The sequence below is a fragment of the Mercenaria mercenaria genome, chromosome 3 (genome assembly GCF_021730395.1).
Source record: "Mercenaria mercenaria strain notata chromosome 3, MADL_Memer_1, whole genome shotgun sequence".
In the NCBI taxonomy this organism is placed as follows: Eukaryota; Metazoa; Mollusca; class Bivalvia; order Venerida; family Veneridae; genus Mercenaria; species Mercenaria mercenaria.
In genome coordinates, this window is record NC_069363.1 from 79,104,247 (window position 1) to 79,154,924 (window position 50,678).

The window sequence follows — 50,678 nt, forward strand, 5'->3', positions numbered from 1 at the left end:
GCCTCGTCAAAACAACGCTATGTAACGACTTCCTGTGTACAGTTTACAATTATATTAAGACGTTTTGTGCAACCAGAAAAGACACGCAGTCTTAACCTATTCATCAAGAAGTTCCTCGCATGGCATCATAAATGTCAGTGCTTTTTTTACTAAATTCAAAATATGTAAGTTGATATCGACACGATATCATTCGTAATTATATTAGCCTTCCGTCCGTAAGTTTCCGGTGGTTTCCGTACAATCGGAATCGGCTATTTCCGTGGTTCGGGCCGGGCCGGGCCGGGCCGGGTTTTATTGACAACCGATTAGGAACATCATGTTTTTCCAGACGAAAATTACCAAAATCATGAGAAAAAAAAAAAGATGACACAAGAAAGAGGAAAATAACGCATTAAAGGAGAAATTCGCAGAAAGAGAAGTACAGTATGCTAAAACTTTGTTATATTTAGCGTATGATAAGTAACTGTCACGGCAAAATCTTGTCCGAGACGAACACAATCAGACTTTAGCAGAATTTTGCAGACAGGTACGTAAGAATAAAGATTTGGAATACTGTATGTACATATATCAACAGTAACAGTATTTTGCAGACAGATTTCAGTTGAATTTGCAGACAAGTAGAAATAAGCATAGACTGATATAATACTGTACATGATATATCAGTAGAATTTTTGCAGACAAGTAAGAATAAACATTTGGAATACTGTACATATATCAACAGTAACAGTATTCTGCAGACAGATTTCTAGTGATAACCCAGCCCCTGCCCCTTAATGACAGCCCCCTGCCTTTTTTGAGCTCTAGAAATAACACTAGTTTTAGGTCCCGATCACTGTACACTGCAACTGCATTTCAGTTGTACATGTTGTCTATTTCTCTGATGCAATAATAGGCCTTGCCTACTTCTAGTTCCTGCACTCCCCAGTGAGGCATGCCAACAACATGGACCTTTCTAACAATGAAATTCTTCATCCTGATAAGTAGGGGTGCGTACCGGTTCTTGATATGTATCGAATACCGGTATTTAGGGTTCGATCGATACAGCGGATCGAACGTTCCTGTATCGACCAAAAGCTAAATACATGGTAAATGGCCTCATTACCACAGATACCTATGTATAATGTGCAGTTTTTTGACCCCCGGGACCACGCCCGAATCGTGGGCGTGCAGATTATACACAGGTATAGACAATTTTCCAACTTCAAAACAAGTTTGTTTCCGATAGTCGCCATTTTGGTAAAGGGAAAGTTCTCTCCGCGCAAACTGTCACCGCTTAAATATAAGATTGCCGTTACGTTCCGTAAAAGATCGAATGGTTTAATTTTCTTTTAGGTTAGAGACCACCAATTGTTTTCCCATAGACTTACATTGTAACATTATGGCGTGTACGGCCTTCCATACATCGAAACATATATATCTAATTGCAAGTTTTTCAAGAACTATCTTAGTTCTACCAAAATATCGGACGAAAAACATATGAATAGTGATACTTTATTTAAGTAATTTTCGTGTGAATGAGATGACTCCCTGTTTACATCATTGGCATGGCGGGAGAAATTCGTTTGATAAAACTTTTTTCAATACACATAAAATGTAGCAAATTTTGTCAAAATATATAATAAAATACTGTAAATGCAGTGAAAAAATATCAATTTTGAAAAAATAATCACTTCCTGGGTTTGTTTACATGACTGACCAATCAGAACGCACAAACGTTACCTTATTCCCAGGTATACACTTACCTCATTCCCAGTAAGTTCCCTGTACTTTTTTGAATTGGTGGTCTCTGACCTATAAACAAAATTAATTTCATATAAATTTGAAAGTATTTTGATTAAAGAAATATTAATGTATTACAAAATTTATTATACTAATTAAAGATCGAGTTTATTTTTTAACCGAGATCAAACTGTGAACAACAAAATTGACAGAGGTGACACACTAACTGCTGGCTATATGATCATATCAAAAAGACTATCACACCTTTTGTTATCGTTTGAATTGAGAAGCTCATGTCATTTTGAAAGAAACCATTCTGAAATATAATCAGTTGTTAGTTATTTCTTCAAAATAGTTAATTAAAAAATGTAAAACAACACTTCTAATATGCTTGCCTCTGTTTCCTAAAGAATAATGTATCCAAGTCCTGTGATTTTGTCTCAGAATAGACCGACCTTAAATGTGATAAATCAACACTAGTAATAAAGTTCATATTGCATTACTATAATGGTCTTGTACTCTGTTATTATTCTATTTGAAAATATCATATGATATATCGAATTTCGATCATTTTGTATCGATACAGATATCGTATCGATCATTTTGACCGATACACACCCCTACTGATAAGAACACAAAACAAAAAAACTACAAAGCAAAGTATAATAGATCTAGCCTTTCCTTTCAGTGTACATGAATGTCTTTATTTTCTGTTTGATGATTCTCACAGCTCTGTTTCAATTATGTCTGTTATAGCGTGCAAAGTAAGTTAACAAAGCAAGAAAAAAAGTCAAAACATCGAGAAGAAATTCTACTCCAACTTTTAACATACAACAAGATATATATGGTACACATTATTGTTCTCCACAGAATAACAAGTAGATATATCTAGATAAACTAGAATATGCTAATTTTAACTAAATTATAATGCAAATAGCAAATTAACTGACTACTTAAAAACGCATTTGATCTCGGACAGTCCGACTCTGTATTAATTTAAAAGATTTGAACTGTCAGACTCCATAGCAAAAACGCACGACATAAATAATCGATCCTCACCATGTAAATGACTGACAGAAATGATTATAAACACTAAAAACAGCTTATACATAAATTTTACGTACCTTTATGTTGCCTCAACCTTTTCTTGAAAGTGTAGCACAGAAATTTGCTTGGAAGCCAAATGCACGAGATTAAGATACTTAAAACTTTTTTTTCAAATTTGATGCTCCCTTAGGCTTTGTTGATGACGAAAATGTCAAGACCGGATGTATGTCATACATGTACCTTCAAGAAAGTTAGCCGTGCAAAGTACAAAGTACTAGACACACTGAACTGTATTAATGTGATGAAGTTCCAAGATTGAAAATCGTCTGACTCTGAATCATGTCCGACTTTAAATAAGTTTACCCTATAGCATCATGTGAAGTTGCGCACCTGGTGTTCTGTTTGGAATTTCATTCAGCGAGATTGGAGTCAGGTCCTTGACTGTTGACTTAATGAAAAATAGTTTAAATACACATAAAATGCATGTGTTACGTATATCTTAAAAACAATTTCACCTAAGTCATAAAATCATGTAGGAATATTATCCATGCAGCACGTGAATTTGTGCATGTGAGTTTTTTCACCTTGCAAGACCAGAGTTATGGCCCTTAACTTAGTAAAAAAAAGTTTGTGCTGCGTGTATATCAAAATATATTTGACCTAGAGACATAAAACATTAGAGGATTGTTTTATATAGGCTATGAAATTTTGCACCAGGTGTTCTTTTTGGGATTTTACTCAGGTGTACAGCTTGACAAGAAATGCCTAAGTCTGGGCATGGCATATATTCCTCATGAATATTTACTGAAGACAACATGTCTATCACCAGTCATGCTCTAACTGTGATTAATATGACAAAGTTGTTAGTCACTTGCCTAGAACAGGTATACAAAATACTGGTAAGGAATCTATGAACACTGTTCAGATGAAAGGAGTGAAGGTCTGGCGAAAATGGCATCAATCAAACAAACCTAAATTTATTTTATTTTGTTGGGTTTAACGTCGCACTGACACAATTATAGGTCATATGGCGACTTTACAGCTTTAGTGGTGGAGGAAGACCCCAGGTGCCCCTCTGTGCATTATTTCATCAAGAGTGGGCACCCGGGTAGAACCACCTGCCGTCTGTAAGCCAGCTGGATGGCTTCCTCACATGAGACCGAAAAGATATATACATGTGTAATATCACCTATACATTTGCAGTAACTCTGATAAATATGGTACTTATACACTGATCAACTGATGAATAGTGGCTTTAAATAGATATATTATTTGATATTTCAGGATACCATTGGCGGTTTTTCATTTCACATCATGGCCAAGAATGACTCTGTGATAGAAATACTAGATCTAGATTCTCCTGTTGAATCTTCACGCTCAAAGGTAGATTTACTTATAATATTATATATATGCATATTTTGGAACAATGGAACATGATTATGTAATGGTGCATGAGTCCATCTGTCCATTTAGATATAATTTTCATCTGGAGCCTAACTTAAAAAACATTCAAGGTGTTGACTTCAAACTTGGCATAGATATTTGGCGATGAGACTGTATGGGTAGCACTTGAACTAGATTGGTAGATCAAAGAACAAAGTCATAATTAAACTCAAAGGTCAAATTAATTCATCATATTTGTCACCAGTATTATAACTCAGTAATAATTTGAAGTATTGACTTGAAACTTGGCAAATAGGTACGTGGCGTTGAGACAATCTGCAAAGTGAACAAATCGGGGTGGTAGGTCAAAGGTCAGGGTCTGAGCAAGTTAGAATCTGTCTATATATTTTGTGTCTGGAGCATAACTTTGTAACCGTTCAAGGTATTGACTTCAGACTTGCATAACATATGATCTATAAGTCAAAGGTCAAGATCACAAATTAGTTAAGATATCAAATCTGTCCATCATTTTACGAGTCCAGAGCATAACATAGTAACAATTTCAGGTATTCACTTGGTATATAGGTAGATGGGGCTGGGAGAGTGCATGGCCAGCTTGAGTATGTCAGAGGTAAAGGTCACAAACTGAGCTCAAAGGTCAAATCTATCAATAATACTTTTTTCCAGAGCATAACTTAATGATAAAGGTATACCCAGTATTGACTTTAAACTTTGCAAATGGGTATGTAGCAGTGAGACTATGTGGAGAGCACATGAATGGGGTTAGTAGGTCAAAGGTCAAGGTTACAAATTTAGCTCAGAGGACAACTCTGTCCGTTATATTTTGTGTCCAGAGCATAATCATGAAACTATTCTAGTTGTTGACTTCAAAACTTGGCATACATATGGGTTGTGGTGATGAAATGATGTGCAGAGTGCATTCATACGGGTCTGTAGATCAAAGGACAAGGTCATAGATTTAGCTCAAATGTCCAGAGCATAACTTTAAAGCCATTTAAGGTATTGACATGAAACTTGGCATATTGGTACCGTAGGTGATAATGGGACAATGTGCAAAGCGTATGAACTGGGTCAGCAAATCAGAAGTTAAGGTCACAAATTTGATTGCAAAGGTCAAATTTTGCTGTCATATTTTTATGAACAGAGCTCAACTTACAAACTATTCAAGGTATTAATTTGAAACTTGGAATATATAGTAAGGTATTGGTGGTAGTCTGGTAAAATGTGCAGAGTGCAACAACAACATTACTCTCGAAATTTAGAGACATGCTTTATGAACATCAAAATTCCAAATTTTGTTAGATTGCAGTTGAAGTTGTCAAAAGTGATATACAGTACAGCTAGTGCGGCACCTTCAAAAACCCTTCGACCCTCGCGGGTAAAAAAAAAGTCTGGTGTTCAGTTGCGATGGCCGGACACCCGTCGGCCCTCGCGGTCATGATCACAGCGGTTCGCGATGGACGGCCGCGAGGATTCGCAGTGTTCACGCACGAGGGACCATCGCGGTCAACGTTTTATCTTAACATTAATTTTTAACAGTATATTGTAGCACTTAACTGTTAATTTTATCATCTATAATAATAATGTATTTATTGTAATATGCAATGTATATCATTTTATTCATTAAATTTACTCGTCCACCTTTAATGGCCTTTCTTTTGTAAAGGAACTGTTGTTATCTACGTCGATATTTTAATGTTTTGATTTTAGTTTATTGCCATTGACGATTATATCTTTTTCAATAAATTATATCCAAATTGTAAGTAATTGTGTGAAGGGATGTTTTACCACACACTTGTATCAAATGTGTATACGTTGATTACATTCACAAGATTTTTTCATATAATTGCCTGAAACACATGTCAAATTTTAAATAGAAAGAGCTCGCACATAATCGTAAGTGTTAATAACAAAATAAAATAGCCGATAGAAGTTTTTTTTGTCTCTGTGTGTTTATAATTTTGTTTTCTGTTTTCTCAACTGTTACAAAGTCTAGAGACAGTCAGACCACCATATGCATGAAAAAAATAATTAATCCGCCGATCGGTATCAAATAAGATATACTATCTCAAAAGCGGAACTTTAGAACTTCTAATGTTATGAACATGTTTTTATTTTTATGCCCCCAAAGGGAGGCATATAGTTTTTGAACCGTCTGTCCGTCCGTCAGTCTGTCAGTCTGTCCGCAATTTTCGTGTCCGGTCCATATCTTTGTCATCGATGGATGGATTTTCAAATAACCTGGCATGAATGTGTACCACAGTAAGACGACATGTCGCGCGCAAGACCCAGGTCCGTAGCTCAAAGGTCAAGGTCACACTTAGACTTTAAAGGATAGTGCATTGATGGGCGTGTCCGGTCCATATCTTTGTCATGCATGGATGGATTTTCAAATAACTTGGCATGAATGTGTACCACATTAAGACGACGTGTCGTGCGCAAGACCCAGGTCCGTAGCTCAAAGGTCAAGGTCACACTTAGACGTTAAAGGTCATTTTTCATGATAGTGCATTGATGGGCGTGTCCGGTCCATATCTTTGTCATTCATGCATGGATTTTAAAATTACTACGCATGAATGTGTGACACAGTAAGACGACGTGCCGCGCGCAAGACCCAGGTCCGTAGGTCAAAGGTCCTAAACTCTAACATTGGCCATAACTATTCATTCAAAGTGCCATCGGGGGCATGTGTCATCCTATGGAGACAGCTCTTGTTTCACTTATATTAGCTTGAAGATTTGAGCAATTGTTTCAGTATTATTACATATTGATTTTAATTTATTTTGCAGGTACAGCCGTTGTCAAGAAACGTATATACTTTTGTAACATTGTTATATTTATTTTCGTTCCAATCTTGTGTTCTTGTATACTAACATACCTAACAGTTATATTGTTTTAGCACTTTACGGTTTATCTTTGTTATGAATTTGGCATAAAATTGAAAGATTATAATAAAGGTAAGTTGCTATGTTTCTTTTTCTAATGAATTTATTTGCATTAACAGCTAAAAAGTTATTTTGAAATTAAAACACGTTCTGTTTTGTAACGAATTTTTATTGCCAGTAACAACGTTCTGTATGGTTCGAAAACGTCTGCATAATAGTTTTTTAAAGTGCACAAGTTTTCAAAGTGAATATGCAGAAACAGTGTACATAGGTTCTCTTTGAATGTTTTAAGGTTCAATGATCAATAATCAATAATCATTTCAATATATTTGTGTGAATTACAAACTGCTAGTATTTCAGTAACTTATTTTTATTAAGGAATTAATATAAAATGATATGTTGGGTGAATAGTTTAGTGGTCTTCGGAAGTATTGAGCACACATTCTGAATGTTTTTTTTTCTATTTCAGTTGAAGACTATGCAAGAATTAGTTTTTTTTGTTTTTTGTTTTGTTTTGGGTTTAACGCCGTTTCAACAGTATTTCAGTCATATAACGGCGGGCAGTTAACCTAACCAGTGTTCCTGGATTCTGTAACAGTACAAACCTGTTCTCCGAAAGTAACTGCCAACTTCCCCACATGAATCAGAGGTGAAGGACTAATGATTTCAGACACAATGTCGTTTATCAAATAGTCACAGAGAACATAAGCCCCGCCCGAGCAAAAATTAGTGTCTGATTAGTTTTCCTGCAATATTTCTGCACAAGGAGTTTTTAACATTTTTCTTTTAATACATATTTACCTAACGTGTTCCCGACATTGTTCTGTCCTTACCATATCTGGCACATTTTTATTACGCAGTATTAGTACTACAAGTATGTGGGCCACTGACGAACTGGAAGATAAGACACAACTGACGAACTGAGAAAACGGAGACATCTGGACACAGAATTAATTTTATTACCATTGAAATATGAGCTAAATATGGCAAGGCCAGAACAAGCAGTGACAGGAACACGAAAAACGACTGGACGACAAATGGACGCACCACGACTAGTAACAGCGCTGACAGGACATAATTGCGTCAAAAAAGCATAACGTCAAAGATACATTACGTCAGATATATAGCATCAGAGACAAATAACGTCGGATACATATAACGTCAGAGATAGGTAACGTCAAAGATACACAGCTATGATTTAGAAATATTGCTTTATGCAGCTTACATATACTACTAGCTTGTACCTGTCTGTGACTAAATATCCTTGGAAATTTTTTGTGTTACCTGACATCCAAAAGACTTCTCATTCAGATTGATATTTTTTTGTTTCATCCATGTAGCAAAGGTCATTTATAATGATATGAATGTGTAGATATTAATTATTACAATATATTAGTATCGTCAGTTTATATATATATATAATGGATATTTTACAGATGTTTAATCTTCTTACGGTGTAACCACCCATGTTAAATGTTAATAAATTACAGCTATTGTAATAGTTAATAAAGATAATAGGTAAGAGTAGATTTCTCGGAAGCACAGAGCACAAAAAAAACCACAGTCTCAGAACCCGCATTTGCAAAGTAGAACCATAGCAAAAAATAAAACCTTTTAAGTACACAGAACACTAACATGTAAACTTAAAAAAGCTTGAGGGGTAATGAAATGTGCAACATCTTTCACTAACTATCACCACCCCGTCAAAACCTACCAGAAGACGGAACTTCACTTCACAGTACGGTATTATAGAAAGTGATCGACTTGAGCATCCCGAAAGACCAGAGAACAAATAAACACAACAGAGAGACTCCAGAAACCCGAAGGTCCAGAGAAAAATAAACAACACTGAGACCAAAAAAGGGGGAAAGACCTTCCTTTCGGTCACCATATGGCATTATGACTGTTTAAATAGTTAATAAATAAGCAAGAGGGTGTAAATACAGACTCTGTCTATTTGTATTTGAAAAAAAATTTCATATTAGTCTTTCTCTCAAACACCAAATTCGCCGCGTATGTTTAACCTGTAATTAGAAAAAATACAACTGTTTCTATTGTTTATAGAAAAAGAAAATGTAACAACAATATGCGGAATTCCGAAAACGAAAAGTAGTCCCTAAGTCTCATATATCATAAAAGTGTGATTAAGTATTCATCTGTTTAAGTAATGAAAATAATAAATCAAAAACCGAGTAAAAATTTTTGAAATTCATTAAATATATTCACCTTATCAAAGGTTTTTAAACAAATAAATTGTCAACAAACAAGATAGTAATTATATTTTTAAACATATTACTAACAAATAACAATAACTATTTGATTATAGCAATCGTAGAACAGTGTAAAGAAACTTTACCAATAATTTCTAAACATCTGAAAACTGACAAGCGAAACAAAAGAGCGTATTAGGTACTGTAAAAAATAAAACAGAGTAAGAAACAGGTTTAGTAAAACATAATTTGTAAGGTATTGTTAGAAGAGGTCGAATAACATAAAATTAACGCAACAATCAATTTAGAATTGAACAATAAGATCAAAGATTTATACGCTTGCAGTGACCTGAAAATAGAAATAAAACTGTTGAAACAAAACGAAGAATATGCAACTCTAATTAGATTTAACAGAAAATACAAAATAATATATAATTATTATATCATCACATTGCGACTGATTCCGAGTATACAGACGAGGTATAAAATTTTAAATAATTATTTTATAATGCATAGATATTTTAAGCATTTATATTTACAAATTATGAAATAAATAGTTCTTTCAAAAAGTATTGAATGAACACCAGGGTTCCTCGCGGCCGACCACCACAGACCATCGCGTCCGTCCATCGCAACGCGCGGCGTTCGCTGCCTCCGGCAATGACCATTCCTGAACACCTGAAACATCCGATATGACACCCGTCGCGGCGGACAGTAAAAACAAACACGCAAATTAGAATCGCGGCGACGGGTGTTCAAATGAAGGTTCCGCGCTAGCTGTACTGTACTAGTATGTTCAAAATGTTCAAGTACATTGAAGTTAAGTTAAGTCTTGTATTGAATTTCAGTAGTATGACTGACACTTGAAAAAAAATGCTACAATTTTATTGACTGAAAGTTTATTTTTATGGTTATCACTTAAAGATTTCTTCCTGTTGTAATTACTATTGAATGAAAGCATTTTCTAAATTCTGAAAATTTTGACTTAAGTCAGCTTTAAAGCAAATATATAGGAATATCACATAGAAGTTGTTGCCTTGCATTATCGGTATATTTCTTATTCCTTACCTTGCTAAATGTCTAAAATAGACTGGTCTATCTCTCAATTTGGGTAGTACCCAGTGATTTTTTTTGGAAAAAATAAAGGTGCCTGTGCCCGCTGAATTGGGAAAATAAGCGCGATAATTTCCCAAATTGGGAAAAAAGAAATAGTTTAATTTTCCATACTAAGTGATATAAATTAATCTGTACATTTCCTATATATTAAACTGAAATTTGTTAAAGAGTTTATATTTTAAAAACCCCACTTTTGGATTTAAAATTGTGAAATTTTTGGGTGTTTAAAATAAATTAAGACACCAATACAACTTGTAATAATTGTATTTATAAATTTTCACTTCATTCCCTTGAAATTTGATAACGTCCGAAATTTTGACTATCCGAAATTGGGTACATTTGCGGCGATTTTGATCTCCAATGTTTCAAAAACTAGGAGAGATATTGTCATTTTTCATTACCAAAATGATTAACTGACATAAGAAACATATTTAAAACCGACTGTAGTCCATATTTCTCTTGAAAATCGGCAAAGTTTTGTTGTCACATGTTTCGCGACGGTAACCTTGATGCATTTTGATTTTAAAAAAGGACGTTTTTGATGTCATTTCTCCCAAATTTTCATGTTAGATATCGCGGATCTCATGCCCGAATATATACTGTTACTTTTTGGAAATAAAATATTATAATTTGAGGGGGAAAACATCTCTTTTTTAGGGAAAAATAGACGATTTTTTTGGGAAAAAATGGCCTTTTTTGGCGAGGGGAAAAAAAGGCCGATATCGGCAGTAAAAATACGCAAAAAAAATCACTGGTACCATTTTTTATTCAAAGGGGTGTTCACTGAAAATTTACAGACTGAAATCTGGCTGATCTTAGTCTGCAGTGGTCGCAAAGGCAGAATCACTTGCCGTCAGCAGGCTAAAAGTTAAAATGTTTTTCTGTCAGTTCAAAGAGTTATGACCATCATTTATTACAACATGTACCAAAACAAGCCTGCGTTTTACTTTTAGTATAAATAACACTTTTAGAAAGACCTTATTCTTTCTTTTCATTTTAGAGAAAGCGTCGGGAGTTTGATGCTGAAGATGATGATTATTCAGCTGGACCTGTCCCAAAACATCCACTGTTAGACTCTATCACTGGTAGATTTCAGCAGAATTCTGCAGAAAGAGAGAAGAGGGTTTGTAGATGACTTTTTTATGTTATTTTTAGCTTAGCTATTTCATCTGTCACGTTTTTGGAGTTATTCAGTTATGTAACAGGATTTTAGTTTAGCCCTTACCCTACTAAATTTCTATAATGAACTGGTCCATCTTTCAATTTGGACAGTACCATTAACTGCTAAAAGGGGTGCTTACCAAAAATATCAAAAATATACTGACTGAATGACTGACTTAAAAACTATTGAAGGTATTAACTTGAAATTTGGAATATAAGCAAGACTGGTGTTGACCCAGACTGCAGCAATCTACATTGCAAGCAACAGTGCAGATCATGATCAGACTGCAACAGTGCTGGTCATGATCTACACTGGTCGCAAAGGCAGAACCAATCATTTCCAGCATCATAAGGGTTAGGTACTTCAGTGTCTGATATTTTCACCTTACGAAAATGTGCAAAATTAGGAAAAACTCTAGTTCCATAAGCTTAAAGCTTTTAATCCGTTAGTATTTCCCTTTAAGTTAACAGTAACTAAAATCAAGTTTTGCAAAAGGCTAATTTTTCTCATATAAGCAGAAATGCTAAGTTAGCAAAAATTTGTCATTTTTATGCCCCCAAAGGGAGGCATATAGTTTTTGAACCGTCTGTCGGTCTGTCAGTCTGTCCGCAATTTTCGTGTCCGGTCATTTTTCATGATAGTGCATTCATGTCCGATCCATATCTTTGTCATCCATGGATGGATTTTCAAATAACTTGGCATGAATGTGTACCACAGAAGACGACATGTCGGCGCAAGACCCAGGTCCGTAGCTCAAAGGTCAAGGTCACACTTAGACGTTAAAGGTCATTTTCATGATATGCCTTCGTGTCCGGTCCATATCTTTGTCATCCATGGATGGATTTTCAAATAACTTGGCTTTAATTTTGTACCACAGTAAGACGATGTGTCGCGCACAAGACCCAGGTCTGTTGCTCAAAAGTCAAGGTCACACTTAGACGTTAAAGGTCATATTTCATGATAGTGCAATGATGGGCATGTCCGATCCATATCTTTGTCATTCGTGCATGGATTTTAAAATAACTACGCATGAATGTGTGGCACAGTAAGATGACGTGTTGTGCACAAGACCCAGGTCCGTAGGTCAAAGGTCCTAAACTCTAACATCGGCCATAACTATTCATTCAAAGTGCCATCGGGGGCATGTGTCATCCTATGGAGACAGCTCTTGTTGAATATTAAACAATGTGTCCTAAAGAATGACTCATGCAGGCTTTGTTCTACAAGCAATTCACAGACAAATTAGCATTATACAAAGATGAAGGAATTTCTTGATTAACATTATATAAGAAAGATAATTTTGTGGAACACAAGTTGTCTGTACTTATTCAATTCGGCTAAACCAAAGGTTTTCAAACTGACTACTTATCTAAAATTTCTTGTTTAATGTGTAACAAATTATAAGACTTTTGCAATTCTATTTTAGAATGCTTTATTGCAATCCAAACGTGAGATTGAGAAAGTCCATTCAGACTATTTGAAACAGAATGTAGCATGTCCTCAGGAACTGGCTAGAGCAAGCTATGCTGCTAGTCACTGGGCAAAGAAAAATGGTAAGTTGTTTTATCTGTAATAGGATAACTTAGTTACAACAAAAAAATGAGAAAAGTCAGAGAATTTTGATATGTATTCAATATGTAAGGTGACTACCATTTAGTCTTTCATGGTTTGATCGATAAGAAAGAAAATATTTAAACCATATAAATGATATAAAATAGAACCGCCAAACACCGAGAGTTAATAACTGAATTTTATTTAATTTGACTAGTTTCATCAGGGATACATACAGGCATCATTAGGGATAGTAAGAAAGAAAGTCTAAATTCTGACTTCATTTTGAATTTTGCTGGTTTATGAAATTTACCTGCAAGTCCAGCTTGAGCATCTTTTCAAGTAGACTGTGTGATCATAAGAATAATGCTGATTTCTAAGAAAAAAAAATTCTAACCGAAACATATATTACCAGTTCTGTCAAGTACCTTACAGCCAACTGCCACATGTGTCGAAATGACTTAGATGTTGTTTTCTACCAGATTGTAACAAAGAACATGTCTAGCATGGGTAATGGACCTGATAGACCTGTTACCTCTGAATACATGTTCTTGTGCTAACCTACTGTGCTAGTGGGGTTTTTACAATTCGAAGAAGAAATCATCAGGTCTGAGATTATCTGTTTTATTGTGGTTGAATTATCTGAAATATCAACAGGCCTTTGAGACATGTTAAAATTTTTTTTAGAAACAATGTCTTTATGTAGGTTAGTCTTTTAACATGTAGTAATTTTGAAAATAACTACCCTGACTGGATGAAAGAATATATGAGCCGCACAATGAGAAAACTAACATAATGCGTTTGCGACCAGCATGGAACCAGACCAGCCTTTGCATCTGCGCAGTCTGGTCAGGATCCATGCTCTTCGCTTTCAAAGCTTATCTGGATCCATGCTGTTTGCAAACGCACTATGTTGGTTTTCTCATGGCGCGGCTCATTTGCCTGTCCTTGTTGTGGTATAACAGGTGGTTTTCTTTCAAGCTCAGTTTCTAGTTTAATTTACTGTAACAATTGTTTTTTTGTCTGCAGGGATCAAGGATTCAAATCTTAGACCTGCTCAAATAAATCTTCCTGGTCAGACTGGTAAGAGGTCTTCAGCTAAAGGTCAAGCAGTAAAAAAGGATACCAGTCAGAATAATCGTACAGCATCTAAAAATAGATCTTCGGGAACCAGTACTGTAACTTCTGCAAGTGTTGCATCTAGGCTGGGTACCAGTGAAAAAGAAAACCAATCTTCACCATCAGCAGAAGACAATATATCAGTGAATAGCTTGAGAAATAAGGATGGTGAACTTTTTCCAAGTCATACATCTGCCTCAACATCAGATGCAAAATATATATGTCCAATTTTATACTGTGAGGCGGAATTTTCCTCTGAAGGTTCTCTGGATCAACATATGAATCTTTTCCAGCATTCACCTTGCAACCCTTGTCGGTATGCTAGAGACAGCAAACTTCTGCCAGACCCATTGTGCTACAAATGCCCAGAATGTGACTTAGAATTCAATACCAAGGATATGTGTAGTGAGCATATGAACAAACAAAATCATTTAGTGTTCTATCCTCCACTTGAAATTACGGCATATTTGTGTCCACAATGCCTATATTTATTCACAACCTTGGAAACTTGTTGGAACCATATGGAATCATCAAAACACTATAAGATCAGGTTTCCATTTAAAGGTAGGTTCAGTTGTTAGTTTCTCAGTACTGATTTACTGTAGATATGGTAATGTTTGTGACACATCAACTTGTAAGTTCAAGACCCTCATGAATATAAAGTAGTGTAACCAAACAGTGTTACCAAGTTCATGGCCTCATTGGCTAAGTGGTTAAGTTTGCTTACTGCAAATCATTAACCCCTCACTTACGGGCTTTATGTGGGGTTAGAATTCTTCATGTGATGAAGTCATCCAGCTGGAGTAAGGAAGGTCAGTGGTTCTATCCAAATGCCTGCCAATGCTGAGGTAATGCCAAGAGGAGCATCTGTGTCTTCCTCCTCTATCAAAAGCTGGAAAGTTTTATGTTTTAGAAATTCTGTTTTCATGACCCAACAAAAAAAGGATGAAGAAACATTTTGTTTTCATATCTACATGTAGATAGCTATATATTATAACGATAAGGGCCTGAAGTGTAGAATGTTAAGCAGGGCCTCTGCTGTCGGTCGCCAATGTCGCCATTTGCGATAATTTTAAGAATTTGGCGCTAAATTTTGCAAACTGGCGAAAATAAGTGGCGCATAGTTTTTTTTCTCGTCATTTGTTTTTTTTTCCGTAGTGATATAAGCGGCCCAATAATTGGTTCCCGATACACGTGTTTACCTAGGCGCTGGTAGTGAATAAAATCGATAACCAGTCTAGGCGGTGTAATTTGACAATTCGACTGTTGAAGTTGGTTGACACTTTGAGAATATAATTGCGTAATAATGTGTGAACTGATGGTTAATCAGTAATCAAAACATCTGCCAACTTGTATGTTTGAACTCTGCCGAGAATTCACCAAAATTAAGGCCGATCACGGTGTACTTTATGTATTGTGATTTTTACAAAAAAAGATCGACATGTTTGTGGCATGCAGTTGTATGACTTACGAATTTTTAATAAGTACGAAAGATACATTTAATTTGTTACTTTTTGCAAATATATTAGATAATTTTGTAATTCCTCAGTTTTCATAAAAGATTTTAACGATGAATCCGAAAACAAAAACACAACAGCCTCAGTTTGTATCCTGGACCTGGTAAATTAATTTCTTTGAAATGTTCAGAAACTGGAAGATATCACTTGCTACCATGGCTTCTTAAAAATCATCAGATGAGTGTTCAACTCGACCTTCTAAAATAGAAAAAATTCCGAATTTTCCTTTCCGAAAGTATATGAGTCCTGGAATATTGGTAATTCATGGATAGATATGATTCTTAAACTAAGGAAATGATTTGTGTCATTTGTATCCAACTACAAAATGAATTTACTTCTACAATGAACTAATACATCTTCAAAAGAAATTATTTACTATACAGTGCTCCAGCTAGGATTAAAAAAGGGCAGGGTGCTGGCACTGAAAAGGGCACTTCTGGGGTGGTGGTCGGTCTGGGACCGTGCTCCCCCGGGAAAAAAATATAACTGGTCCATGCATACAGTGCATTTTAACATACTTAGGCATGGAATTTGGCATAATTTAGGCATGTTTTTTGGCACACTTTAGGTATGGTCTTTTAATAGGCTATGTCTGTCATCTCTAATGCACCTATTTATTAACTAAAAATTCTGCTGTTTGTATTTTACTTGGCATTGATTTTCAACTTGTAACATTTCTTTGTAATTGCATACTGAATAACAATATCTATGTGTTTAGGCCTATTTTACTTGCTACAATTTCAGTACACATCTTCTCCATGTAGGCTACTTGATATTTATAAATTTATACCTGCAACATATTATATACAGAAAATAAAGTTTAAACTTCCACTTAAATAAATGAAATCAGGCAAAGTTTTTAACTTACAACAGTCTAAAAGCAAGTTTAGCACTTGTAATAGACATATTCCGGGTATCCAAAATTTTATATCCGGATATGGTTACACTTTTTTCTAAAAGTCGTCGAATGTCCAGTTTAAACAATATTTTTGAAAAAATATTATGATGCAAAGACAGTTTAACAGCATTTCACAGTATCTGACATTAAAGTGTACCCTGTCATTACATCTTAGTAAACTAATTTCAAAGAAATCTTCATGAAAAAACGGCAATTTCACAAAGCAGACGACAACTTACTTTCGATTTCAAAAACTTGTAAAACGATAAAATCAAAATATTTTCCTATTTAAATTTGATTGTGATCGATTTATATTAATTACATATAAATGTCTGTTGTCTGGACTTAAGTTTCAGTTGTGTATAAAGGGGTATTTACGACTATATTACCGAAAACGAAAGTACACTTCGACAGGTGGCGCGAAATGATAATGATTTCTGACTGGTTTGCAAACTGTTTTAACACTAAGGTTCAATGATTTTAATGCTAGTGGAGCAGTCTAAAATATCATGGTCTGCCTCGGGCACGATTACAGCAGGTAATATTGTTTAACTGTTTGCTAATTATGTCAATGCCCCCCGGCGTGTATCACTCGATAAAAAGGGGGCAATAAAGCAGTGTATTATAATCACAGAGGCAAAAAAGGGAAGTTTGGCTAGAAAAAAAGAAATGAATGGTTGTAAAACGGGCAGGGTGCATGGCGGGGCAACAGGGCGGAACGAATTTCGGAACGGGCGATGCGCCCTGCTGTAAAAAGCTAGCTGGAGCACTGCTATATTTTATTTCTCTATGCACAATTTGACAGCCAACTAAGAGAAATAAAAGTGGCTCAGAACTTTGGCTCAAAAATGGCACTAAAGTGGCTCCAACTTTTTCAAATTGGCGAAAAGGTTGGCGACAAGTATGAAAAACCCAGAGGAGGCCCTGTTAAGAATAGTACAAGCTAAGTAAAAAACATAGCCATACATGTTCAGCTGTACCTGTAAAGGCAATGATTCTATTAAAGTTGTTGGACGGTTTTAGTAAGTGTACATGTATACATACATGTACTCCTATGAAATTGCATATTAAGGTGCATCTTTTGAGTATATACGACATTGTCAAAATTGAAAGAAATTGTGATCACTTATAATTCTTTTTTTTTTTCACGTTCAAGTGTTGAACTGTCTATTAAAGTTAAACTAGTTTTAATATTTTCAGTGTTAAATTACCAGATCTATAAATTTCAGTGTGACATGAACGTATCATTCTATTGGACTGTCGGTCTACAGAATGGCTTCAGTTATAAGTTCTATGAAAAAAATACACAGTATCTTGTCATAGAATTTGCAAGCCATTTAGGACTACCTGTTGTACCATCCTTCCAGAAAGCCAGTACAGGTTCTCCAGCCTATGCTTTCTGAATAGTTAATCAAAGAAACATTCATTAAATTTTTTATTATTAGCTCACCCGAGCAATGCTCAGGTGAGTTTTTCTGATCGCTCGATGTCCGTCGTCTGTCGTCTGTCTGTCAACATTTAGCTTGTGTATGCGATAGAAGCTGTATTTTTCAACTGATCTTCATGAAATTTGGTCAGAATGATTACCTTGATGAAATCTAGGCCGAGTTTGAAAATGGGTCATCTGGGGGTCAAAAACTAGGTCACTAGGTCAAATCAAAGAAAAACCTTGTGTATGCGATAGAGGCTGTATTTTTCAATTAATCTTCATGAATATTGGTCAGAATGATTACCGTGATGAAATCTAGGCTGAGTTCGAAAATGGGTCATCTCGGGTCAAAAACTAGGTCACTAGGTCAAATCAAAGAAAAACCTTGTGTATGTGATAGAGGCTGTATTTTTCAATTAATCTTCATGAATATTGGTCAGAATGATAACCTTGATGAAATCTAGGCCGAGTTTGAAAATGGGTCATCTCGGGTCAAAAACTAGGTCACTAGATCAAATCGAAGAAAAACCTTGTGTATGCGATAGAGGCTGTATTTTTCAATTAATCTTCATGAATAATGGTCAGAATGATAATCTTGATGAAATCTAGGCCGAGTTCGAAATTGGGTCATCTCGGGTCAAAAACTAGGTCACTAGGTCAAATCAAAGAAAAACCTTGTGTATGCGATAGAGGCTGTATTTTTCAATTGATCTTCATGACATTTGGTCAGAACGATTGCATTGATGAAATATAGGTCAAGTTTGAATATGGGTCATCTAGGGTCAAAAAGTAGGTCACTAGGTTAAATCCAAGAAAAACCTTGTGTATGCGATAGAGGCTATAGTTTTCAATTGATCTTCCTGAAATTAAGTCAGAATGATTGCTTTGATGAAATCTAGGTGGAGTTTGAATATGGGTCATCTGAGATCAAAAACTAGGTCACTAGGTCAAATTAAAGAAAAATCTTATGTATGCGATAGAGGCTGTATTTTTCAGTTGATTTTCATGAAATTTCCTCAGAATGATTGCTTTGATAAAATCTACATTGAGTTTGATTATGGGTCATTTGACTCAAAAAGTAGGTCACTAGGTCAAATCAAAGAAAACCCTTCTGTATGCGATAGAGGCTGTATTTTTCAATTAATCTTCATGAAATTTGGTCAGAATGTTGCCTTGATGTAATCTAGGTCAAGTTCAATTATGGATCATCTGGGTCAAAAAGTAGGTCACTAGGTTAAATCAAAGAAAAGTCTTGTGTATGCGATAGAGGCTGTATTTTTCAACTGATCTTCATGAAATTTTGTCAGAATGATAGCCGAGATGAAATCTAGGTCAAGTTCGAATATGGGTCATCTGGGTTTACAAACTAGGTCACTAAGTCAAATCAAGGAAAAACCATGTGTATGCAGTAGGGACTGCATTTTACACTGGATTTCATAAAATTTGGTCAGAATGGTTGGCTTGATGAAATCTAGGTCTAGTTCGAATATGGGTAGTCTGGGGTCAAAAACTAGGTCACTAGGTCAAATCAAAGAAAATACTTATTTATACTCAAGACTTTTTGCTCCAATTTTAATAATTGGTCAGAATTTTTTTTTCCATGAAATCATTAGGTCAAACATGTTTACACTGTTATGGCGTGTTATGGTGTGTTTCTCAGGTGAGCGACCTAGGGCCATCTTGGCCCTCTTGTTTTTAATTTTTAGATGATGATACAGACAGTGACTTTAATCTTCCTGTAGCAATGGCCAAGGAGTTTGTTCAAGATTACATAAGTAAATGTGAAATGATACCATTCCAAGTTCAGTGTCTCGATTGTGGAATGGACATTCTCACACATGCAGATTTCAGAGACCATCAGGATGAAACAAACAATTTTCATGTGATGTCAGCACTCACTGATACAGTTTTAGTAAGTACTGTAAAATCATTAAATTTCGTGGGCATGAAATTTCGTGGTTTTGGTCAAAACAGCAATTTCGTGGGGATATGAATTTGTGGATTTCAACTTTGAACATAAAATGAATGGGAATTTTACTTGTTCGTTGGGATTAAATTTCGTGGATTGACAACCACGAAATCCACGAAAATTAGTCCCCCACAAATATTAATGATTTCACAGTATTTGTAAGAAGTACATTGTATATCACAGTTTAGTGGTTTACATATAAGGTATAAAATAAATAGGCATGTTAAAAGTGGGTTCAGGCAAAATGTTTGATCAACCTGAAATTACCCTGCTAAATTTCTTAAATGGATTGGTCTGTCATTCAATTTGGGCAGTGCCATTTATAATTATTCAAAGGGGTGTTCACTGAAAATTTACTGACTGAATAGCGAACAGTGCAGACCAAGATGATCCTGCACGGATATAACATGATAATGTTATTTCATGAGATACCCAACTTTGCTTTGGCCTGCAGTCGTTAAACTTCATTGCCTGATTGCCTATAGTAAGTAGATGACCCCTCTTATTTTTTGAATCAGAAAGTCAAAGGTCAAGGTCACATGGGAATCGAGAGTGAAAAGATTTACTCTCAGTAACTAAAGAAAACTGTGGCTTACAGTTGTTAAACTGATTTTTTGTGTTCAGTAGATGACCCCTGTTTGTTACAGTTTCAGCTCAATGTCTCAAGGATGCTATTACCATAGTCCACAATCTTCATAGGATGATTGCCTGTTATCAGTAGATGACCTTTCCTATGTTAGGGGTCAGTTGGTCGAACGGCAAGATCACAGTGATCTCTGGACTGAAAATTGGACAGGCAGTCATGTGGGGCATGCATGTTTTACAAACAGCTCTTGTTAATCTATTGTTGCATATCTTTGAAAAGGTTGATCCCTTAAATGCCAAAAATGTCTGCTAATGGTGGCTGTTGTAAGCAAGTGTTGCAACACCAGGCATGCTTTTCATATGATTATGAAAGAGTCTCTGGGTAATCTCTTAAAAATTTAGGGGCAAGTCCCGGCATTTTTGAGTTGGCTAAAGGCGAAAGCCTTTTGACGAGTCCTTGCTATCCAGCGATTCTCTAAATAGACCAAATAACACAGTGAAGGGATGTAGTTCCATTAGATTTCTCAAACTTCAAACAGTTCACTGCATGAATGAAGTTAAGTTGTGTCAATTCCCTTTGCTATGACCAATATACGATGTAATCTGTCATATTTATGACTTGTAATTGTGCAATACCCGAATGTAACTCATTAAGCATAAATGTGCATTTTAAGAATTGCGCAGGCTTACAAAGCTTGGGTAACATCCAGCGAAAGACAAAAAATAGTTCCACAGGGCTCCAGATAAGATACGTATTAGCGTAAATTACGTATAGAAATAATGCAAATACGCATGTCTAATAATTTCTAAGCGTATAAAAACGTATATAAAATTACAGAAACGCACACAATCCTTTTTTAAAAACAAAATCTGAATCGTCTGGATGCGTTAGGTAACATAGCCGATCAGCCTTAATTCTCCCACATTGAACGTAAACACGCATCAGATGATTTCTATAAACTTTGCGTGGGTTGAATTTTGCAGTCAGTATACGGATAAATTATCGGAAGAAGAAGCTCTTACTGGTTTGTTTAGTTACTACTGATATTAAAAATGATTTTAATTCTTATTTTTCGAGAAATAAACAAATCGGTGAAACATTAAATTGTATTTTCTTGTAGTTTTTGAAATCGAAAGTAGATCGTCTATGTTTGGCTGCTTTCACGAAACGAAACAACTTTTTTATGAAAAGATTTAAATAGGAGGTAATTTAACCGTAAACTTCAATGTCAGATACTGCCAATTGCTGCTAAATGTCTTCGTATCATCACAATTTGTAAAATATATTGTTCAAACTGGAGAAAAGTGTAATCGTATCCGGATATAATATTTTGGGTAAATATCGAGCAGTGTTATGAAATTTTAAGAAAAAAACTAAAAACAAACTGAAACTGGTAGACTATACTGTCAGTACATCAATCATTAGCCGACTCAGGCCATTCAGGCCTTTGATTAAATTTTCTCTTCTATGTCAGAGGTGGCTTCTTTTCTATTTCTCACTATTTTAGCTTCATTTCAGGCTGATGTGTTCTCTACATACTTAAAGCTCTTTTCTTGTGATACTTGCCATCGTTTGTTTGATGAACAACCAGTGACAGATTCAAGACATATTTGTGCAGGGGGCATCGTGGGTAATGTAAAAGCTGACCTCATTGGAACAACAAGTGAATTTGTTAAATGTAGTGCTCTTTCTCTGATAGCTTCTTTAAAAGGAAAACAATCCATAGGTGGGACCCTAACTGTGGGGAAAGTAGCTCGTTCAAAGAAACATAATCCTTCAGAAATTCTTCATTTTCAAATTGAAAGAAATGAGCAGGAAAAGTCATACGATGCTGAGGAATCTGTAAAGAGAAGAAAAAATAAAGTAAAGAAAAGAAAAAAGAATAAAGTTAATGTCTGTGATGTAAATGAAAGCCCTAGAACTAGGCTAAGTACTTCATTACAAGCAGTGAGTATTAACTCAGACTGTGATGAGGTCACAGATGTAAAAGTAGAGCCTGAAGACTCTCACAAAGTAGAGAGAACTGGAAATTTGAATAATGGTAGAACTATAAAATTAGAATCAATTGATAAAAATTCGTTTGAAAATTTAAATAAAGCTCCTCTTTTAGATCTAGTAAAAACAATCAAACAAGAGAATATTGATAAAAGTCCCCTTGAAAATTTAGACAAACCTCCTGATTTAGATCTAGTACAAACAATCAAACTAGAGCATGTTGAAACTGATTCTACTGCAGTGCAAGGTGCGAATATTGATGTCCCTGAAGACAATTATGAGCTGATTGAAAATAAAGAAACAGCAGTTAAAAGTGAATTTCCGTACTTGTTTGAAAGTGAATATACAGTATATGTTAAAGTTGAGAAAGGAGAGGAAGTGGAATCTAGTCATACAAGTAGTGCCATAGAACAGACAGATCTGAAAAGAGTTGAAAATGATAAGTCAGAAGAAAGATCCTTGGACTATTTGAAAGAACAACCTTCTACAAGCTCAGGGAAAACTGCAGAAGAAAATAATAGAGCTGGTGTTGTGACAAATGGGGGAGATTCTGAATCTGATAATGATTTTATGAAAATTAGCGATGAAGAATTGGTTGAAACAATAACTATAAGTGAAAGTGACAGCGACAATAACATTGATTTGGTAGATAACAATCGGACTGACAGCAAAATTGAACCTGTTAAGAAGAAGAAAAAGAAGAAGAGGAAGAAAAATAAGTCACTAGCAAGACTACCCACAGATTCAAAGTCACTAGCAAGACTACCCAAGGATTCAACAAAGAAGGCTAGAGAGAAATTCATTAAATTCTTGAATATTGAGGAAAAGATGAAAGACAAAAACCCTGAGTTTAAAAGGATGCCAGGAAGACAAGCAAAAACAGCAGCTAATGAATATCTAGAGAGAAGAAAGAATAAAGCACTTGCAATTATGGAAACACAAGCTGAAGCTGCAAAAAGGAGAAAGCAGAAGAAGGAACAGGGTATCTTGCCAAGTGACAAACAGGTAGAGAATATTTCAGGCTTCTAAATTATTAAACTAGCCATAGACAAGTGATGACACCGGTAGGCAGTGCTCTTGTTTAAGTGAACCTTGACGGGACATATAGAGTCATCTGTGGGTGTAGGGTATGTGATGTAAAATTGTCTGTTCTTTAACTTCAGCAGTTCTGTATGTCTTCAGAAAACTTGTTGAGCTTTTTTATGGGGTTAATATATAGGCCAAGCTCAATAACCAACCCAAATATTTTCCGCTTTTTGAGTATTGACCCTTAGATCACTCAAACGGCAAATTGTCCAAAGTAAAACTTATCAGCATCAAGTCACATAACTCTTACCTGAACTACTCTACTTTGACAATATTACTATTCCTAGACAGAAAATTCGTTTTACTGAGAAACATTCAAATAGTCAAGCTTGCTGTCCTGAAACAGCTCCTTTTATGGTACATATTTTTGAACTGATCAGATTTTCAGGCAAAAACTTAGATATCTAAATAAACTTGTATCATTTTGCACCTTCCAAATTTTTGTCTAATATGAGATTAATAAGTACATAATGCTGTGTTAAAATGCCTCAATTGTTGAGGATGTCTGTTTTGTTTCTTTGGGTTTAGCCCCATATTTAATTCATGTAACAGCAGGCAGTAGACCTAACCAGTGATCTTGAATTCAGTACTAAAAATAACATGTTCTCTGCAAGTAACTGCGAACTTCTCTACATGAATCAGTCGTGGAGGCAGAGGTGCAGGAAGAATTATTTCAGACACACTGTCTTATATCAAAATGTCAAAGAGGATATACACGTCACTCAAAAAAGAACATACACCTTGCTCAGAGCCTGCACTCCGACAATCAGTGCTGTCCCACTTGAGCTTAGCAGGTAGATTTCATTATTCAGAAAGAGTTGTGGCTTCTTTGATGTGCAATATATCAAAGAATTTAAGGTTTGAATAGATATCTGTAGTGCAATTTGCCAAAACCCCATATGAGCCGCACCTTGAGAAGACCAACATAGTGGATTTGTGACCAGCATGGATCCAGACCAGCCTGCGCCTTCGCACAGATGCCACTATGTTAATTTTCTCATGGTGTGGCTCATATACCACTGCCAATCAATCTTTTATTTCTCTGATTTGTTTCAGGCTCGAAATGTGCGAACTGAGTTACACCTAAAGGATCAAAATGAATACCTTATCTCAACTGAACACTTACAGAAAATGAAGAACATTATTTTCCTTGATCTCGACAATTGTCCTACATTTTTCAAGACCTTGCCACATTGTTCGACAGATCATACATTTGTGTGGGTATTCTATGGAGGGGGCACAGTAATAACTGAGCGGCTGCTCTCTGATACCTACCATGAAATGAGACAGAAAGGTCTTGTTTACATAAGTGAACGATGTGGTACAACAAAAGACGCTGCAGACTTTGCTCTTGTGCTTACAGTAAGTTTTTATCACTTGTAACAGATTTATTTTCATCTTATAAGCTTACAGATAGTAAAAACTTCAGACCTTAAAGCTGACTGTAACAGAAAGATGTATAAACATCTTCTAAGAGATGGAAACTCCACACAGATTTATTCAGAGTGGTTTACAACATGGTTTAAATCCTTAGCTCACATGTGCACAAAGTGCTCATGGTGAGATTTAAGGAGCATTAGATGTCCATCATCCATCTAAGTAATATTTCTTGTTCAGTCTGTTTAAATTTTTTTATTCATAGACGGATATTCAAGATACTTGGCACAGAAATTCATCATAACAATACAGTGTTTCCTGTAAAACTTTGACCTTTACTCAAAAGTCAAGGTCACACAAAGATTTTGCTTCCTTTGTCTTATTGGGTATTCGGCTTTCATATACATGGATGGATAATTAGTTTGGTAAACACATTCACCATAACAACATGATGTGTCATTTGCAAGATCAAGACCCCTAGCTCAAAGGTCAAGGACACATTTAGGGAGAGAGAACTTTATTTTGTCATATTTATCCAGTTTATAACTTTGTATGCATGGTTTGATTACTCAAATAACTTAGATTAAATGTTCATCATAGTCAAAACGTCTGAGATTCAGACTATTTGTTCAGAAGACATGGTCAAAATTAGAGGTCAAATATTTAAAGTAATTTTTCTTGTCTGGTATAACTTCTTTACACACTGATGAATATATTCAAATAGCATGAATAGCTTGACATAAACATTCACTTTAATAAAGACAACATATCCCTTGCAATACTCAGAACCTTAGTTAAATGTCATGGTCACAATTTAGGTACAGTCTTAATATGCTGTAAGCAGTGCGCTTTGTCTCAGAAGAAAATGCACTTCTATGTCCTAACATTACATTGCAGTGGCGTCCGTGTCCTGTGGATGTAGAGTATACTATTTCTGTTTTGAAAGTTTTAAAAATCACTGTCGGTCTGTGCTTGATGAAATTCATGAAGCTTACCTTTGAATATACATGGACAACAATTAGGATTTGATAACCGGAGTTGTTGAAAGTCAAGAATTAATACGAATATATAAATCTTGAAAGGAATTGTAAATTGTTAAAAGTCTGACAGTATTGATGGGGGTATTTTACTATTATATAAATTTAGTGTTATGCCATGTGTTGTTATCTTTTGTCTTCAAGAATTTTTACTGTTGACCTTTAGCCTGCAGGCTGCTGGCGGCAAGTGATTATGTGCAGGCTCATCTTGGTCAGCACTGCTGGCTGTTTGGAATATTTGCCGCTATAATAATACTAGTTTGATAAAGATCATCTGGGATCAGTCACTTGGTCAGAGCATAGAAAATCACTGCCACATTGTCTAACTGATCTATGTATGTGTAAAATCTATTTCAAGCTGGAATCTTGGTGTGTTACATCAAAGACTAGTTCACTAGGTCACATCATAGGAAAACCTTGTAATCAACAGTTAACCAGGCCTCGACCTTAGCGGTGGACCGTTGGACCGACTCAACCAAAATATCGGCAGGTCCACTAACTATGAAAAGTTGGGTAGACCAACGGTCAACCAATTTTCAGTCACAGTCTGCAAATAAAATAAAACCCTTAAAAGTAAAAAAATAGGAGGGAAAATCGTACCCATATCGGCGAATTCACAAAACGAAAGTTGATTTTGCCTTAAGTACGGCATTCTACTGTTATAAGCATTGGCGAGTTAAAGTCAGGAGAGCACGAATGGACTACTCCACCGATCGGGCGAGTGGTTTTTACGTGGTAACTTTACCAAATTGAGAAATTACATCAGGCAAAATTACCTGGATTGACTGGAATTTACCCGCGAATCGTAAAAATATCAAAACGTCATGCTGGTAATTTTCCATTCCACAAGCACGTGCGCCCTATCGTAGTGTCTAATTTACATCGCGGTTACTTTTGACACAATAAACGCGCGTAGTGCATTCATTAGCTCGACTATTCATAGAATAGTAGAGCTATTGGACTCGCCCATGCGTCGGCGTCCGCGTCCGCGTCACGATTTGGTTAAGTTTTTGTATGTAAGCTGGTATCTCAGCAACCACTTGTGGGAATGGATTGAAACTTCACACACTTATTCACTGTGATAAACTGACTTACATTGCACAGGTTCCATAACTCTGTTTTGCTTTTTTACAAAATTATGCCCCTTTTTTGACTTAGAAATTTTTGGTTAAGGTTTTGTATGTAAGCTGGTATCTCAGTACTCACTAATGGGAATGGATTGAAACTTCACACACTTATTCACTGTGATAAACTGACTTACATTGCACAGGTTCCATAACTCTAATTTGCTTTTTTACAAAATTATGCCCCTTTTTCGACTTAGAATTTTTTGGTTAAGGTTTTGTATGTAAGCTGGTATTTCAGTACTCACTAATGGGAATGGATTGAAACTTAACCCACTTGTTCACTAAATAAAGCAGTATGATGTCGTTGCGGTTTTTAATAAGTTTATTAATGATTTTTGTACATTATGTTTTGACACAACACTTTGTTAAATTCTTCTGAAACAATAATGTAAATTCTTCTTAAGGGAATAGGTCAAGAGAACATTCACTATCATCTAGGTTCACATTTACATGCAGTTATTCGGATATTGCACATCGCTTTAAAAATAATGAAAAACTTTTTTACTATTCTGTCCAACAATTAAAGGATGAGATTACGATCACGCAGGTGTGTCACATGCGCGAAAACATGACGTAATGCCATGACAATCTCGGAAACTTTTCCGCTTTGACCACTTAGATGCCACGATAACCACACACTTCTTTTAGCTCTTGAGGGTTTTAATTGAAAATGAAAACAGCCAATTACTTGTTTATCATCATATTACGATGATTAATTGTTGATGGTTCATTTTCACTTGTCAACGTCGAGGATGAGAATTGGTCCATATTGGGACTTTCAAAAATTATTTGGGATAACAGATTGTACTCTTCCAATTTTAATTATTTAAAATAAGTCCGTTTCTTTAAGTCATATAATTTTGACGTCAACAACATCACAATTTATGTGATAGAATTGGAGGTCCACTAAAGTCTGAAGTCACTAGTTAGCGTTGGTGACCTGCTGCAACTGCTGAAAAAAGTTAAGGTCGAGGCCTTTAACATGCAAAAATGTTTGCATTGATAAATCTATGACAGTTTTTGGTTTATTTTAAAATACATAATCAATATAGAAAAGTAACATATTTCTTCTTATGCATGAAATTTGGGAAGAATTTTGTTTTATGTAATTAGGTTAGTTTGAAACTAGGTTGTTTGAGGTATATAACTAGGTCACCTGATCAATTCTTAGAAAAACTATGTTAACATGTTAAAGGCCACATTTTCTATCTGATCTTCATGAAGCATTGTCAGAATTTTTCTGCCGAGTTCAAAACCGAGTCATTTGGGGTCAAAACTAGGCCAGTAGAGCAAATCATAGAACAAGTGGATTAACATTGTATAGAGGTCACATTTCCTACCCAATTAACATAAAACCTGATTAGAATGTTTATCTAATGAAAATATAGGGCACATTGGTGAATTTGATCATCTGGAACAAAGCTTCCATGGCTTGATTAACTGTTCACATATCATTGCTTATATATATTCAGGTAGGGAAGATGGATGAGCGACTTCCAACTAGTGTGGCTTTCACCATTTTCTTGGTGATAAGGTTCTGTGAAGTTGAAGTCAGATGAAGCAGTCGAGAGATCAGCTTGGTAAGTAAATCCCTTAGGAGGACAAGATGTACTCCTATACAGCGCAAAGTCTTTTTGAAGTTGAATAGAGGAACTTTTCATAGTATTGAAATGGAATAATGTTGCTTTTCACATTGTTGAAGTCAGATAGAGGAACTTTTCACATTGTGGAATGAAATAATGTGCTTTCACATTGTGAGTCAGAATAAGGGAACTTTCACATTGTGCGAAGTGGAAAAATGTATGCTTCAAATGTTTAATAAATAGAGGAAAATTCACATTGTGAAATGGAAATAAGTGTGCTTCACTTGTTGAGTCAGAATAGGAACTTTACAAGTGAAAATGGAAAATGTTGCTTTCGATGTATCAAATGAGGAACTTCACATTGAAGTGGGTAAGTATGCTTTCACAATGTTAAGTCAGAATAAGGACTTTTCACATTGTGGAAAAGGAATTGTGTGTTTCACAATGAAGTCAGATAGAGGGCAACTTTTCACATTGTTGGAAATAGGAATTGTTGTTTTCACAATGTGAGTCAGTAAAGGGAACTTTTCATGTGAAATGGAAATCTTGTGCTTTTCACAAGTTGAAGTCAAATAGAGAGACTTTCTAATCGTGAAATGGAATCAATGGCTGTTAAAACTGTTGAGCAATAGGAACTTTCCATTGGAAGTATTGTTCTTTTCAATTAGATTGAAGTCAGATTTAAACTTTTTCAACAATCTTGAATGGAACTGAATACTTTTTGATGTTATAAGATTGATAAGTACATTATTTATAATTCGAACTGGGAATGGATACTTTATCAAATTGAAATTAGAAAGTTGAAACATTGCTGACATGGCAATTATGAATTTTTAATGTTGAAATGTGAAAATAGGGTACTTTCTGTTAAATGGTAAAAAACAGTACTTTTTGAACGAGAAATAAAAAAATTTTTCACAAAGTTAAATGGAGAGAATTTTCAATATGAAAAGGGAGAAAAAGCTTTAAGGAGTGTAATTGGAAACAGACATTTTCATGTTCAAGGGGAATAGAGAACCTTCAATGTGAATTGGAAATTGCATAGTGTAGCGTTTGTTTACAAATAAAAGATAATGATGTTTGACATTTCTATAGATTTTTAAAGAGCATATAGTTTTAACGTCTGTGGTTTCGGGCTGTCATCTTCGTTGTTCAATTTCGTGTCTGAAACTTGCATAAGATTTTTCAAGGCATAATTGGTCAGAGAGTGACCATCCATAGCACGTTCAGGTGCGCACATTACCCAGTCCGTTATTGCTCGGATATGGTCACATTCGCTTTAAAAGATTAAAGACATTATGCGTTACGTCCTATCTTCTTCTCAACTAGATTAAAGGAATTGCATGAATCGTCAGTACCAGTGATGTGTCACATGCGCGAAAGACCCAGTCGTACTCAAAAGTCAAGGACACACTTGCGTTAAATATAGTGCTTTGATGGGCGTGTCCGGTCCATATCTTTGTCATCGATGGATGGATTTTCAAATAACTTGGCATAAATGTGTACCACAGTAAGACGATGTGTCATGCGCAAGACCCAGGTCCGTTGCTCATAGGTCAAGGTCACACTTAGATGTTAAAGGATAGTGCATTGATGGGCGTGCCCGGTCCATATCTTTGTCATCGATGGATGGATTTTCAAATAACTTGGCATGAATGTGTACCACAGTAAGACGACGTGTCACATGCAAGACCCAGTTCCGTAGCTCAAAGGTCAAGGTCACACTTAGATGTGAAAGATCATTTTTCATGATAGTGCATTGATGGGCATGTCCGGTCCATATTTTTGTCATTCATGCATGGATTTTAAAATAACTATGCATGAATGTGTGACACAGTAAGACGATGTGTCGCGCGCAAGACCCAGCTCCGTAGGTCAAAGGTCCTAAACTCTAACATCGGCCATAACTATTCATTCAAAGTGCCATCGGGGGCATGTGTCATCCTACGGAGACAGCTCTTGTTACACTATATGGAAATTGGAATAATACTTGGAATTTTGTTAAAATGTTAAGTCAGTCAAACTGGTACAGTAGTAATGTCAAATACATGTTGAAACCTTTTAACTTTGCTGAAATTTGTATTGAGGTACTTGTTAGAATTAATTGCAAATGTGTATTAGTTTATTGATGTGATTGTTGTTGTTTGTATCAATGCCATATTTGAAATTAATTTTTAGAATACTGGTACTGATGACAAACTCGAATATATGATAAAGTCGACCTTCAGATTATTTAATTGCAATTGGTTTTTTATATAATTGAACATGCCATCTAATAGCAACCATTTACAACACCAACTGGTGTAAGCAAAAACAAAATTGGTAAATATTCTGTATAAATAAATGACTTTCATTTATCTGTTTAAAAAATATTTATCCAAAAAATACTGGGGAAGAGGACGTTTTTTTTTGCGCATGCACACTATCAACACATGAAGGCCTGACATTGGGTCACTTTTCATTATTTAATCGGGAATGACTGTTGCAACATTTGTGGGAAAGTTTCAATATAATTTTTAAATGACAAAGTGGGTGATATATGACCATTTTGTGTCGATTTGCTGTAAAACCCAACTCACTCACTCATTCGAATTTATCATCGGTCAACATTCGTACAGTCCCCATTATACATACCCCTTTCAGGGCCTCACTTTTTGTGAGTTTGCTTACTAAATATAAATTTAAATTATGTCAGTTATTCAGTAAGAGCTAAGCTTTATTTTGATACCAACCATTGATAACAATTTGCAGAAATAAAAAGTTACAGGTAAAAAACCTCATTTCTGTCTGAGTTTATCATCAGTGCCAGTACATGACATGTATTTTGAAATGTGAAGAGGACTACAAGTCATGGCACTATTTATCAGCTTGACTATTCAAAAAATAGGTAGAACATACTGTGAAATCATTAATATTCGTGGGGGACTAATTTTCGTGGATTTCGTGGTTGAGTCAATCCACGAAATTTAATCCCAACGAACAAGTAAAATTCCCATTCATTTTATGTTCAAAAGTTGAAATCCACAAATTCATATCCCCACGAAATTGCCATTTTGACCAAAACCACGAAATTTCATGCCCACGAAATTTAATGATTTTACAGTACTAGTTTGTCAGTGTTCACACTCCAGTTGAGTTTTTGTGTGTAAGCTGGTATCTCAGTAACCACTAGTTGGAATGAAACCTTACACACATGTTAACTGTGATCATCTGACATGTGTTGTTTATGTTCCATAACTCTATTTTGCATTTTTACAAGGTAATGGCCCATTTTCAGCTTGGTAATTTTTGGTTACTTATTTGTATGTAAGCTGATATCACTTGTGGGAATTAATTGGAATTTCACGAAAATGTTTACTTTGATGACATGGCATGCAGTGCACAGGTCCTATAACTGTGCTTTGCTTTTACTTGTTTAAGTCTTTTAGTGTCATGACTTTTTTGTGACAAGGATTCCAGAAAGTGAAGTGTTGCAGTCTTCTAAAGAAGGATAAGATAGAGCTATTGCGCTTCCCCATTCATTGAATGATTGGCGTCCAAGCAGATGTCCTGATTTGGTTTAAGTTTCTGTATATAAGCTGGTATCTCAGTAACCCATACAAGGGAATGGATTGAAACTTCACACACTTACTCTCTGTGATGAAATGACTTGCCCTGCACAGCTTCCATAACTTTTTTTTTGGTTAAATTTTGTTTTTGGTTAAATTTTTATGCTCCCAAAGGTCGAGCATATAGTTCCTGCTTTGTCTGTCTGTCCATATGTCCATCTGTCTGTATGTCCGTCACATTTTTGTCAGGAGTATAACTTGAAAAGTATTAATGGCATTTGATTGAAACTTCACATATTTAGTCCACTGAGACAAAGTGCAGTGTCAAAGAATCATAATTCTACCTTACCTAGTTTTTGAATTATCTCCCTTTATCAAAGGCATGTCCGGACCATACTTTGAAAAGTATTAATGGCAATTCATTAAAACTTCACAAAATGATGGAGGCCATTGACGGGAAGTGCAGTGTCAAAGAGTCATAACTCTATTTTACCAAGTTTTTGAATTATCTCCCTTTATTATACAAAATAAGGCTCCTGGCTTGTTCGGAGTATGACTTGAAAAGTATTAATGGCATTTCATTGAATTTTCACAAAATTTATTATTGTCTGGATAATAACTTGAAAAGTATTAATGACATTTGATCGAAATTTCACATAATCATAGAGACCATTTAGACAAAGTGCTATGTCAAAGAATCATAACTCTACCTTACCTAGTTTTCGAATTATTTCCCTTTATTATACAAAATAAGGGTTGTCCGGAGTATAACTTGAAAAGTATTAATGGCATTTGAGTGAAATTTCACAAACTAATAGAGGCCACTGGTGGGCAGTGCAGTGTCAAATAACCATAACCATAAACTTCACAAAGTGATAGAGTCCATATTAAACTCTACTTTACCTAGTTTTTGAATCATCTCCCTTTATTCAATTTTGTTATTTTTAATATCTCCGTTTTTTTTTTGTTTCTTATACGGAATTCCCCATATTAAAACAAGCACATGTATCGGGGAGCATCATTCGGTTTTACCGGTAAGCTGGTATCCCAGTACATGTAATGGAAATAGACTGAAACTGAACACTTTTTGCCCCCTTATTAGCTCATCTGATTTTTTGAAAAAAAATGATGAGTTATTGTCATCACTTGAGCGGTTGTCGGCATCTGCGTCGGCGTTGCCTGGTTAACATGGTTCGCACAGGCCATGAAAAGTCCTTGAATTTGATGCCTACTCCTTGAAAACTACTTGAATTTTGTAACAGTCAGAAACTACTTGAAAACTACTTGAATTTAGGAAAAAACATACAAAAGATGGCAAATAGTCCTTAAATTCGTTGGGTGCGAAGTGAAAACGGACAAACATTATAAACGGACCAAAATAAACTAAAAAAAACGACGAAAAAAAACCAACCGTTACCGCCATTAGGGCCTGCCACGGAGTCGGCGATAGTACGGTACGGTACTGTACTTTACGGGTTTTATGCTCTTTCAAGTAACTTTCACACTGTAATTTATCCGCGATGCGTGAAGGTCATTTTTCCAGGAAGAAAAACATGAGTTCTAAAAAGTACAAGTGTGTCTTTTCGCAAAAGTGGCTTACTGATGACAATTATAAACATTGGCTATGGGAATTCAAAGGCGAAAAACGAAAATGCCTTTGTGTTTTTTGTGACAAAATAATCGACATCGCTGCTATGGGAGAAAGTGCATTAAATTAAAATCACATTCCAAAAGCGAAAAACATAAAAACAGCTCTGCCATGAGAAGTTTGACTGAAACAATTGATGCTTTTTGTATTTTACATAAATCTTGTGTTACATTGTTTAATTTTGTCCTAAATTGGATTTAAATTGGTTATTTCATGTCTCAGCAACAGTGACATTGCGCCCATTTTAGTCCTTGAAAATGGAGGAAAACTACTTGAAAACTCCTTGAAAACTACTTGAATTTTTTTTGGGAAGGTCTGTATGAACCATGTTTAACCGTTTTATGTTTAGGTCAGCTTTTCTCCTAAACTATCAAAGCTATTGCTTTGAAACTTGGAATACTTGTTCACCATCATAAGCTGACCCTGTATAGCAAGAAACATAACTCCGTCTTGCTTTTTGCAAGATTTATGGCCCCTTTTGTACTTAGAAAATATCAGATTTCTTGGTTAAGTTTTATGTTTAGGTCAACTTTTCTCCTAAACTATCAAAGCTTTTGCTTTGAAACTTGGAATACTTGTTCACCATCATAAGCAGACCCTGTACATCAAGAAACATAACTCCATCTTGCTTTTTGCAAGAATTATTGCCCCTTTTGGACTTAGAAAATCAGTTTTCTTGGTTAAGTTTTATGTTTAGGTCAGCTTTTATCCTAAACTATCAAAGCTATTCCTTTAAAACTTACAACACTTTTTCACCATCATAAGCTGACCCTGTACAGCAAGAAACATAACTCCATCCTGCTTTTTGCAAGATTTATGGCCCCTTTTGGACTTAGAAAATATCAGATTTCTTGGTTAAGTTTTATGTTTAGGTCAACTTTTTCTCTTAAACTATCAAAGCTATTCCTTTAAAACTTGCAACACTTTTTCACCATCATAAGCTGACCCTGTACAGCAAGAAAAACATAACTCCATCCTGCTTTTTGCAAGATTTATGGCCCCTTTTGGACTTAAAAAATATCAGATTTCTTGGTTAAGTTTTATGTTTAGGTCAACTTTTTCTCTTAAACTATCAAAGCTATTGCTTTAAAACTTGCAACTCTTGTTCACCATCATAAGCTGACCCTGTACAGCAAGCAACATAACTCCATCCTGCTTTTTGCAAGAATTATTGCCCCTTTTGGACTTAGAAAAATCATTTTCTTGGTTGAATATTATGTTTAAGTCAACTTTTCTCATAAACTATCAAAGCTATTGCTTTAAAACTTGCAACAGTTTTTCACCATCATAAGTGGACACTGTACATCAAGAAACATAACTCTATCCTGCTTTTTGCAAGAGTGATGGCCCTTTTTAGACTTAGAAAATCATGGGTAGGACAATATTTCTATTATACAAAAAAAATCAGATGAGCGTCAGCACCCGCAAGGCGGTGCTCTTGTTATCTTTTAGTGTTCATTTAGTTAACTTCTTATGCAACAAGGCTGTTGATTAGTCAATCATTGCTGTCCCCTGACAGCTCATGATTCTGTAAATACTGAATTTGTATAATTATGATTATTTAGTATTTTCATTTATTTTTATTTATAGGGGCATTGTTAATGCTTCAAAGCCACCCAATAGCTTTGAAATTTAGTAGGAATTTCCATCAACCAATATGTTTGGATGAAACATTTACCTTACTGTGTTCTAAATTTACCTTACTGTGTTCTAACTAAAAAGAGATTAATGAACTACTTATTTGTTGAAAAAAAAAAAAAAAAGAATTTTTTTGTCAGATTTATTTTGAGAAAATAAAGGTGTTGAAAGTTATCAAGAAGTTTTTGATATGTTCCCAGAGACAAGGCATAAAGTCACAGTGACTGTCCATTTCCTTTTTAGCTGCACTATTTGGAGAATAGGGGTGTTATTCTACTCACCCCAGCATCAGCGTGTCACTTTCTTGTTTAAAGTTTTTCGGCAACCTTTGTTTTCCTGTCATATCTTTGTAACAATTGCTTATATCTTACTGTTACTTCACATAAACATTGTCAAGCATACAAACTTACTTTGTATGTGCAGAGGCTGGGCCCATTATACACAAGGTCAAGGTTACTAAGGTGTTATACTTTTAAGGTTAAAGTTTTTCGGCAACCTTTGTTTTTCTGTCATATCTTTGTTACTATTGCTTATTATGTCCCCCTTTGAAGAAGGATGGGTATATTGTTTTGCAGATGTTTGTCGGTCGGTCCGTAGATCAAACAGGTTCCGGATGATAACTCAAAACCACTTGGGCCTAGGATCATGAATGTTGATAGGGAAGTTAGTAATGACCAGTAGATGACCCCTATTGATTTTGAGGTCAGTTGGTGAAAGGTCAAGGTCACAGTGACCCGAAACAGTTAAACGGTTTCTGGATGATAACTCGAAAACGTTTGGGCCTAGGATCATGAAAGTTGATAGGGAGGTTGGTCATGACCAGCAGATGATCCCTATAGATTTTGAGGTCTGTTTATTTAAGGTCAAGGTCACAGTGACCCGAAACAGATAAACGGTTTCTGGATGATAACTTGAAAACGTTGGTCAAAGGTCAAGGTCACAGTGACCCGGAACAGGTAAACATTTTCCGGATGAATACTTGGGAACACTTGGACCTAGGATCATTAACAGTTGATAGGAAGGTTGGTCATGGCCAGTAGATGACCCCTAATGATTTTGAGGTCAGTTCCTCAAAGGTCAAAGTCACAGTGACACGGAACAGTTAAACAGTTTCCAGATGATAACTCATAAATACTTGGGCATAGAATCGTGAAAGTTGATAGGGAGGTTGGTCATGACCAGCAGATGACCCCTATTGCTTTTGAGGTCTGTTGGTCAAGGGTCAGAGTCACATTTACCCAGAACAGTGGAACGGTTTCCAGATAATAATTTAGGAACGCTTGGGCCTAGGATCATGAAAGTTGAATGGAAGGTTGGTCATGACCAGCAGATGAACCCTAATGATTTGATGTCAGTAGGTCAAAGGTCAAGGTAACGATGACCTGAAAAAGTTAAACGGTTTCCAGATGATAACTCAAAAATGCTTGGGTTAGGATCATGAAAGTTGATAGGGAGGTAGATCATGACAAGCAGATGACCTCTACTGATTTTGAGGACAGTAGGTGAAGATCACAGTGACCTGGAACAATTAAACAGTTTCAGGACTATAACCTGATAACACTTGGGCCTAGGACCAAGAAACTAAATAGGGAGGTTAATCATGACCAGCAGATGATCCCTGTTGATTTTGAGGTCAGTAGGTCAAAGGCCAAGGTCAAAGTGACCAAAAACATTTCAACAGTTTCTGGATGATAACTGGAGAACGCTTGGGCCTAGGATCATGGAAGTTGATAGGAAAGTTGGTCATGACCAGCAGATGACCCCTATTGATTTGAGGTCAGTAGGTCAAAGTCACATTGACAAGAACAGTAGAACATTTTGGCCAAATAACTAGAGAATGCTTTGCTTTAAGATCACATTTAATACGGAGTTCACTTATTACTGGTAAATGACCCTCATTATTGATCTGAGGTCAGTATGTCAAGTGCATAGTGATCAAATAATTTCTGTACCTTGTGCAATTAATGAATGCATCAAGGGTCATTTCGTGTTCTAAGCTTTTGTATCTTAATGTAAGCTGACATAAACATTGTCCAGCATAGGAACAAAGTAGGTGCAGGGGCTGGGCCCATTATACATAAGGTCAAGGTGTTATACTTGGAATTATTTCTATGTTAAATATTTTCAAAAGCTTTGTTTATAGACATATCATAGAGATGGTACCTAAAAAAATTCAAATTCATCTTTATAGGTTTTTTTTTTCAGAGTGAAATGATAGCTAAGTGCACCAATTTTCTAAATATATTTATAGTTTTCCTCTTCTCCATGTCAAAAATAGAAATATTTGATATCTAAAAATGGCTTTCTCAAAATATCTGAGGCAAAATGGACAACTCCTGTATTGACCGTTTTTCAAAGATTATAGGATTTCCCCAATTATAGTCTATATCAAATGCTCCCACAGCTCAATAAATTCAATAGAGTATAAGGTAAGTTTACTCTACTTTCAACATTTTGAAAGAGCCTATACTGAACTTCCTTTTGTCTTTTAATAAAGTTAAATTCCAAGACTAGCCAAGAGTCTAAAACGCTTGAAAAACTTCTGAGTGAAAGATAATGATAAGCTCTTTATTATAAGCTTACCAAAACTATACCAAAAATGTACCTTAAAGAAGTTATTAAAGATTTTATATTGTAAACGAACCCCTACACCATTTTACCATCATTTTTTCCACTCATGAATGCACTCATGAATGATAATTGTTGATATATTTGTAAATGAGAGGCCCCAACAAAAATCTTTTTTCAAGTTTTGTAAACAGTATAAGTTTTAAATTAATGTTGATATCTGAAATTATCCGATTACTTTGTTTTCAACAATAAATAAAACACCTTTTAGTTTTTTTAGGGTAGTTGACCTGTAACGAAAATCATCAAATAGAGTAATCTCCATATGCTTTTTCAGCATTTATTCGTTTTCCAAGGAAAGCAAATGATCGTGCTAGTTCCCTCTAGAGAACGTTTAATTTGAGAATTGCTTAAAATACATTACATAGAGTCATTACCTGTCAGCTACCTTAACATGTAGTAATTACAACCACTACCTTAAAACATTGTAATTATATTTGACGACAATGAATTTTTGTGTTACCAATTGAACTTTTTTTGTTATTTCTCATTGTTGGATATACACATTTTACATTTTGATATATTAATGTTGTGTAAACTAATGTATCACCATTGAGAACAATAAATAAACAACTTTGGCTAAAAGATCAAAACTTAATAACGTTTCTTAATGTCGTTAATTTTCTTCAAAGGAATGTATGCATTATTCTTTATGATCTTCATGCATTACTAAACTTTCTATCAGGGCCTCACTACAACTAACAAAATAACTGTTTGTGTAAGTCATGAGAAAAGCGTGCATATTGTATATTGAATACAAAGGGATTTAAACAAATGTAGGTCATATTTTGTCTGCCTGATAAGTTGTTTGAAAAAGGGCCTATCTGATTTTTCTTTCACTTTTGATCAATGTTTAATGTTGGCTTTAGTTTATTGATCAATTCAGAGTTGTCCCCCTTTGATTTATTTGGATAGGTACCCTCTCTACATATCAGTGGTACTTTAAAAGATAATGACTTGAAATTAAAAATATTTCCTTATAATCATCATCTGCATGTGTGGTTACAATCACCATAACTTGTATTTTTGACAGAATTCGATGTAAATGAGATGTGGAACCAAAATTTGTAGTCCTGTTTGGTGCCATATAACCAATACTGTGTTGGTGTGCCGTAAAACCCAAATAAATAAATAAGAATTATACCCCTTTCATACTTACAGTTTTTTTTTTGCATTCTTCGCTTTCTGGATATCACTTTAGTACAATATATTGTTAATGACTACAAAGAGCAGTTTATTTGGTTGTATACTTTAGAAAATATCCCATAACTCATATTGTGTGAGTATAAATATTATAGTCTCAAATTTCATTTATCTTGCCAACCAGTATAGCCAAAGCACAACAACATCACTGGAGACCTTCAGAATGTAGTACGTGTACAGTATATATAAAATCTGGATCAAGCAAAATATCAAGAAATTCACGAAAAAATCCCTGTTTCAGATTTGTTTGGTGACACAATTTCATGATTTATAAAGTAAAGAAAGGTAACATTGCAATTAGTTTGAAAATTATACACTACATTTATTTAATATTATGACATTTTGATGCATGTGACATCTCTTTATTATGCTCCCTGAAAGGGGGAGCATATCTGTTGCCACTTGGTCCATTCATCCTTACCTGTCCATTCATCCCACAATTCTTATCTGGAGTATATCTCAGCAACCACTGGCTGGAATTGAGCAAAACATAGCAACAAGTTTCACTACTGAAACGGCGCCATTCCAAGGCGAGCAAGAAAGGACTATAAGTCCTACTGGTGTGTTGAGTTGGAGAATCTACAGGCAAAGCTATCAGAAGCCAAGGATGAAGCAGAAAACAATCCCACACAAAAAAATAACCTTTCTCTACAGCGAGCCAAGGCCAAATTCTTCAGGCACAAACTGGAAGCACAGAGGAAGAGCTAGAGAAACAAAATAGCCTCGCTCAACAACGATGAAGACACAGAGAGAGGCTCAACAACTTTGGAAGAGAAATGCGAATTGTTGACGGGTAAACAAATGGTAAACACTTCTGCCTCCAACTACAAAGATGTTTCCAACATCGCCATCAACAGGGAACGACAAAGGGAAGCCCGAAGAAAAAAATGGAAAGGAAGACAAGTCAAGTGACATCAGAATGCATAAAACAGAGTCTTAAACTACATAAGCTTCAGACAGCTCTCAGGCAGTTGAAAACAAAGAAGTCTCCTGGACCAGATGGAATCACAAATGAAATGCTGTCCCACTTAGGCACTGCAGCACTTTGCAAACTCCTGAAAATATACAACTGCAACTGGACACAAGGACTACTTCCACAGAAAGGAAACAAGCAGTCATGATCCCCATCCATAAGAAAGGGAAGGATCCAAAGAAGGCTGCAAGCTATCGTCCAATCAGTCTAACCAGTTGTGTTGGAAAGACTAGATAGAGGATTATGAATGCAGGTCTGAAGTGGTACATGGGGACTAACAATCTACTCGCAGCACAACAAGCTGGGTTCAGACAATTCCGCTCCACTGAGGACCAGAACACTTACCTATCGCAAGAGATAGAGGACGCCTTCCAAGAGCAGAAAGTCGTGCTTACAGCATGGATTGATCTGCAGCGAGCGTTCGACAAATTGGACTGATGGACTCCTCGTTAAACTGATGAGTAGTGGAGTAGGAAGTCTCATGATGAGGTGGATTAAGTCATACCTCAACAACAGGAGAGCAAGAGTCAGCTTAGAACATGCTAGCAGTAGGAAGTACCTGTTGCGTCATGGTGTATCGTAAGGCGGACTCTTATCCCCTACACTCTTCCTGCTTTTCATCAATGACCTGGTGTCAGAACTACCGAGAGGAGTTTACGACCTGGTGTTATGGTGCAAGAAAGAACATTCCACAACAGCCACATACAGGATGCAAGAAGCTATCAACAAGCTTTCAGCTTTGGCTGAGGATTGGTGTGTCGCGATCGTTACAGAGAAATCGTCCACCACACTAATCTCCCTGTCGTCAAAGCAGAGGTCGGATAAAATCAAGATGGGAAATACTTCGCTGACTGAAGCAGACGAGGCAACATACCTTGGAGTGACCTTTAACAAACGGCTAACCTGGAGACCTCACATTAGTCAGCAGAAGGGAAGGCCCGTAGGAAGCTTACCATGATGCGTAAACATGCTGAAACAACGCTGGGAGTAAATGAGCACATACTCAAAACAGTATATCAGGGAACAGTGAGACCCCATTTAGAGTATAGCTCAACTGCCTGGTCCACTACTGCCAAAACTAACCAACAGGCTCTAGACCAATTTCAAAACCAAGCATTGCGGATCATGACAGGTGCTACAATGTCTACACCAATCTCCTTCATCGAGAAGCTAACAGGTACACACCTGTTTCAAGACAGGAGACATGCAAAGGTCCTGCTTCAAGCAAGGAAGTTCAGGTCTCTTCAAGATCATCCATGAAAGCCATGTTGGATGACTACACCCAAAATCGACTCAAACGTAGCAGCTTCGTTCACGAGGCAAAGAAACTTAATCGAGAGTTCGAAACTGAGCTGAACATACCAACGATTCCCCTAGTTAGAGAAGACATTGTAAACCCACTAGCGGATGATCTGTCTTCAGTGACTGTGAGACTTGCAGTTCCTCATCTTGACCGCGGGAAACAAGAGGATGAAGTTATTCGGAGGAGCATCACACTGGTTATGATCAATAAAGACTATCCTCCGGAAACATTGACTCATGTCTATACAGATGGATCAGCCACATGCGTCATTAAAGATAGAGGAGCCTGAGTTTTCATTCTATAGCCATCTGGCCAGAAAGAAACACTACAAGCAGCCACAGGAAAACACTGCAGTCATTACAAAGCGGAGACTGAAGCACTCATGAAGGCCGTCTCAATGATTGAAGACTCGGCAGAAGAAAGCTCCTTAGTCGTCTTTCTCACAGATGCGCTGTCTGTCATGGAAGCTGTGATCAACAATAAAGCTCCACAAATAGCCAGGAGAATACACAGCCTCAGTATAACCTGCAAAGTAGCACTTCAGTGGATTCCATCCCATTGTGGACATGTAAGCAATGAAGAGGCAGACCAGCTGGCTAAGCTAGGAGCTCAGAACAACCAACAACACCTGTGAGCTACAAGGAGAAAGTCACCATCATCAAGGCACTAACGAGACCAAGGGTAGAGGAAGATGTTTTTCATCTCCTTGATCGGTCTGAACAAGTGATGCTAGTCAGGCTTCGCTCAGGACACAGCAAGCTCAATGCTCGCATGTACAAGAAATACAGACCGGTACCTTCACCAACCTGTCAATGTGATGAGGAAGATCAGACTACGGAGCATATACTCCAGAAATGTAAAAGGTATGACCAGGAGCGAGCTGCGACTTGGCCGATAGATACCTCATTCCACTAAAAACTGTATGGAGACATTGAGAATCTGCGGCAAACCACAAGATTCACCGAGGCTACTGTCTGACAGTGTAGTTGCGTACGGAAAAGAAGGAGAAGAAAATGCACTACTAGGAGGATATGCGTATATTGTCTTCATGTTATGGTCTGTAGAGTTTTCTCTGAATTATTGCCCTTTGAATAATCGGTATTAGTTTTCTGCAGCACCATGTCTTGTCTGGAGTATTTGTTGTCTTCATGTTCCAATTAGATGATTTTCACCCTGTTATTACCCCTAAATCATTCAACAACAGTAAACCATAGCATCATCCTTGTCCAGGGTTTTCAGTGAAAATTCTTAGGAAGCTTCTTTCTGAAGAGTAAATGCGCATCTTTATGTTTCTATCAGATGATTTTGCACTCAGTTACTGCCCTTTAATCATTCAAATTTAGAGTACTTTAGCACCATCCTTGTCCAGAGTATTCTTCAACAATCCTTGGCTGATATTCAGGTAGCCTTCATATGAATGAGTAATCATAAAGACCTTAAGATTGAAAATGGTGTTAGCTCAGTAACAAAAGAGCGCTTTACCATACAATAATCAAACTTCATGGCGTGATTGACTTTGGTCAGTGGATGGCCCCTATTCTTTTGAGGATCAATATGTCACAGGTCAAGGTCACAGTGACCTGGAGACTGAAAATAGTTTTCGCTCAGCAGATAGCACAGGCTTTGCCCTACAGTCGTCAGACTTCATATGATGATAGCCTGGGGTGAGTAAATGAACGACATTAGTTTTGGGGTCAGTAGGTCAAGGACACAGTGACATCTAACCTGGAAACGGTTTCTCAGTAATTAGAGAAAGCTTACAGTTAGTAGATGGTCCCTATTGTTTAATGCCCTCCAGGGGATGCATAGTCAGACCATCCATCTGTCCTTTCTTGCACGCAAAGTGTTACGCAGGCGGCGACGCAGACGCCAGTACAAGTAGAATAGCTCTCCATATTCTTCGAATAGTCGGGCTAATAAAATGTAAGACTGTATAAGTATACATTGAAGTTCTTTATTCTTTCAACTGGTTGTTTTAGCAAGGGTCTCGTCAGAGTTAGGCTAAATCCGAAGACACTCGATGAAAGCCTTTAAATTTGAACCGCCAAATTCGCTTGAAGAAAGAAGTCCTTGGTTAAAAAAAAGAAGGCAGCGGTAAGCAATTGCGATATTAGCTAGAAAATGGATTTAAAGTGATATTACTTATACTTATGAAATCAACTAAGAGAAATTCACTGTTAAAATATTGTAATTACAGAATTTTAAAAAAATGTTTTCCTACGCGAAAGCGACCTTCAACGAATAGAAAAATGAATACGGGAAATAAGAACGTCCCAGATTACCGGCCTATCTAAATCAGACGATAAACGAAGAGACAGCATGTTTGAACATCCGACATTATAGAGCGTGATGACACTCGATCCGTCTGACAAGTGCAGTTCAGTGCGACAGTATGAAAGCGTTACCATAGTGTACACAATGACATTTCACTGTGTTTTAGTTTTACAGTAGAAATTAGATTATTTTTCCTGAAATTAAAAATACAGTAAAATCATTAAATGTTGTGGACATTGCGGCAATTGTGCGGGTTGAGCCAAAGCGGATTTCACATTTTGAAGATAAAATAGATTGGAATTGTGTGCGTTTATCTGGATTTCATTTCGCATTTTGTGTAACGTAACACTTGGTCTGTGTACCTGAATCTTATCTTGAAACACAACACATTACAACAGTTCTAACATTTATTTTCTACGAAGAGCAATGCACAGTAACTTATAAATGTTCAGTCTAATTTCATGAATATAATCAATTTCAATAAGTCTTTTAAAACAGTTCTGTTTACTGATCTATTTAACAACATTTCTTAATTATAAATATATTTCAAACTAGCTCTTAACAAAGCTTATTAAGTTTCAGCTCATGAGAGCGGGACGACATGTCCCTTGCCCGTACCTGGGCACCTCCCCCTGATCACAGAGTGTATTGAGTTTTAAAGGATTATACAGGAAAACATAGCAGACACATTATCTAATTTCCCGATCACTTAAGGATACCTACAAGTTCAACAAGCCTTAAGCTACTGAAGATTGTCAAATCTTGTCTGACTTGTCAATTTATGAAATGTACAGTTTTCATCTTCTATAATTTTTAAAATCTTAAATACCCGAAATAAAATACAAAACACCTGAGCATTACACTACAAATTCCTTCCTTTCTCCACGAAAAAAAAAATTTAAAAAAAGGTTGAAATGTCTGAATGATCAAAATAAACAGTAAAATTATAGAAGTCTAAGAAATCCAACTAATATGGACTATTAAGTTATATATTGGGGAATTGAATAATGTGTCAATATAACAGGGCACGCCAATCAAGGAGACAGAAGATGTTCCTTTAATTGTTCGTTCCCTTGCATACATCAATGAAAACAAATTAACAGGAATCCCTACTTGTTTAGGTTTCAGAAATTAAATCATATGATAGATTAACATAGCTTAAACATACAAATAAGTTATAACTTAAACACAGAATTCATCATAAAAGTTACACAGTAAACATCATTTCATATGTGTATGTAACATTCATTATTCGATATAGTCCTATTCGCAGTCACACATTTGTACGTAATGAAAGTCATTTCCATTCTTCATATTTAGAATGTGCCACTTTGTGTAGGGATTCCATTCAACTTCTGTGTTTTCACGGATATTCTGAATCAATAGGTAGAAATACATCAAATTCTGAAATTAGAAAGCACAATTAACATTCTGTTTAACATTGCATGAAACTCAGATATATGAAAGTTCACATTTTTCTGCACGATAACATATTTTTAGTTTCCTTACTATTAAAGTAAACATTCTTGAATATTATATTAAGAATATGTGATTTCTTAACCATAAGCAATGTACTAGTCTAGGATGAAAAAAAGTCAATTGGTAAAGTATAACAACTTGTTTAAAAAAAATAAGTGATAAAAGAAATAAACAAATGCAATGAGAAATTTTCCATTTTGGTGTTCCCAGTTGGCTGGTGGAATTGACATCTACTGCACATAACCATTGATTCGACCATAGTTTGACGTTAAACGACCATGGAATCAGCAGACGGTGGTTCTCAATCCGTAGCTTAAACAAGTTCACTGCCATCGTTCTTTGTTTTGTCAAAAGGTGTCCTTCAAGGAGATGTTATCATGATCGTTGAATCGCCAAAACTTCGTCGTACCATATCCAACTCCATAATCGTGGTTTTCATTCTTCCGTTCACTAAAATTTTCTAAAGTTCTGCGTATTGATTTCATGTAAACTTTCAATTGCTTCAGCTTGTCATTCGATAATTACGTTAATTTTAATATTTATGGTACTGTGCATGCTATGTCCATTTAGTACGTTTTAATCTGAATCGCAGTAAAATAACTTCATAGTAAGAAATTCAGTGAAATGTCTCTCCTTTTCTATCAATTTTTAATGTGAATGTTTCGTTGAAATATCACTGTTTAATCTGAATTGCCAAGTTCTTGTTATTTCGTAGAAAGCCACTGTTAACGAATGTTGTGTTAGAACTGTCTTTATTTCTAAATCCTTCACCGGAATATTCATATGAACATGTGAGCATAAGCTATCACGCCTTTTTATTCTTCATAGTTCTTAATATTAAGTACAAGCTTGTATCAATTTCTTTCTAAAATAGGAAAAAACAGTATCACACAAGAGAAGAAACGCTAGCAAAACATCAAATATAATACCGTATGACTCTTACATGAATGAAACAAATTTGCAAAGAAACAAAACACAAGCTAAAACTATATCTACACAAATTAATGACAATAATCAGTTATGCTTCTACATGCATAACAATGATGGAGTACAACATCTCTTTTATTTAATTCACGAACAGCTGAATATTTATACCCATGAATGACCACAAACTGTTATTTTCAATAAAAACAGTCTACATACTGAACCTAGTATAGTGGCGATTTTAACATTCATACCTAATCCCTGAGCCTTTTGTATTAAATCAACTCTACACCTAAAGGGATTTTTATATTATATCACAACACAACGTCTTCTCTAGACGCGGTTGACAGGCCTGCCTTGAGGCTACGAAACAAATATATCAATTCAGCTTTATAATTAATTTTAAATACTCAAATCAATTTAACTGTACTCCGATAAATTTATATACTAGTAATAAATAGTCAATAAAATTGCTACCAAAAGTGCGTTAAATAAACGTTTACTTAAACGTTCAACTTGTGCGAAAGCACAACATCTCTATAATTTTAATTATTAGTATCCATATCGAAAATGGACACATTATAGAGGATACACCATTTAATACTATTAAAATGGTTTCAAGGAATTTAAGCTTCCATAGCTTTTCCTTTACAATTACAATATAAGAATGCACCATTGGGTATCAATAAAATGACTATTTACAGAATGAAATATGCATAAACAACAAAAAATGTGATCTTTATATCATACAAATATATACATTGAGGTTCCCTTGCGTTTCTTTGATCATTTTGCTATTTTCAGCATTTTTCAGCTAAATAATCACATCCTAATAAAATTCCATCATGATTTCGTACGAATTTCAAAGGAATACGAAAATTAGCCAAGTACATTCTTATTCAATTTCGTCTCGAACTCCAAATGATGAATAAGTTAAATTTCTTGTTTTTAAAACCGAAAAAGCTTGTATTTTGTAAGAACTATGTATGAAAATAAAGGTCTTACTGTTAGCGGCATCACATCATTTTCGGCGTGTCATTGTATAGTACGTGGTAGTACTTGCATATTGATCCAGCGACAACCCGTTGTAGAAGTCCGACATCCTGTCTGCGGCGCCATAAAAGTTCTTGTAACGTAACACTTGGTCTGTGTACCTGAATCTTATCTTGAAACACAACACATTACAACAGTTCTAACATTTATTTTCTACGAAGAGCAATGCACAGTAACTTATAAATGTTCAGTCTAATTTCATGAATATAATCAATTTCAATAAGTCTTTTAAAACAGTTCTGTTTACTGATCTATTTAACAACATTTCTTAATTATAAATATATTTCAAACTAGCTCTTAACAAAGCTTATTAAGTTTCAGCTCATGAGAGCGGGACGACATGTCCCTTGCCCGTACCTGGGCACCTCCCCCTGATCACAGAGTGTATTGAGTTTATAAAGGATTATACAGGAAAACATAGCAGACACATTATCTAATTTCCCGATCACTTAAGGATACCTACAAGTTCAACAAGCCTTAAGCTACTGAAGATTGTCAAATCTTGTCTGACTTGTCAATTTATGAAATGTACAGTTTTCATCTTCTATAATTTTTAAAATCTTAAATACCCGAAATAAAATACAAAACACCTGAGCATTACACTACATTTGACGCATTCGCGAATCCTTAGAAAATCAGTCTCCCACGAAAAAAAAAAAGATTTACAATAGTGATGCATCTCGGCCCTATCAGCAATGCAAGCACGTGTAATAGTTTTGCAAATTCTCCAGACAAACCTGACTTGTTCTAAGAGAATATATTCATTCCTCTGGTACCATAAGGGATGTCTGCTCAATTAAATTTATTCTAATATTGACTCTGAAGAGACAAAAGGGTTGAGTTATTACACAAACATGTTCATATATGGATCAAAAAATAGGAATAGGCAGTTGACGTTTTGACATAAAATAATGCTTTTCTCAATACCACATACATAGGCCAGATGAAAAAAGAAAGATATATATGACAAAAACCTTTACAAGTCCCCTGCAGGATTCGAACTACAACCTGTTTGTCTATATGTTATGCAGTGATTAATTTGCAAAGCCAGTGGTTTTACCACTACACCAACTTGGATCCTAACGCATTTCTTATAATCTTCATCTGTGCAAACTTTGACAATTTGATCATTACTCAAGGATTAGCTACATGTATATACATGTATATCGGAAATTTTGTTCCGGCGAGGTCTAAAAATAGAATAGGTCGCATAGTCGAGGGGTTAGAGCGTTCGACTATACATTTAACGACCCGGGTTCGTATTTGCTGTTGGAACTCGTCTCCATATAGTTCAGATTCTTTTTTCATCTTTTGTTCATTGTTGGAGCGTTAAATCGATCTAAACTCACCATTTCGATACGTTTATAGTTTACTTAAGCCTGAACTGCCAACAGAAATTAAAGATTATTAGCCTGGCGAAGGCTCTTAAGTAATGCCTATAAATGGTGTCGTTCTTATGGAGATAATAGCTTTTCCAAAGTAATTTCATCTGGTAGGTAATGAGCGAAACAAAGCAACATACTATTACTGAAATGATTTCACAGGCCGAACGGAAGATCATCACGATGTCAAGCATAGACAAAAGTCAAAGAATGATTGTTGGGCATTTCCTTTTCATTTTAGCAAAGTGCACGTCAGTAGACGTCACGGGAAATAGGAACGTCCCAGATCATCGGCCTATCTAAATCAGACGAAATTAAAAATACTGTGAAATCATTAAAGTTGTGGACACGTATAATAGTTTTGCAGATTCTCCAGACAAACCTGACTGGTTCTAAGAGAATATAGTCATACCTCTGGTACCATAAGTGGCGTCTGGTCTCAATTAAATTTATTCTAATATTGACTCTGAAGGGACCCGAGGATGGAGTTACCACACAAACATGTTCATATATGGATCAAATTTTAAGAATAGGCACTTGACATTTTGACATAAAATAATATACTTTTTCTAAATACTATGTACATAGACCAAATGAAAAAAAAAATATATGAAAAAAAAAATGTTTCCTTCAAGATTCGAACCACCTGTCTGTCTGTCTATATATTATGCAATTATTATTTGCTTTATTAATTTGCAAAGCCAGCTTCTTCTGATTTAGAGGGGCCGATAATCTGGGACGTTCTTATTTCCAATGACGTCTAGTGACACACATGTGCTAAAAAGAAAGGAAATACCCAACAATCATTCTTTGACTTTACGTCTATGCTTGACATCGTGATGATCTTCCGTTCGGCCTGTGAAATCATTTTAATAATAGTATGTTGCTTTGTTTCGCTCATTACCTACCAGATGAAATTACTTTGGAAAAGCTATTATCTCCATAAGAACGACAATCACCATTTTATAGGCATTACTTAAAAGTTTTCCCAGGCTAATAATATTTAATTTCTGTTGGCAGTTCAGGCATAAGTAAACTCTAAACGTCTCGAAATGATGAGTTTAGATCGACTTAACGCTCCAACAATGAATGAAAGGGGAAAAAAGAATCTAAACTATATGCAAGGGGGGTATTCGATCTACTCCTTACCACTGAAACAAAATGGCGGCCAGAACTGAAAATGTGAGTTTTTCTTACTTTTTATCTTTTTCAAAGATTTCTAGACCATGACACATGGCTATCAACCTGCTCCACTGTTTTTTCTATCTATCGGTACCTTTAACTTTGGAAACAGTGCTGTAATTTGTCTGGAATGCTGGTCATGGGATTGGAATCGATAGAAAATCCTCCTGAAAACACGGGATAAGGAATAGTGCGATTAGCAAAAATGGTCTTTTACCCTAATTATTCAAACAGTTGTGAGCTATTTTTCTGATAAGAAGTAAACTTTCAGTATATATTTCCTTCATGGTTAGTCTGGAGCCGATTAAAAGTCGTAATTTTAAATTACACAGTTTTTTGTCTTATGGTAAGGAACAGTGTACGAAAATAAGAGGATAAGGCGCAGTTCACTTCTTCAAGTGACTTTTTCTTTGCTCTTTTCAGAGGCAATCAAGTAAAATTCTGTATATAATATTTTGGTGATCATTTATAACTATCTCTTGCTCAATGTAGGAAGATTTAAAAGGTATACGCCTGTCTATCAGGCACGTGATGTACTGAAAGCCAGAAGTTTAGCAAGTACTTAATATAGTTTCCCTCGCCAACATTTAAGTATCTATAAATTTCTATTTGGTATAGCGCCCAAA

At 35.7% G+C, this 50,678-nt stretch overlaps 1 pseudogene; it reads left to right on the plus strand.

The window, feature by feature from the left end:
- The first annotated feature begins 303 nt into the window (after positions 1–303).
- Positions 304–28,758, plus strand: LOC123524300 (uncharacterized; annotated as a pseudogene).
- Positions 28,759–50,678: the final 21,920 nt, after the last annotated feature.